This window comes from Drosophila takahashii, chromosome 2R, assembly GCF_030179915.1.
Source record: "Drosophila takahashii strain IR98-3 E-12201 chromosome 2R, DtakHiC1v2, whole genome shotgun sequence".
NCBI lineage: Eukaryota > Metazoa > Arthropoda > Insecta > Diptera > Drosophilidae > Drosophila > Drosophila takahashii.
In genome coordinates, this window is record NC_091679.1 from 11,067,297 (window position 1) to 11,139,385 (window position 72,089).

The following is a 72,089-nucleotide window of genomic DNA, read 5'->3' on the forward strand; positions in this document are numbered from 1 at the left end:
CGCTCCGACATATGTACTACCTGCAATAGAAAGAAGACTTTCGGGAAAGTTTCATCGCGATAGCTTTAAAACTGAGAGACTAGTTCGCATAGAAACGGACAGACGGACAGACGGACATGGCTAGATAGACTCGGCTATTGGTGCTGATCAAGAATATATATACTTTATGTGGTCGGAAACGTCTCCTTCACTGCGTTGCAAACATCTGACTGAAATTATAATACCCTCTACAAGGGTATAAATATCATCGATACGGTATTTTTAAAAATTTCGACATTCCTAGTTTGAAGAAAATCAATTTTTTCCTACGCGCAGTTGAAAAACTTTTATACGGTATTCCCACAGAGATCCATCCACCACCCGTTTAACGAATTGTACGTATTGTTTTTAAACTATTTTCTTAATCTATTTATTGTATTATTCTACAATAAAATTAGGAGAACGCAATTTTACGACAGTTTTCCCGAGTTGAAATCCCCCTTCGTTAATGTTGAGCTGAGCAACTGCTCTTTAGTCAGCTGTTATTGGATGGTAGATGGTGGATGGAGTTCTGTGGGAACACGAGTTTCACATTTTTCAAGAATCCCAGCCGTTTCAAACGGATTGACTCTATGGGAAGAGGCTATTAGTCGAACTGAGTACTAGGCTTAAGCGAAAATAGCACAAGCTATAAAGTACGTTCTAAATTTTTTTTAGTGGAAGACGGTCGCACTGTCATAGCTCTTAGTAAATTTTTGCTCCATTTGTGAATCACAAATCAATTTTGTTTAATAATTTTTATTAAATGAACTTCAACTTGATTGGCTAAGCTCCGTTTGATCGTTTTCTTAACTTATAGTTTGTAAACACTTTGTTATCAGGGAGCGGCTCAAGCAGCTGAATGGTATATCGATGTGAGCAAAATCAGTGGATTAATTGTTAAAGATATTTTTTTCGCATTCTTTTCTGCAGTCAATACCCGCTCTTGGTCTTACGTTTTCAATCAACAAACAGAAAGTGTAGTACCTGATGCTGTGTTGGATCAAATAATTCAACGAAGAAAAGAGTGTATAAAACTGCTGAGCTGGCTAGTCATATTATCTACATACATACATATATTGTTTTGTGAAAAAGGTGAGGCCACAAAAACTTTTAATCCAAGAAAATAGCATATTTTAATTGTTATTTTGTCAAAACAGTCCGTGTAGTAGATGTACAAAGAACTAGAAAAAAGGATACATATACACTTGCCAGAAAAAGTATGCGTACAAATATTTTCCGCAACTTTAGAGCTTAAAAAACGTCTTTAAAAAAATTCGTAAAAATGTCATTTTAATTTTAACATTTAGTACACATATTAAGCTTTAATTTGACGTAACTTATTAATTTCTAGCACCTTTACTTTTCCTAATATAAATAAAAATGTACAAATTGGCCGGATTTCGCATCAGAAAAAGTATGCGTACAAATGCATATGGTATTAGAAAAAGCATTATTTTGGGCAAAGTACGTCGAGTTTAGTACGGAGTTTGATACCCTTTATGTTTTATAACTTCAGTCTACATATTCGTCATCGATTGGACCAATGTCCTTGCATCCATCGCCGTTATTTGATTCCATTCCTCGACATTGAGTTTTTTCAGGATATCCTTGGATGCAAGGGTGTGAAGGCGAGTCCTGCCCTCCAGGACATCACAAAAATGCTTTACGGGATTGATATATACTATTTTGATGGCGAATGTAGCTGTTTTACACATAAAAGCTTTGTTTTGTGGGCGCAATGTTTAGGTTCGTTGTCCTCTTGGTACCAAAAGTCCTTTTCGAGTCCCACTTTCAGGACGCTTTAATTTCTTGTCTTAAAGTGCATAAAACAACCAACAAAATGAGGTATCGTTTATTAAAATCGGTCAACAACTTAACGAGAAATGGCTAGCCATATAACCAAACAAACAACTGCTTTGGCGTAATGCACGAATTTCATACGAATTTCAAAAAAAACTAACCTTCTATCTAAATAAGAAAGTTTTTATACCCATTTCTCGTTAAGTTGTTGACCGATTTTAATAAACGATACCTCATTTTGTTGGTTGTTTTATGCACTTTAAGACAAGAAATTAAAGCGTCCTGAAAGTGGGACTCGAAAAGGACTTTCGGTACCAAGAGGACAACGAACCTAAACATTGCGCCCACAAAACAAAGCTTTTATGTGTAAAACAGCTACATTCGCCATCAAAATAGTATATATCAATCCCGTAAAGCATTTTTGTGATGTCCTGGAGGGCAGGACTCGCCTTCACACCCTTGCATCCAAGGATATCCTGAAAAAACTCAATGTCGAGGAATGGAATCAAATAACGGCGATGGATGCAAGGACATTGGTCCAATCGATGACGAATATGTAGACTGAAGTTATAAAACATAAAGGGTATCAAACTCCGTACTAAACTCGACGTACTTTGCCCAAAATATGGCTTTTTCTAATACCATATGCATTTGTACGCATACTTTTTCTGATGCGAAATCCGGCCAATTTGTACATTTTTATTTATATTAGGAAAAGTAAAGGTGCTAGAAATTGATAAGTTACGTCAAATTAAAGCTTAATATGTGTACTAATTTTTTTAAGACGTTTTTTTAAGCTCTAAAGTTGCGGAAAATATTTGTACGCATACTTTTTCTGGCAAGTGTATGTATACTATACATACAGTTGCGAAAAAAATAATAGCACCACTTCGTCACAGGTTCTTAATATTAAAGAAATATGTGGAAAACGGGGATTTTTATATAAGAAGTGTTTTTTATTATCTTGATTAGTATTCCACCTATTTGAAAAAATTGATCCGGATATCGAAAATATTGTCTACATATAATTTTTTCAGATTTTAAGAAAAAAAGTCAAAAAAAGGCCGAAAAAAATAATAGCACCACTTCCGTTTTCTTTAAATAAAACGTTACGATGCGCTAATATTCTTGTGTATAAAGGATATATTTTATGAGATTTGACTAAAACTAACTTCTCCTGATATTCAGACATCAAATTGATTACCATTTGGCAATACAAGGACATGTGGAAAATTTTCCAAGTCAGAAAAGAAAAATATTCAAAAAAGAAACATATTGGATGGAAAACGGTAATGAAAACCGGTTGGATTGGTTAGGTTTTGGATCATCTTCATTAGAATGACATAAACTTTGAAGGATAACACAGAAAAACCGAGTCCTGGCCCATTTTTCCTTCCAAAATGTTATATTACAAAGCACAAAGAATCTTATCAGGGCCAAAACTAAACTAAAACACGTGCTTAAAATAATAGCGAATATTTTAATAGTTGGATAATGTTTCAAAAAACAAATTTATAAAACATGAACTTAAAAAAAATAATCCTATCCGAAATGCGAAACATATTTACAAGGGCATAGGGCTAGTCAAAAAAAACTTACAAATGAATGCCCGCAAACTTATGAGAATGTGTGAAGGCAAAGTTAAATTGGGTAAGAAGAAATCCTTTTTATAAGTCATGTGTCTTCTAAACACCTAAATTGACCAATAACATGGTACCAAAACATCCATTTACTGAGCATGGACCTAGTATTAACATAGGCTTGTTTTTCCTTCTTGAAGTAAGATCAATACGGATGAATACATCGTTCATGAATCATCCTATGATGTAAATAGTGATACGGTAGTAATTCGTAGCTTAAACTAAATACAAAATACTTCTTAAATGAATCTTTGACCAATAAAATCCGGCCAGGATCACGGTCAGAAAGAGTTCGAAAGTACTCAGTAAGCAGTATACATTGACTTGTGTACTCGCTTGACCATAACACAACCAAAAATCTTCGAGTTTTTTTTTTAAAGACAGTTTATACAGTTAATCTAAAACGTCTTAAATCATTTCTGAATAAATTTGAAAATATATCATGATTTTTGGCCCCAATTCCTCTATAGGTAGGGTCCTGACTTGTTTAATCGATAGTAAGTCATTATATCCAAAAATCGATAAAGATATTTACACTTTAAACTTAGATTTACTTGTTAGCTACCGCCAACTAAAGATTAAGTTACCCATTTGTCATTTTTCTACCTTTTATTCTATTTTTAGAGAAGTGGTGCTATTATTTTTTTCGTAGGTTTTTCCAGTTTTGCATAGATTTTCTTAAATAAGTCCAGAAACCTTTTATAAAGCTAACATTTTTTTTCATATTCAAATTATGTTTAGTCTTACTATTTAAAACCCGTTTTGAAAAGTTAAAAAAGTTAAAAAATGTGAGTAGGTTGACTAGTTAAAATTTTTTTGGGTTAGTGGTGCTATTATTTTTTTCACAGCTGTACATATATGTTTAGTGGCGGACAAAAGTCTACGGACGACCCCCTTTTTGGGAGTTCACCCACTCCTATTGCTTTTACGGGAAAAGTAATGATAAAGTTTTGTACTTAATGTTATTAATATACAAAAAACAAAATTTTTTTAAAATTCATAAAAAACTTAAAAAGTTACAGACGAAAAACTTAAAAATGACATTGACAAAAGTCTACGTACGATTTTTTACATAGAACTTTCAACATTATTGCTCAAAAATTACCCAAACCTGCTCTATAATTTGTATGCCCAGGCCTTATGGTGGTGAAAACAATTGCCAAAAAGCATAAAACAGAAGCCAATTCTTCAGGATATGCGCCGTATGCTTAGGATCATTATCCTGTTGGTGGATCGAGTCTACACCAAAAATTTTAACAGCCCATAAAAACAAAACATGTTATCAAAATAATTTAAACGCAGAATACATCTATAATGATACACATTTGTGTTTAATAATGCTATGATTTTTTAAATATTTTACAACTATTTTTTATGAATTAATTAAAAAAAAAAGCCAAAAAAAAAAGGACACAGCTTATTTTAAACAGTTAACAAAAATATCGAATAAATTAACCTAGTGGCCGATAACTTTTTTTTTTTAATTGGGCGTGCCTACCCTTTTGTTTACCAACAATTTAAAGTTAACTTTAGATGGATACAATGCCTTTTGTTGTTGTTGCCAAGTAAAAACTACTCTCGACCCTTGGGAAGGACTTTTGGCGTAGTTTCGTCTAAAAATATTGTGTTTTCTAACATTTGTTCGTTATGTGGACATCGAATTTTGTTTTGTGGTAATGTTAAGACACCTTTAATTCATAATCATTAGCTCTCGACAGCTCTGGATGAGCTGAATCTGCGAAAAAATATGCACTTCCCATGGGTCATTTCTTTAGTTAAATCAAAAAATTATTTACATTTCAAGATCCTTTGATTTTTTATTTCATTTATCCTTTAGAATGTGAAGATAAACTCAAATCTTAGTCGCGGAGTAAAAAAAAATTATGGAAGGACCTATTTGACACTTATAGGCCCAAAACAATTACCGTTCGCAGTTAGACTTTAAAATAGCCATTTGACTCCCCAATTTAGGCTCGTCATTATGATTTTCCCCGCTTAGATATATTTTTCCGACTCAAATCAAAATTCAAGTATTTCTGTCAAATACATTTTTTCAAACATACTAAGGACACTAATAAGTCAGTTTCTCGTGTGTATCCAAATGAGCTCTAAGCCTAGCGGCGAGCGCTGACTACTATGATATTTTTCTCAAAAAAACAGTATTTTTCTTTCGCGTTTGGGGGGGTCAAACGTCATTTTAGACCATAAGTATGTTCGCCAATATGGCTTAGAATTCTTTAAAGATTACGTTCCCCCTATACGATTTTTGGGGTCCCAAATCGACCCACCCTAATAAATATGCCTTCTTGTATGTTTTTTGCGCGCCCCATTTCAAATAATGGACATGAATGCAAAATGTATTCCAAATTAGAGTGACCAGCTTTTTTCCAGGACCAGCTGGAGTGTTGAACACGCGGCGGCTGCGCCGTCTATGGCACGGAATTGGTACTGTTTATACAGAAAACTGTGGGCGCCACGGCTTTTTGCGGTTTGTGGGCGTTAGAGGGGGCGTGGCACCTTGATAAAATAAACTTGCGCTGCGTATGAAGCCCAAGAATATCTGTGGGGAATCCCAATCTTCTAGCTTTTGTAGTTTTCGAGATCTCAGCGTTAATCCATACAGACGGACAGACGGACATGGCTAGATCAAGAATATATATACTTAATGTACCCATTTACTCTACGAGTAACGGGTATAAAAAAAGTTATTGGCCACTATGTTAATTTATTCGATTTATTTGTTAACTGGTTGAAATAAGCTCTGGCCTTTTTTTTTAATTAATTCATAAAAAGTAGTTGTAAAATATTTAAAAAACATAGCATTATTAAACACTAATGTCATAGATGTATTCTGCGTTTATTATTATTTTGATAACATGTTTTGTTTAGTTTTTATGGGCTGTTAAAGTTTTTGGTGTAGACTGGTTGAAATAAGCTGTGAACCACTGTATGTCGGGAATTATTTGTCAATTGGAAAGAAATTGTCTTAAGTTCGGCTAGAAACGGGGTGTTAAACTCGTTCATCAACCCTTAAAGTAAAAGCTATGTAGCTCTGAAATATTGACATGTATTTTAATCAAATAAAAACACCTCTTAACGAGGTAAAACACTAGTGACGATCGCACCTTCAACATTCAAAAGTTCTGATATCAACATTTGTGACGAATAATTATTATTCTCGTCTTTAAATACACTTTCTAACATTTTCTGATTCGGCCCGCTCTAGCAAACAATTCCAGAATTTTTTCCTTCACAGGCATTTTCTATTGCAGCGTGCCGAATGAGACAATATTAGAAAGTGTATTTAATGACGAGTGTAATAATTTATCGTCACAAATGTTGATATCAGAACTTTTGTATGTTGAAATTGCGATCGCCACTAGTTTTTTACCTCGTTAAGAGGTGTTTTTATTTGATACCAGAAGTTGTTCATTGTTTACTTAGGCTCTTATAGGAGCTAATATATACATCTAAATTTAAATTGGTCAATCATAATTTTGAAAATAATGTATTTAAACGAATTAAGTTCCGATTTTCTGATATGACCCCTCATATTAAGTGCATTTTCAGTAGGAATACAACTAACGTGCGAGGGGCCTATTATCCCCACTTTTAAACTTTCACCACTCTCTCTTCCAAACCAATTGATTTTCTTGAGGCCTTGGTATGCAAGAAAAAAAATACGGCATACTTTTGGGCTCTCTTGGCAAAGCTCATCAAAATGGCTCGACTTCGCGTTAAGCCTTCAATTAAAACTAAAATTACCGAAAACTAAGGCAAAACCGCATCGAGTCGGCGGTATGCGCTTTTAGTAAATTGACTTTTTTTTTTTAAGGAATGAACTAATTATTATTATTATTACTATTTTCTGATTCGGCCCGCAAACTATTCCAGTCGTTTATTTTACTCTTCACAGGCCCTTTCAATTGCAGCGTGCCGAAGAGGAAAATTTTAGAAAGTGTATTTAATGACGAGTGTAATAATTTTTAGTCACAAATGTTGATATCAGAACTTTTGTATGTTGAAGGTGCGATCGACACTAGTTTTTTACCTCGTTAAGAGGTGTTTATATCCGTTACTCGTAGAGTATAAGGGTATATTGTATTCGTGCAAAAGTATGTAACATCTAGAAGGAAGCATTTCCGACCATATAAAGTATATATATTCTTGATCAGGATCACTAGCCGAGTCGATCTAGCCATGTCCGTCTGTCCTTCTGTCTGTCTGTCCGTATGAACGCTGAGATCTCGGAAACTATAAAAGCTAGAAGACTGACATTTTGCATGCAGATTCTAGGAGTTCCTACGCAGCGCAAGTTTGTTTAAAAAGAGTGCCACGCCTCCTCTAACGCCCACAATCGCTTATATACGATTTTAACAATTTCAATATTTCGGAAAAGTATAAATGCAGTTTTATTGTGTTTATCAATACCTATCGAAATGTAGAAGAAATTTTTTAAATCGGACCATTCGTTAAAAACTTACGGCGGATCAAAGTTTTTATCCCATCTTCTTCGCACTCCCTTTAGCTGAGTAACGGGTATCTGATAGTGGGGGCACCCGACTATAGCGTTCTATCTTGTTTTATTTGATATCAAAAGTTTTTGTTTGTTTACTTTTGCTCTCATAGGAGCTAATATATACATTTAAATTTAAATTGGTCAATCATAATTTTTAAATTATTGTATTTAAACGAATTAAGTTAATAAGGCGTTGGGTATTTAAAAATACCTTTTAAACGAGGTATAGCACATGTCTGTACCTTTAGTAGTGTAGAACTTACGAACTAACAAAACTTAGCTTTTTTTTAGCTTTTTCCCCGCTAAAGTAGCGCGATTTTCCAAAAGTCGTAGAACAAAAGATTCCTATATGGAACTGTTAGATGCAAATGAACTGATTCCATGACCGTAAAATACATACAAAATATCGACGCACAAAATGCAATGCTCAGGAAGCGTTAGTTGTTCTGAGCTAGAAAAAGTGTCTATATTTGTGTTATTGAATAACTTTTGAACCTGACTTTTTACAATAACGCGCCATACACCAAAATTTGGAGAATCTCAATGGCTAAGCAGCTTCAAGTTTTAAAGAAAATCGTTAGACCCGTTTTTAAAAAATTAAAAAAAAAGGTAAACAAATTTTTTTTTAATTTTTATTTTATAATTATACTCTTGCAAAGGGTATTATGATTTCAGTCAGAAATTTGCAACGCAGTGAAAGAGACGTTTCCGACCCCATAAAGTATATATAGTCTTGATCAGGGTCACTAGCCGAGTCGATCTAGCTATGTCCGTCCGTATGAACGCTGAGATCTCGGAAACTACAAAAGCTAGAAGGTTGAGATTTTCCACACATATTCTTGGGCCTCCTACGCAGCGCAAGTTTATTTCAGCCGAGCGCCACGCTCCCTCTAACGCCCACAATCGCCCACTAACGATTTTAAAATGTGTCCTGCGCCCACATCTTTAAAGATTTCCGAGAAGTATAAATGCAATTTTGTTGTGTATATTTATACCTATCGGACCAAATCGGACCATTCATTAAAAAGTTATACGCAATCAAAATTTATATATCTATCTCCCTCGCACTCCCTTTAGCAGAGCTACGATTATAATCGGGACACCAACCCGAGTACAGCGTTCGCTTTAGCTGAGTGACGGGTATTAAATAGTCGGGACACCAACCCGACTATAGCGTTCTCTCTTGTTTAGATTTGGTTTTAAAATGTCAGAAATCAAAATGCCTACTTCATAACGAAAAAGTATAATGTTCGAGTATTCCTATGAGATCCATAAGATATAGTGGTCCGATCCGGCTCGTTTCAACATATTTACTACCTGCAGTAGCAATAAGACTTTTGGGAAAGTTTCATCGCGATAGCTTAAAAACTGAGAGACTAGTTCGCATAGAAACGGACAGAAGGACATGTCTAGATGGGTTCGGCTATTGGTGCTGATTAAGAATATATATACTTTATGTGGTCGGAAACGTCTCCTTCACTGCGTTGCAAACATCTGCCTGAAATTATAATACCCTCTGCAAGGGTATAGAAATAGCTTCAAACATTTATAACTTTTTTTGCGTTCATACAAATGTTCTAAAGTCAAGGCAACTCAGATATTTTTCACCCAAAAACAGTATTCTTCTCTTGCAAAGGGGTAAGAATTTCTCAACTGCGCATATGAAATTTTAGATTTTCTTCAAACTCGGGTATTTTAAAGAGTTTGCCTAGGTTATCATCTGTGATTTTTTAAAAATTTGTTGGTGTCCATTTAGGGGCGCTATGAATTTTTGAAGGTAAGAACTTAAAAAATGTTCTCAAACTTCAAATTAGTATAACTCGAGAACGGCTTAGAAGAACAACGTGCAACTTTACACATTTTTAAATGTGTACTGGGGGAGTTAGAAAATAATTTTCTTAAATTTTTTGTTGTCCAATAAGTATGAATTTTAATTATTTAAAATTTTGTATCGCGGTTTTGAATGTGTTCTTCATTCTATAAAAAAAACTGAACTATCCAAGATTGTCCATCTCATAACCAACTTAATTTACCCGAAGAAACATTTTTGTTCCTTTTCATCATTTCCAAGATATATCATTTTTTATTCGAATTTAGAAAAACCCTATTTATATTTCCAATGAGTACAATTCTTACATGCTTAAGCTGAAAGCAAAAAAAGGCCGAAAAAAATAATAGCACCACTTCCGCTTTTTTTAAGTAAAACGTTACGATGCGCTGATATTCTTGGGTATGAAGATATATATTTTATAAGATTTGACTAAAACTAACTTTTCCTGATATCCAGACAACAAATTGACAACAAAATTAAAAACAAAAAAAAACCTTGGATGGAAAACGGTCATGAAAACCGGTTCGATTGGTTAGGTTTTGGATCATCTTCATTAAAAATGGCCCATTTTGCCTTCCAAAATGTAATATCACAAAGTACAAAGAATCTTATCAGGGCCAAAACTTAACTAAAACACGTGCTTAAAATACAAGCGAATATTTTAATAGTTTGATAATGTTTCAATAAACAAATTTATAAAACATGAACTTAAAAAAAATCCTATCCGAAATGCGAAACATATTTACAAGGGCATAGGGCTCATAAAAAAAAACTTACAAATGAATGCCCGCAAACTTATGAGAATGTGTGAAGGAAAAGTCAAATTGGGTAAGAAGAGATTCTTTTTATAAGTCAAGTATCTACTAAACACCTAAATTGACCAGAACATCCATTTATTGAGCATGGACCTAGTATTAACATAGGCTTGTTTTTCCTTCTTGAAGTAAGATCAATACGGATGGATACATCGTTCATGAATCATCCTATGATGTAAATAGTGGTAGGTAAATAGCTAAAACTAAATACAAACTAAAACTAAATAGTAAATAACACAACCGAAAATCTTCGAGTTTTTTTTTTTTAAAGACAGTTTATACAGGTAATTTAAAACGTCTTAAATCATTTCCGAATAAATTTGAAAATATATCATGACTTTTGGGCCCCAATTCCTGTTGGAGTCCAATTCCCACTATAATTGAATTTATCGCCTCCAATGTTTTTATAATTCGTACGGTCACTTTGTAAAGACCCGCCTGGAAGGAAGCTTTTTCGGTAAAGGTTGTTATCGAGAATCATTGTTATTTGCTGTAGTTGTAGTGTTCAGTTGGTATGCCAAATTTAACTAGCTCCATTTAGCGTTCTATTTGTCAGAGATAGAAGTTATACCAGATTTGCGCCAAAATGGTTGATCCAGCCGATGCTGCCGCTGGAAGCAAAGTCAACACCTGCAAATTAGTATTCCTCCGGCATCAACGGACTACGATTACGCGAAACATGACCAATTTGAAGACCAAACTCGACCAGGAGAAGGAGACTTTAAACGTTATCTTCGTCAACTTTCCACAACTCAAGGCCAAATTGAGAATCTACACAGTGCCGACACCGAACGAAGCAGTTTTGATGAGCTGTTCGTGGAAATTAAAACAACGCTGTTGGCCGCAATATCAAGAAAACGTCGGGCAAGCATTCCAGGAGACACGACATTGAACAATTCATTCAATTCGTCGTGCATCACAATCGTCTGCCAAATCTGAAGTTGCCGAGCTTCGACGGAAAATACGCAAACTACAAACGTTTCGGTGGTGTTTTTTCAAATCTCGAGGAAACGGATGGTGGCCTTTTAAACATCGACAAGTTTACATACCTGCTTAATTGCTTAACTGGGCCAGCTCTTGAAGTAGTGTAGTCATTCCAGATTACCGAGAAAAACTACTCGAAGGCAATGGAGCGGTTGAAGCAGCGATACGATAACGACTTTTTAATTTTCCTCGACTACATTTCAAATTTATTTGCAATGCCAATGCAGCCAAACTTCTAAATGTCGTCGATACGATATCCGCAATTCGATCGTCAGTACTCTCACTTGGATCAGCAGCAAACGTAATGGATGCAATCATAATTCATATGATGCTAAGCAAACTGGATCCAGAGACAAAAATGCAGTATCAAGAAAAGCAGAGTTATGATCAATTACCATCTTGGGCGATTGCTGCGTCTTTCTAACTCGCCGTTGTCAATATCTTGAAGCGCGCGAAAGGGATCACGTAGGTGGAACCGACATACCCAGGCTTTCATCATCGAAGCAACCACGCAAGTCGAAGGCACAGAGAATCCTCAGGTCCAACGTAACGCCGCAATCCAACACAACCAAGATCAACCAATATCTTGAAGCGCGCGAAAGGGATCACGTAGGTGGAACCGACATACCCAGGCTTTCATCATCGAAGCAACCACGCAAATCGAAGGCACAAAGAATCCTCAGGACCAACGTAACGCCGCAATCCAACACAACCAAGAGTCTGTACAGCTTAATTCAAACGTCGCCCTGTTAACGCGAGCATTTAAGCAGGGAGTTTTACCAACAGCTGTAATACAGATCAAGGACACGACCGGCAATTATCAGCTAGTTCGAGCTCTACTGGATTCTTGCTCCGAGGTCAATTTAATCACCGAGGAAACCGCCAAGCGATTAAACCTCCATAAAGCGCGGGTTTCTCAGGCTGTCAGCGGGATATCGGAAGCTTGTGAACCAATTCATTACAATGTCTTCGCCGCGCTCAAATCTCGAATTTAAAATTTTCAATGGCCATCCGAATTTGGAGTCATTAAGCGGATCTGTTCCAGGCAACCCCGGGAATATATCGACACCTCCACGTGGAAGCTCCCCGAGGGAATCACTCTTGCAGACCCCAGATTCTTCGAACAGAACAAAATCGACGTCCTTATAAGCACCGAAGGATTTTTTGAAGCTATTCTAGGAGACAAACAATCGCTGGTCAACAGTTGCCTAGTCTGCTCAACACGGAGTTTGGGTGGATCGTCGGCGGTCATTTAAATTCATCAAAAAAACAGCTAACCTATCGATGTCATTTAACGTTCAGTGGAATACTGAAGGACGTGTCCAAGTACGTCTACCATTGAAGGAAGGACATCTCACCCTCGGATCTTCTTTCAAAATGGCATCAAAACGCTTTAACATGCTCGAACGCAAACTCTCGCGCAACCCCGAGTTAAAGAGGTAATATCATCAATTCTTGCAGGAATACATCGACCAAGGGCACATGTCTCGGCTCGAGGACATAGACTGGAATAAGACCGCAAAGCAGCTCGACAAAGCTCCGCGTCGTCTTTGACGCTTCGGCCAAGTCGTCAAATGGCCAACGACATCTTAATGACGGGTCCTACAATCCAACAGGATCTCGTTACCACGATACTTTCATTCCGACTACACAAATATGTCGTATATGGCGATATAAGTAAGATGTACAGACAATTCGTAGTGGATGAACTAGACAGGAAGTATCAATTAATTCTTTGGAAAGGTGACTCCGAAAAACTTCAAATCTACCAACTCAAGACGGTCACATACGGGCTGTCAGCCGCCCCATTCCTAGCTATTCGTAGCTTGGCGTATATCGCCGACGCGTTTGCCAGTCAGTTTCCGATCGGAGCTAGCGTACTCAAATCCGATCTATACGTGGACGACGTACTCACCGGTGCTGACGACCTTGTCCTACTAGATATAAAAAGGCGTCAGCTAACGGAAATGCTGGAAAGAACGGGCCTCGTATTAACGAAATTTCATAGCAACTGAACTAGCTTGGTAGGCGGACAATCTGAATCTGAAGTTAAGATTCAACTCGACGAGCCAGATACCGTTAAAGCCCTCGGATTAGCGTGGATACCTTCGGCTTTCACCACGAGGCTTTCGTCAACGAACCACAGACTCGAATAAAAGTTCTCTCAACCATTGCAAGGGTTTTTGATTCTTTAGGGTTAATCAGTCCAATTGTAATCCGTTGTAAGATTTTCCTTCGAAATCTAACTCTTTTAAAATTAGATTGGGACGAACCCTTAGAAGGCAATTTACGGCTAACCTGGGAAACTCTTCAGGGAGAACTTAAGAATACCTCGAATCTATGTATTCCAAGATTCGTGCACACGTCACTCAGCCACGATAGCGAATTGCACGGCTTCGCCGACGCGTATAGATGCGGAAGCCGCGTATGGATGCTGCATTTACATACGAGCTAAGAGGATCCAAGGAATCGAGGTCAATTTGCTAATAGCCACATCTCGTGTAGCGCCAATCAAAGTACAAACGCTTCCGAAATTGGAGTCATAGCTCAGAAGATAGCGCCATACATCGGAAAGGTCTACTTTTTGACTGACTCCAAGATAGTCCTACAATGGTTAAAAATGCATTCTTCTCAGCTGAACTGCTTCGTAGGCAATCGCATCTCAGAGCTTCAGCAAGCTACCGACGAGGTTGAGTGGCAACACGTGCCCTCAGCACAGAACCCAGCTGATATAGTGTCGAGAGGTTGCTGCGCTACAGAGTTACAGAAAACTATCTGGTTTCAAGGGCCTCAATTTTTAAAGAAAGATAAAGCTTTTTGGACACGCCATGTTGAGCCAACTCAATCGGTTCCGGAAGTGCGGCCAAAGGCGATCAGTCTTTACATCAAAGGAGAGCCCTCCCAGTCATAATCACCGCCGTCCTCAGTTACAAAGCTAAGGAAAACCTGCCAAAGCGCAGCGAGTCTGCAGGAAGCATCAGTCATCGACTGATGTCATCATCAGAAATCATCAATAACTCCTCGTCTTATCACCGAGCTATGCGAACTATTGCCTTCGTATTTCGATGCTTTAATAAAGTTCCAGCTAACAGGGCCATAAACAAACAAGAAGTAGTACACATCTCAGCGCCAGAGCTTAACTTAGTTTTTTGGCGGGTAATTGAACACATATCACAATGAAATCTCTCTTCTAAAGAAACAACAGCGTGTTAAAGACAGGTTGCAGGTTGCCAAATTCCCAGCTTTGGTTCCACGAGAACATCGTTTCGCCAAATTGTATGTCGAGTTTCTCCTCGCAGGAGCCAAGGTGCTCCTTTCTCTCTTACGGGAACGGATATGGATACCAAACGCAAGGGAGTTAACTAACTCGAAAGGTCGTACGCGCATATACGCATTGCTTCCATTACAAGCCGAAGTTGATGACTCAAATCATGGGTTCCCTACCCGCAGACCGCTTGCGCTGCCAAAGACCGTTTCTTGTCACCGGAGTTGACTTCTGCGGACCATTTATGACATCGTATCGAATCCGCAGCAGAGCCCCATACAAAACATACGTAGCCATATTCATATGTTTTTCGTCGAAAGCTGTACATATCGAACCAGTTTCAGATCTCTCCTCGAACGCATTCTTGCTGTGCCTCCGAAGGTTCGTGTCCCGTTGAGGACTGCCAAAGCGAGTGTACTGCGACAATGATACTAATTTCGTGGGAGCATCGGCAAAGCTATCTGAATTTAAACAGTAAATTTTGAGCAATGAAGCGATCAGCCAGCTACATCAATACAGCGCAACTAAAGGGTTCGAATTCTGCTTTATCCCACCCGGTGCGCCCCACTTCGGGGGTCTGTGGGAAGCCGCGGTTAAGTCCGCTAAAACTTTGCTGGTGAAAAACATGGCCAAAGCCAACTTTACGTACGAAGAGCTACAAACGATCCTCAAGGAGATAGAGGCGATACTCAATTCGCGACCAATCACTCCAGCGTCAGCCGAAACAAACGATGAAGAAGCGGTGTCTCCAGCTCAATTCCTTATTGGATCATCTCTAATTTCAGCTCCTGAAGAACAATTGAACGAGACGTCAAACTTTCACTACCTAGGTCGATGGCAGCGCATTTCGTTTCTTAAACAGCAAATTTGGAATTTGTTTCGTCGAGATTATTTTCACACGCTCCAGCAACGCACAAAATGGACAAGTCCACAGCCCAATATAAAAGTAGGACAACTGGTTCTTATACACGAGGACAACGCAGCTCCCCAGTACTGCCCACTGGGGCGGATCATCGCAACGATTACTGGGAAGGACGACAAGGTGCGAGTCGTGGAGCTCCAAACGCAGAAGACAGTTCTTCGAAAACCAGTGCACAAAATCGCCCCGCTTCCCGTCGAATAAGCAAGAAGTCAGTTATAGGATTCCGGATCCTATCAAGGCCGGGAGTATGTTGGAGCCCAATTCCTACTATAATTGAATTTATCGTCTCCAATGTTATTTCTTGGAATATTAACAGATTTAGTATATTTTTTATAATTCGTACGGTCACTTTGTAAAGACTCGCCTGGAAGGATGCTTTTTCGGTTATTTTTAGTGTGTATATAAGAGAGAAAAGAAAACGACGTAAAATAAAAAAACTGAAGTGCAAAACTTGGACGAAAAACGTTTTTCTTTACAACAACCGGTCACCGTCGGTGCAATCATTTCCAGCCCCGTACCCGAAGTTACAATCAGTTACAATCAATTACTCAGAGAAAGGTCAGGACCCTACCAACCGTCCTGACATGCTTAATCGACAGTAAGTCATTATATCCAAAAATCGCAAAAGATATTTACACTTTAAACTTAGATTTAATTGTTAGCTACCGCCAAATAAAGATTAAATTACCCATTTGTCATTTTTCTACCTTTTATTCTATTTTTAGAGAAGTGGTGCTATTATTTTTTTCGTAATTTTTTTTTCAGTTTTGCATAGACTTTCTTAAATAAGTCAGAAACCATTTATAAAGCTAACATTTTTTATACCCTTGTAGAGGGTATTATAATTTCAGTCAGATGTTTGCAACGCAGTGAAGGAGTCGTTTCCGACCACATAAAGTATATATATTCTTGATCAGCATCACTAGACGAGTCGATCTAGCCATGTCCGTCGGTCCGTCTGTCCGTCTGTCCGTTTCTATGCGAACTAGTCTCTCAGTTTTAAAGCTATCGCGATGAAACTTTCCCGAAAGTCTTCTTTCTATTGCAGGTAGTACATATGTCGGAGCGAGCCGAATCGGACCACTATATCTTAAGGCTCCCATAGGAATATTCAAAGATATATAAGAAAATTCTTTGTTACCTTGTAGGAAGTAGGCGTTTTAATTCTCGACTCTTTAAAAACAAAATTCAAAAATAGAAACGCTGAATAAAAAAGTTAAAAAATGTGAGTAGGGTGACTAGTTAAAATTTTTTTGTGTTAGTGGTGCTATTATTTTTTTCGCAGCTGTAGCCATGTCTGTCTGTCCGTCTGTCTGTATAAACGCTGAGATCTCGGAAACTACAAAAGCTAGAAGGTTGAGATTTCCCACACATATTCTTGGGCTTCCTACGCAGCGCAAGTTTATTTCAGCCGAGTGCCACGCCCCCTCTAACGCCCACAATCGCCCACTAACGATTTTAAAATGTGGCTGGCGTCAAAACCTTTAAAGATTTCCGAGAAGTATAAATGCCATTTTGTTGTGTATATTTATACCTATCGAAATGTAGAAAACATTTTTCAAATCGGACCACTCATTAAAAAGTACGCAATCAAAAAAATGTTATATATCCATCTCCCTCGGACTCCCTTTAGCGGGTATTAGATAGTCGGGACATGAACCCAACTATAGCGTTCTCTCTTGTTTTATTTTACACTTAGTTTAATCTGTCCGAGACAATATATATGTGACAAATCATGGTTTTTGCGCATTACGAAATATGATGCGTGCATGGCTCAAACAGTTGGTGTGTCTAAAAATCCAAAGGTACCGGGTTCAAGTCCTAGAAAGAGCGATTTGCCTCAAAAAAAGAAAGTTTGTTTTAACTTCATTTAATTATCATTTACCGTATTTGATTACATAATAATTAGCAGACTTCCTCAAAGTACCGCGCCAATTAATTGGCTACTAATTAGGAGAGCGTCAAGTTAGGCATCGTTAAGTACTAGTGAAATCCACTCATGTTTTGTTTTGATGTTAAAGTTTTTAAAAAGATACACTCTTTATCTTTCAAACCTCTTACTTAGAATAATTTTAGGATTTGTTTAAAGGGAGAAAAAAAATAATAGAAAACAAAAAAAACATACAGCTGCGAGTACTACAGAGTACAGAGTAAATGCAATTACTTGTATCTTTTAAAAAACTTTAACATCAAAACAAACCATGGATCTGTTTGCCTGTGATACCTCCGGAAAGATGGCCAATTTCTGCATTTTTTTAACTTTGAGGACGTTGTGCTAAGAATCCTTGCGTCGGGGAACTTTTTGGAAAGCCCAGTTTAACTTGTGAATTTGAACGAATTCAAAAATATAGCATCCATCCATATTTTTGATGTTGCATAGTGTTATTGGTTGAGTTCATAACGAGTTAGGGCACCGGTTTTATTAGCTCTTTTTCTTCACTGCGTTGCAATCCAGACAAAATTAATGTATTTTATTCAAAGGTATAAAAAGGAGCTACGCCGAAATGCAGTAATGAAAATTTGAGAACCATTATTGGCTGACTCTTACACGCTCCTTTTCCGCCTACCTTCAGCATGGAAGTACATACAGTAAAGGTGAACAGCCTAAATTGTACTACCACGGCGCTTTCCTCCCTCGAATCACCAGCTTCTGCGACCGCCTCTCCCAACATCACTCCAAAGAAAACATTGTCGAATATTGCCGACCCTGAGGCTACTCTCAACGAAAAACTCACCCATGATCAAAAGCCGGAGGTGGACTTCGATGGCCACAGTAGAGACTGCGACAGCCAAACCAGTTTTACCTATGAAATGGAAAAGGATTTTAATCAGCTCAGGAGCTCGCACGGTTCTTTGGCAGGCAGCGGGAGTTTGTTAAAATCGAATGGCCCGTCAAGTGCTGCCTCCATAAGCACATCGGCCACGCCCGGAACAAAAACCATGGAAAGTGGTGTCACGAGCAACTATGATAGAGCGATGGCATGTTTGACAATTGTACCCCCCGCCGTCCAAACTAAGAAGCGTATCGCGAGCAGCCGAACTCCAACTCGCAAGGCGCGTCGTATCAAATTCTACCGTAACGGGGATCGTTTCTATCCAGGCATAACAATTCCTGTATCTAACGAACGGTACCGTTCCTTCGAGAGTCTTTATGAAGACTTAACCCGTTTGCTTGAGGAGAATGTAAAGATACCGGGGGCTGTGCGCACTATATATAGCATGTGTGGGAAGAAGGTGGGTATTCCTCAGTGTTGCCTCTACACTAATATGGTCTCACAATTCTGGCTTTCAGATTATCACCCTTGATGAGTTGGAGGACGGACAGAGCTACGTTTGTTCCTGCAATAACGAGCATTTTAAGAAGGTGGAATACAACACTAGTTCGCAACCATTGGCCAATTTGACTCCGTTTAACAATAGTCGATCTAATAATCCCCGATTCACTAAAAGTTACCGACCCGCATCCCCCCTAAAAAACGGATCTCTATCAAGCAGCAATGGACCTGTTACTGCGTGTAGTGGAGGAGTGGCCAACGGGAGTCCATTGAACGCGTCCCGCTTTATTGAGCGTGACAGTGTGGTTCATCCTCGCATAGTGACACTGATACGTAATGGAACTAAACCGCGCCGCATTATGCGCTTGTTGTTAAACAAGCGTAACAGTCCAAGCTTCGAACACGTGCTGACGGCCATCACGCAAGTGGTTCGTCTAGATACGGGATATGTCAGAAAGGTATTCACCCTGTCAGGTGCATCGGTGGTTCAACTGTCCGATTTTTTTGGACCCGATGATGTTTTCTTTGCATACGGCACTGAGCGGATCAACACTGCGGAGGACTTTAAGCTGGAAACGGAAGAGCAACGTTCTATTAGTGTCATACGCAAGACCCTGCGCACGGCCGGTACCACCTGCAAAGGACCCAAGCCCAAGATGCCTATTAAGAGCAAAAATCATTATCCTCCACTGGTAGGTTCGGAGGAATTCAAAGCCTCTGCCCCGCCCGAACACCATAAGCAAGCGCCCTTACGTAAAAGCCCTGGCCTAGAGATAGATGATTTGCCAGCAGATATTCGGGAAAGGTACACATTGGGTCAAATTATAGGCGACGGAAACTTTGCCATTGTGCTCAAAATCGTGCACCGTCAAACGGGTGAATCATATGCCTTGAAAATAATAGATAAGAACAAATGCAGGGGCAAGGAGCACTACATTGATGCTGAGGTTCGAGTCATGAAGAAGTTGGATCATCCTCATATAATATCCCTTATAATGGATGTGGACAAACATACAAATATGTATCTGGTATTGGAGTATGTAAGTGGTAAGCTGTAATTTTTATACAGTACATTTCAAAATGTATTAAATTAATTAATTTTAGGTGGTGATCTGTTCGATGCAATTACTCAGGTAACTCGGTTCTCAGAAAGTCAGTCGCGTATTATGATTAGGCATTTGGGGTCAGCCATGGCTTACCTGCATTCCATGGGCATTGTGCACCGGGATATCAAGCCTGAGAACCTCCTAGTAAGGCGCTTGTAGTTCAAAATAATCAGTGTAGAGAAAATAATGATAAAAACTATTTACATTTATAGGTGGAACTAGATGAATATGGAAACGTTCTCGAACTAAAGTTAGCTGATTTTGGACTAGCATGTGAAGTAAACGATCTTCTCTATGCCGTCTGCGGTACACCAACTTATGTCGCACCAGAGATATTGTTGGAAGTCGGATATGGGTTAAAGGTGATAATTAACCATATAAAAGCTGCATTAAGTTTGTTAAATATTCCCGTATTTTCATCCTGCAGATCGACGTTTGGGCCGCCGGCATCATTTTGTACATATTACTTTGCGGATTTCCACCGTTTGTTGCGCCTGACAACCAGCAGGAACCACTGTTCGATGCTATTATCTCGGGTATTTACGAGTTTCCGGATCCATACTGGTCTGATATAGGCGACGGCGTACGCGATCTGATCGCTAATATGCTGCAGTCGGATCCGGACGTTCGCTTTACAAGCGAAGACATCCTTGATCACTATTGGACGATGGAAATTGAGAAAACGGAATGCGAAAATTATAATAGATGAAAAGTGCCCGTGTGGAATGTTTAAATAAACTCCATTTATGACGGAGAAAGTTTTGTATTCTGTATGTTTAAACGCTATTATATAAGCCATAATTTATTTGTACTTATAGCCACAAAAGCTATGTGATTATATTCGTGCAGCAATACCCAGACGACCATCGAACAATACTGACGGAAATAAACAGAAGCATTTCATAAATTCCAATATTCAAAAAATTAAATTACAGTATTGTATTTGATTTTTAAGTATTTATTTAAATAGTTGCAGACAAATATATTTTTATTTCGTACACTAAAAGTTTTAATTAATTGCTTTCATTCATAGCACTGTGTTACAAAATTGATTAAATTAAAATGTATCTATTGGATACGATACATTTGAATCGGTTACGAATTTCCAAGATAAACTGCGTTTTCCAAAAAGTTTGTCGACGCAAGGATTCTTAGCAGAAGGACCAGAAGGACCTGCGGAAATTCCGGAGCTACCACAGGCAAACGGATTAATGGTTTTTTTAACTGTTAAAATATTTATCCTTTAAAATATTTTAAAAGTGACACTCTATCTTGCGAACCCCATAAAGGGGAAAATATAAAATCCAAAGGCCGTTTTCTCGTCCGCCTGTTAAATTTAAAGTAGGGTTAAAACTCTGATTTCCCATACGATTTCAAGATTTTAACCCTACCCTACCCTACGGCAAGCCATGTCCGTCTGTCTGCCTGTCTGTCCGTCTGTATGAATGCTGAGATTTCCCATACATATTCTTGGGCTTCCTACGCAGCGCAAGTTTATTTCAGCCAAGTGCCACGCCCCCTCTAACGCCCACAATCGCCCACTAACGATTTTAAAATGTGTCTGACGCCCACACCTTTAAAGATTTCCGAGAAGTATAAGAGCAATTACTTGTATCTTTTAAAAAACTTTAACATTAAAATAAACCATGGATCCGTTTGCCTGTGATACCTCCGGAAAGATGGACAATTTCAGCATTTTTCGAACTTTGAGGACCTTGTGCTAAGAATCCTTGCGTCGGGGAACTTTTTGGAAGCGTAGTTTAACTTGGGAATTTTTGATGTTGCACAGTGTTATTAGTTGAGTTCATAACGATTACGGGCACCGGTTTTATTAGCTCTTTTTCATCACTGCGTTGCAGTCCAAACAAAATTAAAATATTCTATTCAAAGGTATAAAAAGGAGCTTAGCCGAAATGGGACACCATGCAGTAATGAAAATTTGAGAACCATTATTGGCTGACTCTTACACGCTCCTTTTCCGCCCACCTTCAGCATGGAAGTACATACAGTAAAGGTGAACAGCCTAAATTGTACTACCACGGCGCTTTCCCAACATCACTCCAAAGAAAACATTGTCGAATATTGCCCTGCCATGATCAAAAGCTGGAGGAGGACTTCTATGGTCACAGTAGAGACGTCGACAGCCAAACCAGTTTCACCTATGAATGGGGGGGGAATGCCCTTAGGGCTCTCTAGGATTCTATCCTATTGGAATTTCGCAGTCTTTCTGCGATGCGCAGTTTTTTGAGTACTATTGTGGCCATGTTGCATACAGCAGGCCAATTTTCTTCAGAGTCAAGCATAATATCCACCAGGTTACAAACGGCTGGCGTCCTCCCAACCCTCATGCTCAGATCTCTTCGTTCATTTTCAAATCTCGGACAGACAAAAAACACGTGTTCTGCGTCTTCGTTATCCGACTCGCAGAGTGGACAGTGCGGATAACTTTCATGCTTAAACCTATTTAGATAGTATTTAAAGCATGCATGTCCTGTCAACAGTTGCGTTAAGTAGAAGTCCACATGTCCATGCTTCCTTCCCAGCCATCTCTGCAATTCTGGGATAAGCTTATACGTCCAACGTCCTGTGCTACTTCGTTCCCATCTCTCTTGCCACTTCGCAATGGTAAGTTCTCTGCACCTTTTCCGTAGGGGTTCAGCAGGTGCGATTCCTGAGCTGCCTGCTTGGATCTCCACTGATTCCAGTCCCGATATTACCAATGCCGCATCATGGGATACCGTGCGGAACGCACAGCATACCCGCAGGGCACACAGCCTCTGCACGGAGTCGGCTTCTTGCATATAACTTTCAGTTTCAGTGGCTCGGGCCCATATGGGAGCAGCGTACATCAGCGTCGATGTGACAACGCTTACCAGTAATCTCCGACCTGGTTGCCTCGGTCCCCGAGTATTTGCCATAATCCTCGAGATTGCGGCCGCGGTCCTACCTGCCTTGCCACTAGCGTACGCTAGATGATCTTTGAAGGTTAGCCGGTGGTCAATCATGACACCCAAGTATTTTAGGCTTGGGCGAGATTTTATTGTGGCTTCTCCAATTTTGATAGTTGCCGTCTCTACTACCTGCCTGCTACTTATCAGGACTGCTTCCGTCTTGTGCGCTGCCAAGGTGAGTCCCTTGGCGTCGAGCCATGCGCTTGCTCGTTTCCCAGCTTCGTTGCAGATTCTCTGCGCATCTGGGAGTTTCTTTGCAGAAACTACTATGGCTACGTCATCGGCAAAGCCAATGAGTCGTGCCCCTTCGGGCATCCTGATCCTAAGGATCTCGTCGTACATGGCATTCCATAACAATGGGCCTAGGACTGATCCTTGTGGGACTCCCCCGCTCACCCTGTGGGTCGATTGCCCGGAATCAGTTTCGTACAGGAGCAGGCGGCCTTCGAAGTAGCTCGCTATTACTCTCTGTATGTACATTGGAACATTTTGGTTTCTCAATGCATTTAGAGTATGGTCCCAGCTAGCGGAGTTGAATGCGTTTTTAACATCCAGCGTTGCCGCTATGCAGTACTGCTTGGTGCCGTACAGCCACCTTTTCCCCTCGATGGCTTTATCTGCGATTTCACACAGTTTACCGACGGCGTCAATGGTAGATAGTCCCTTCCGAAAACCGTACTGCATCTCTGAGAGGCCGTTGGTTTCGACTAGGGCACCTTCTAGCCGGGAGTGGATTATTCTTTCGAGAATTTTACCCACCGTATCTAGCATGCAGAGTGGCCTATATGAAGAAGGCTCCTCCGCCGGCTTGTCCCCCTTTGGTATGAGTACCAGCCGCTGTTGTTTCCAGCGACTAGGGAACACACCTTCTGTTAGGCATGCGTTATACATGTCAACATACTCCTTTGTGTTTGCCTTTATGGCAATTTTAAGGACTTTATTCGGGATGCCATCTGGTCCCGGTGCCTTGTCGTCCAGTATTGTCTTCAATAACCAGAGGACTTCTTCGGCACTTGTGAGCTTTATGCTCGCAGTGTTCACGATCTGTGAGGTTCGCGCCATACTCTCTTGCTCTGGGAATAGTGTTTCCACTATCCTTTTTAGGGCGACTGGGCGTGTCGGCGATGGCCTACTAAATACCCGAAGCCGTTTTGTGACGAGTTTATGTGCGAAGCCCCATGGGTTGGAGTCTATTTCTTCGCATATATTGTTAAAGCACCTGCGTTTGCTTTCTTTTATGGTTTTTTCCAGGGCTCGTCTTTTTTCCCTGAAAACTAGTTGTAGTGCCTCAAAATCGGGCCTTCCTCTTGAGCGTTGGTATGCGCGTCTTGCCCCGTGGCAGTCTTTCCTGGCTTCCGCAATGGATTGGTTCCACCAGTATGCAGGTCTTCTTCCTGATGGGTTTCTTCCCTTTCTCTGCATAGATGCATCACAGGCTAGTTTGGTGTAGTCTGCGATGTGGTTTGCCCGTTCTTCAGCTGAACCGCTAGTGGAGAGGTCCTCGAAAAACATCTGTACCATCTCCACGCCTAGCGTTTCTATTTTGTACCCTGCCACGGTCCTAGGAACCCGTGGTGGGCCATTTCTGGACTTTATCGTGCAAATTATTGCTGCATGGTCACTACCCATGTAGGTGTCACTAACCTCCCAGCTGGAGCCCGAGGCCAATCCAGCGCTCACAAATGTGAGGTCAATGATGGAACTGGTGCCGGCTCTAGAAAAAGTCGGTTTCGTTCCAGAGTTCAGCAGCACTAGGTCAAGTGCGGCGAAGCTCTCCAGTAGCGCCTTTCCCCTCGGATTTGTTCGGGGAGAGCCCCAGTCGGTAGCCCAGGCGTTAAAGTCCCCGGCTATTACGGCTGGACGATTTTCCCAATCCCTTCGAGTTCAGATATTGCCTGGCGAAGGCTAAGGCTTGGCGGCAGGTAACAGCTATAGAACGCTATACCATTCACATGGGCCCTAGCGAAGCAATTTCCGCTTTTTTTTCTGCTAATCTGAAGCTTCGGATTTCCGCAGCTCCATATTGCCGATTTTTTGCTATCATCTGCTAGCCATTCTCCGGAATTTTTATTCCTGTATTGCTCGCTTATGAGTGCAATGTCTACGTTTTCCTCGATGACATTTTGCTCCAGCAAAAATTTGGCGACCGCACAGTGGTTTAGGTTTATTTGAAGGAACTTCATTTACCCCTAAGCCCTTGCATAGCCCTCCTGAAGTACGGGCATTTCCCACTCATTGTTGGGTGGTCGCAATCCTTCTCCTTCTTGCGTTTGCAGAGCATGCAGCAGGCCCTTGCCTTGCAGCCTCTGGCTTGGAGCTCCTTTGCGCCGCAGTTGTAGCAGCATTTTGAGCAGTCCTCTTGGATCCTGCAATTCCCTGCTATATGGCCAAACTCCATACACTTAAAACACCTTTTAGGTGTTATCTTTGGGCGGATCCTACACAAAGTCCAACCCAGCCTGATTTTTCCCTTCTCTATGAGCCGTCTCCCTATGTCAGGCATGACTCTAAGTGTTGCAGTTTGCGTGCCACCGTATGCCGTCCTTAGACTCATCACCGCGGATTCTGGCAGCTCCACATCGAACTGTGATTTAACCGCACATAGAATGTCCGTTTTCTCGGTGATCTCGTCTATATCCTTTACCTCGACCAGCATTGTCTCAGTCAGCGCTCTGACATCAACATTGCTGCCCAGGACCGCCTTCATTGTGTTCTGAAGCTCCGCGGTTTTTGGGTCAGATACCTTGTTTAGGAGGATTAGTAATTCCCCCTTAGCTGTGCGCCTGACAGCCTGTACGGCTTGTCCTAGCTCTTGCAGCTGCGGTTCAGCCTTAATCTTTTTAAGGATGTCCGCATAGGACCCTCCAGAGGAGGTGGCGATCACTATCGCGTCATTGCGAGGTGGTCGCATCCTTGGCTTCCTTATCTTCTGTCTTACCTGTTGCCATTCCTCAGGCTTCTTCCCAGGTTTTTTGGGCTTGCTGGTGCTCTCTGTCCCAGCGTGTTTCCCCTTTTTAGCACTTTGGCTGGCATTGCTGTCCGGTGCCTTGTGCATCGCCTTTTTTGCCGGTACAGCTAGCGTTTTACCAGTTTCTTGGCCCCTGGGGCGCTTACTATTTCCGCTCGCGAGCATTTCTGCGCAGGCTTTATTGGCTGTCTCCTTAGCCTTTTCCTGTTCCTCGATTATGCCCTGCACAGCCGACAGGACTTCCCGCTGGAGATAGTCGATTTCGTCGACAATATCCCTCATGGGGTTTGTTATGGAGCGCTTTTCGTCCATTAGCCTCTTCAGCTCCCTGGCCTTCGATCCCAGGCCGGGCAGCTGTTTTAGCACATCACCCTGCTCTTCGTGAGCAGCTTTTGGGGAGCTTTTTCCTCCTACTGGGGGTGTGCCGGGCTGCTTGCCACCGCACTCCACCCTTTTTTCTGGCGATCTCGCCATCGCAGTGCTTTTCTTAAACGGGTCAGCTCCCATGTTGGCCCAGTCAGGTAGACTGGACAACGGCGTGTGAAAGCCGTCGGCATTAGGCGGCGGCGCCAGGCCTTTGTTGGCCGGCGTGCCTCCACTATCGTTTGGCACAACTCCTAGGCTGGCGCCAGGATGTTGTGCCCCCGATCCCCTGCCCGACATTTCCCCGCCTGGAGGATTCAGTGCGTGTGCACTGGTTTTTCGGGGAGGTTGGACCTTTTTCCCGCAGTATCCTGCTGATCTTCAATCGGACACAATTTAAAGAAAGAAAATAAAAAATAAAATTTAAAATAAAGAATAAATCTTAATATTAAAAAATAAATATATTTCAATTTCTTTAAAAGTACTGCCCAAATTCAAAAGATCCGCCCAGTATTTCCCTACGTGCACGGCACACACTTACGTGCTTGGCCTGCACCCTGTCCGAAGCTCTCTGCTATGGCACCCGCAGCCCCTTTCGCGCACTACGATCAGCTGATCGCGCAAGCGCTTTCCACCACTGAACGTGTGTTTGCGAAAATAAAAGCGCGAGTGGAAATTTGGCAACAACTAACAAACAATGAGTGGCCGGCCCCTGCCTGGCCGCCAAACCTGTTGGGGATACAATTCCCAGATGTCGCCCACGGCCTCCTGGCCACCAGAGGATGTCCAGGTACGTGTGCTGGTTCTCCTAGCCGGATGGCCGGCTGCGCTTTTTGATTTGTGCTAAAAACTAGAAGGGTTAGACGGAGCGATTTTAAGACGCGACCGCACTCTCTGCTTTCTCAACCTCAATTTCTGGGAAGGTTGGTATTCCTCAGTGTTGCCTCTACACTAATATGGTCTCACGATTCTGGCTTTCAGATTATCACCCTTGATGAGTTGGAAGTCGGACAGAGCTACGTTTGTTCCTGCAATAACGAGCATTTTAAGAAGGTGGAATACAACACTAGTTCGCAACCATTGGCCAATTTGACTCCGTTTAACAATAGTCGATCTAATAATCAGCGGTTCACTAAAAGTTACCGACCCGCATCTCCTCTAAAAAACGGATATCTATCAAGCAGCAATGGACCTGTTACTGCGTGTAGTGGAGGAGTGGCCAACAGGAGTCCATTGAACGCGTCCCGCTTTACTGAGCGTGACAGTGATACGTAATGGAACTAAACCGCGCCGCATTATGCGCTTGTTGTTAAACAAGCGTAACAGTCCAAGCTTCGAACACGTGCTGACGGCCATCACGCAAGTGGTTCGTCTAGATAAGGGATATGTCAGAAAGGTATTCACCCTGTCAGGTGCATCGGTGGTTCAACTGTCCGATTTTTTTGGACCCGATGATGTTTTCTTTGCATATGGCACTGAGCAAATCAACACTGCGGAGGACTTTAAGCTGGAAACGGAAGAGCAACGTTCTATTAGTGTCATACGCAAGACCCTGCGCACGGCCGGTACCACCTGCAAAGGACCCAAGCCCAAGATGCCTATTAAGAGCAAAAATCATTATCCTCCACTGGTAGGTTCGGAGGAATTCAAAGCCTCTGCCCCGCCCGAACACCATAAGCAAGCGCCCTTACTTAAAAGCCCTGGCCTAGAGATAGATGATTTGCCAGCAGATATTCGGGAAAGATACACATTGGGTCAAATTATAGGCGACGGAAACTTTGCCATTGTGCTCAAAATCGTGCACCGTCAAACGGGTGAATCATATGCCTTGAAAATAATAGATAAGAACAAATGCAGGGGCAAGGAGCACTACATTGATGCTGAGGTTCGAGTCATGAAGAAGTTGGATCTTCCTCATATAATATCCCTTATAAAGGATGTGGACAAACATACAAATATGTATCTGGTATTGGAGTATGTAAGTGGTAAGCTGTAATTTTTATACAGTACATTTCAAAATGTATTAAATTAATTAATTTTAGGTGGTGATCTGTTCGATGCAATTACTCAGGTAACTCGGTTCTCAGAAAGTCAGTCGCGTATTATGATTAGGCATTTGGGGTCAGCCATGGCTTACCTGCATTCCATGGGCATTGTGCACCGGGATATCAAGCCTGAGAACCTCCTAGTAATGCGCTTGTAGTTCAAAATAATCAGTGTAGAGAAAATAATGATAAAAACTATTTACATTTATAGGTGGAACTAGATGAATATGGAAACGTTCTCGAACTAAAGTTAGCTGATTTTGGACTAGCATGTGAAGTAAACGATCTTCTCTATGCCGTCTGCGGTACACCAACTTATGTCGCACCAGAGATATTGTTGGAAGTCGGATATGGGTTAAAGGTGATAATTAACCATATAAAAGCTGCATTAAGTTTGTTAAATATTCCCGTATTTTCATCCTGCAGATCGACGTTTGGGCCGCCGGCATCATTTTGTACATATTACTTTGCGGATTTCCACCGTTTGTTGCGCCTGACAACCAGCAGGAACCACTGTTCGATGCTATTATCTCGGGTATTTACGAGTTTCCGGATCCATACTGGTCTGATATAGGCGACGGCGTACGCGATCTGATCGCTAATATGCTGCAGTCGGATCCGGACGTTCGCTTTACAAGCGAAGACATCCTTGATCACTATTGGACGATGGAAATTGAGAAAAAGGAATGCGAAAATTATAATAGATGAAAAGTGCCCGTGTGGAATGTTTAAATAAACTCCATTTATGACGGAGAAAGTTTTGTATTCTGTATGTTTAAACGCTATTATATAAGCCATAATTTATTTGTACTTATAGCCACAAAAGCTATGTGATTATATTCGTGCAGCAATACCCAGACGACCATCGAACAATACTGACGGAAATAAACAGAAGCATTTCATAAATCCAATATTCCAATATTCAAAAAATTAAATTACAGTATTGTATTTGATTTTTAAGTATTTATTTAAATAGTTGCAGACAAATATATTTTTATTTCGTACACTATACGATTTCAAGATTTTAACCCTACCCTACCCTACGACAAGCCATGTCCGTCTGTCTGCCTGTTTGTCCGTCTGTCCGTCCATCTGTATGAATGCTGAGATCTCAGAAACTACAAAAGCTAAAAGGTTGAGATTTCCCACACATATTCTTGGGCTTCCTACGCAGCGCAAGTTTATTTCAGCCGAGTGCCACGCCCCCTCTAACGCCCACAATCGCCCACTAACAATTTTAAAATGTGTCTGACGCCCACACCTTTACAGATTTCCGAGAAGTATAAATGCAATTTTGTTGTGTCATTTAAACGGAATTGAAGTGCTCTTTCCATAGGTGCCAAAAGTTTATATTTTAAATTCAAAATGTAAGTACAGTTAACATTAAAATATGGGAAAATACTTTTGACCACCTCTGTATCTAGTAAATAATTATTTATATTATAATATACTATACATGAAAAAGTCAACCAAACCCCAAAAACTAAAAGCTGGCGGAAAATTTTCTTTTTTGGTTTAAAAATAGAATTGGGATCTATATTTTGTGAATCAATTACATTTCCTTAAAAATTAATTTTTTACACAAAGATATGTTAATATGATAATAAAGTTCCATCACTTACGCATATTTACTCAACCAGGTCGCTCGTGTTTTTCTCTGTCAAGCGGAATAATCTTTAATAGGTTATGGGCCTATGGGATGTGGCCTCAGGCGAGATGGAACTGGAGAGTGCCGCTGAAGACTCAAATTGGGCGAGCAAGAACAGGAAAGCTTTGGCAATGATCACCCTAAGTGTTAAAACATCCCAGCTGAGTTACATCAAATCCTGTACGACGGCATTTGAGGCATGGACGAAGCTAAAGGAGGCGCACCAGCCGAGTGGTCCCGTTAGAAAAGTATCACTCTACAAACAGTTACTGAGCCTATAAATGGAGGATGGCCAAAATGTTTCCAGCCACCTGAACTCTTTCAGCGAAGTTCTAGATCAGCTTTCGTCAGTGGGCATCGAGATGAGTGATGAGCTACGAGCAATAATCCTGTTATCCAGTCTTCCCAAAGAGTACGAAAATTTTGTGGTCGCCATTGAGACGCGGGATTTCTTACCAGAATTCGAGGTGCTGCGAATGAAAGTGAAAGAGGAAGGAGAAAGACGGTCTCATTCTCAAGAAAACGACACGCACGCACAGGCGTTTGTTGCTACGAAGTCATTCAACAAGAAGAAGAGTGTCATTTGCTACAAATGCTACAAGGGCACATCAAAGCCGAATGTCGGAATGATGGATCTCAAAAGAAGAAGCCACCTCCAACAGGTGTTCAAATGCAGTGCAGCTTGTTGGGAGCCCTGGACTCAGATAGCCTTGGTCGTTCGAAGTGGTGTTTGGATAGCGGAGCTACGAGTCATATGTGCTGCGACGATAAGATGTTTACAAGCATGAAGGAGCATTCTGAGTTGATTGGATTGGCTGGAGACGGATTCCTAAAAGCGGAGGGAAAAGGAGTTGTCAAGCTTAAAACAGATCGGTACACCATTGTCCTAAGCGACGTTCTGTATGTGCCAATGATGAAGGCAAATTTTATGTCTGTAAGTCAAACTGTATCGAAAGGCAATCTGGTGCATTTTAACGAGAAGCATGCCAAAATTATTCAGAGCGGAGAGTGTATACTACAAATCAACAGGACTGGAAATCTGTATATGGGCACTTCCAAAATGTCGCTCGGGACATTTGCACACCTTTAAAGTTGAAAAAAAATGGTAAAACAATGGATTTTAATTTTAATTATGGGCTTTTCTTTTCACTCTTCCCAAGCTCTATATTTGGTAAAAATCTTAATTTTGTACCACTTTTAGTTTTTAAGATATCGGTAAAAAACTGCCGTATTCGCTCGGGACAAAAATAGAAGTGGATTTCGGGGAAGTTCATACAACACCAGAAATTAGCGAATTCTGATGGAATATTTGAATGCGATTTTTTTTAGAATGTTGTTCAAACATGTCGCTGTGAAATGCTTTTGGTTTTACTCAAAAATTCTTTGCCGTTTTTTTTTTATGCAGTTTCAACCACATTCGCTCGGGACATGTCGCTCGGGACATTTTTTCCGACAGTTTTGTAAAGCGGATTTCTTTACCTCTATCTCTCAATTGCTGGATGTTTTGCTTTTAACTTAATAGTTTAGCATGTGAATGAAGCATTCAGTACAGAAAAATGTCACATATGAGCATTCCTATAGGATAAATTTACAACAGAAGACAGGTCCAAAAAATAACAAAAAAAATAGCCAAAAACTGATTTTTGCGTATATTGGTGGGGTTTGTCATAAAAATAATCAAACTATACTCCAAATTTGTAGTTAAGCTCAGTATCCAACTAATTAGAAACTAATATCGGGGCACAATCATGTGGAAATATGTTTTATTCAAGTTTCAAGGTTTTTGGCTTGGTGGACTTTTTTTGGAAGTACCCATATATTCGAGGGAATGTCCGGCCAATGCCTTGCTGCATCCAGTATCGATGGAATGCTATGGCACATGCGATATGGTCATTTGAATTTTCGTAGCTTAACCGATTGTTTCAAAAAGGATATGGTTCGTGGAATCGAAGGCTGTAATATCCCACCAAATGCATCATGTAGGACATGTATGCTAAGCAAAATACATGTTCCACCATTCCCACAGAAAACTGAGAGTAGAGCCAGTAAAGTGCTGGAACTAGTTCACACAGATGTATGCGGCCCTTTTAGTACACGATCTCTGGGCGGAAATCGTTACTTTCTTTCGTTCATAGACGACAAGTCCCGGCGTATCTTTGTTTACTTTCTAAAAGGCAAATACGAAGTTTTCTCGAAGTTTGTGGAATTTAAGGAGCTTGTGGAAAGGCAAACAGGAAAGCTTATAAAGTGCATATGTAGCGACAATGGAAAGGAATTTGTTAACACGACCTTTGATAAATTCCTTAAAGCAAATGGAATCATGCGTCAGCTAACAATCCCGTACACCCCACAACAAAACGGCGTAGCAGAGAGAGATGGCGCGTTGTTTGCTGACACAATCTGGACTTGGCGAATTGTTATGGGGAGAGGCTATATACACGGCTGTATACCTGCGAAACCGATCGCCAACAAGCGCTTTGACAGACATTACTCCAATGGAAGCGTGGAACGGTAAAAAGCCTTCAATTTCTCATTTAAAAGTTTTTGGTTCTTTCGCAGTAGCTTTGGACAAAGGTCACCAACGCAGCAAATTCCAAAAAAAGCGAAAGGCATACCGAATGGTTGGCTATTCTCGAACAGCCAAAGGATATAGGCTCTATGATCCGAACACAGGACAAGTCATCGAGAAGAGGGATGTACTGTTCGACGAGCGAGCATTTGACCCTACGCTGGTTTAATTTCTTTTGACCTACCACAAGGCAACGGTACTCCAGAGCTCCAAGTAGAGGATGAAATCGACAGCAAGGATTTAATCTCTAATGGCGAAGGCAAGCCCTGTTCAAGCGGGTACGACCGATCGGACGGGAAGAGCAAGGATGCGGAACAACATGGTCACAGCAGTGATGAGTTCATCAGCTCAGAGGATGGGGACAGCGCAGAGGACGGTGACTTAGAGGACGACCGCGCGGAAGTTGAAGACATCGGAGCCAGAGACGTAGGACGAGTGGGTCCTGGAAGACCAAAACTTATTCGAACGGGCAAGCCTGGACGCCCGCGAAAACAGTACAATGTCCTGGGAGCAGCAGTTAATGGCAAAATATTTCTTCCGGTAAGCTACCAAGAAGCAATTAGTTGTCCCGATTCCGAGCTGTGGCTAGAAGCGATGGAAAAAGAATACAAGGCCTTGATGACTAATCAAACTTGGCAGATCGTAGACCTTCCTACCAACGCACGCGCTATTGGATGTAAATGGGTTTTTACAGTGAAGTGGGATGCCAATGGGCAAGTGCAACGGTACAAAGCACGTTTAGTAGCTAAGGGTTGCTCACAGCAGTATGGAATTAATTATTTCGAGACTTTTTCACCTGTCTGTAGGATGGAAAGCATCCGTTTCATACTGGCCTTGGCTGGACAATTAAAACTATATTTGCATCAAATGGATGTATGCACTGCCTATTTGAATACCGATTTAACTGACACTGTTTACAGTGGTTCACAGCTTATTTCAACCAGTCTACACCAAAAAATTTAACAGCCCATAAAAACTAAACAAAACATGCTATCAAAATAATTTAAACGCAGAATACATCTATGATGAAACACATTAGTGTATAATAATGTTATGATTTTTTAAATATTTTACAAATATTTTTTATGAATTAATTAAAAAAAAGCCCAAAAAAAAAGGCCACATCTTATTTCAACCAGTTAACAAAAAAATCGAATAAATTAACATTGTGGCTAATAACTTTTTTTTTTAATTTGGCATGACTACCCTTTTGTTTACCAACAATTTAATGTTAACTTTACATGGATACAATGCCTTTTGTTGTTGTTGCCAAGTAAAAACTTCTCTCCACCCTTGGAAAGGACTTTTGGCATAGTTTCGTCTAAAAATATTGTGTTTTCCAACATTTTTCCGTTATGTGGACTTCCAATTTGGTTTTGTGGTAATGTTAAGACACATTTTATTCATAATCATTAGCTTTCGACAGCTCTGAATGAGCTGAATCTGCAAAAAAAATATCCATTTCCCATGGGTCATTTCTTTAGTTAAATCAAAAATTAATTTATATTTCAAAATCCTTACAGTTTTTAATTCATTTATCCTTTTGAATGTGAAGATGAACTCAAATCTTAATCGCGGAATAAAAAAAAAATTATGGAAGGACCTGTTTGACAATTATAGGCCCAAAACAATTAGCGTTCGGGAAGAGAGTGGAACTACAAGTTTGATGAAGTTCTTCGTTGAATTGGTTTTAGTTCATGTAAAAACGAGCCTTGTCTATATATGAACACAGATGGACCCCATTTATCCCTTATTCTGGTATACGTGGACGATTTGATCATAGCCTGCCAAGACAAGGAAGATCTGATAAACATTAAAAGCAAAATCTCTAAATCGTTTGACTGTGTCGACCAAGGACAGTTACACATGTTCCTTGGTATGAAAGTTCAACGAGAAGGCGAATTGGGAGATATTACTTTAAGTCAGAGCCAATATATTGAAAATTTGCTTCATCGACACGGCATTCGAGAGTGCAAACCAGCTACCACACCACTTGATGCAGGTTTTCAAGTTTCATGCGACAAGGATGGATGCAAAAAGGTGAACGAGCAGGAATACCAAAAGGCCATTGGTGAAATCATGTGGCTGGCTCTATGCACAAGACCAGCTATATTACATTCAATATCTAAATTGGCCCAACGTAATAAGGATCCCCACATTGAGCATTGGACAGGAGTAAAGCATGTTCTTCGATATTTGGCATCAACAAAGGATCTAAAGTTGCATTACAAGAATTCTAAGGAGGCATTATCTGGATATGTGGACGCAGACTGGGGCGGTGATAAAACTGATAGGAAATCGCGTACAGGATATGTCTTCTACCTAGCTGGAAAACCGATATCTTGGAAGTCAGAAAAACAACGCAGTGTGGCACTCAGCAGCACGGAGGCGGAGTACATGGCTTTGTCGTTTGCGTGCAAGGAGGCGATTTCATTGAGACGGCTTATTTTGGAGATCGGCTGCGGGGATTCCAAAACATCGACTACAATGCATACCGACAATTTAAGTGCTCAGCAATTGGCTAAAAATCCTGTACACCATTCGAGATCTAAGCATATAGACATTAGGTACCACTTTGTACGAAATATTGTTAGGGAAGGGCAAATCATTCTTCAGTATCTTCCAACTAATCAGATGATTAACTAAAAATCTGCAAAAACAAAAGCATTGCGAGCTTACTAAAAAGTTATCTCTATATTAAATGAATAATAGTTTTTCTTACATTGAGGAAGGGTATTGAAACAGCACTGTAATCTCTTAGCATTATGCCTTATATCGATATATCACGATATTGAATCACGTACCATCATTGACGTTATCGAATAAAGTTCCATCACTTACGCATATTTACTCAACCAGGTCGCACGTGTTTTTCTCTGTCAAGCGGAATAATCTTCAATAATATTAATGGACTAGGTGTTTTTATTGAAGTTTGTTTTTAAACATTTTTAATGTCGCGTCCGTAATCAAAAAACCTAATTTTTTCTTTTCACTAGTCCAATTCGCGACACATATAGACCAGCTTTTATGCCTAAAGCAAGGATATTTGGAACAAATTAATAAAAATGTTTGACACTAAAAATTAGCGCATTAATATTTTTAAAGAAATAAAGAAAAAGTCTATCGCGTCCGTTATTTCTATTTTTTATTACTAGATAATAATTATTTTTTTTTGTGAATTTAATTGTTTTATTTGAAGCTATGAAAAACGTCAAAGTTTTTGCTTTTCATGAATTTATATTTAAAATATATATATATATTTTATATATTTTATATATATTTAATAATATTTATATAATTTACAACAAATTTTGCTATCAGAGGGAAAAAACTTATCTACACTTAGAAAAAAAATCGCCCTGAATTTTAGAAAATCACCATACATTTTAAGCCAAAGGCAGCTCGCCTTGCCTTTTAGAAAAAATATTTCTAAAAATTAGAAAAAAAAATTCTGAAATTTAGGGTTAGTTTTTGCAAAATTAAATAAGAAGAAGAAAAAAAAATCGGGGAATCGGGAGTTATGCCGACCTCACCCCTCTGTCAGTGCGGGGTGTTGTTGTTGGGGTTCTCGTTTCTCAACTTATTTTTCTCTCCTCTATCTAAACACATGGATGACGTCCCGATGCTTGTACACAAACACACTATTAATCTTAAATTGTAACTGAAATAATAACTGAAATTATTATATTATTTATTAATGATAAACAAAAAAATCAAATAACTTACTATCTTGAGAAAAACATTTTGGTCGCTCGCGGGAATCGAACCCCTTACCTCACAGTTTGCAGTCAAACACTCTACTAGCTGCGCCAGGGAAGCATCACGAGGGGCGCTGTACAAAGAACATTCTCATTCTGTTCTCTTGGGTTCTAGGTTTATACTCTTATTATTCCATTATGTGTGTGTTAGCCAGGGAAGCATCACGAGGGGCGCTGTACAAAGTACATTCTCATTCTGTTCTCTTGGGTTCTAGATTTATACTCTTATTATTCCATTATGTGTGTGTTAGCCAGGGAAGCATCACGAGGGGCGCTGTACAAAGTACATTCTCATTCTGTTCTCTTGGGTTCTAGGTTTATACTCTTATTTATCCATTATGTGTGTGTTAGCTTACCTTAATCCTTATTTGTATTAAAGTATACATATTAATGCGCCAAAAAAAAAAGAAGCAAAAAATGTCCGCCTCGACGTGGGATCGAACACACGCTTCCGAATATAAGCGTAGAAAACAAATAATCCGCTCGCATTAGACCCCTAGGCTACCGATTGGGCCAATTTCTCAAAATGTAAGGCGATTTTTTCTTAGTTTGAAAGAAAAATTTCTGAATAACAGAAAATTTTTGTAAAAGTGGATAACAAGAGGAGTTGATCTAATCAGGGTAAGTTTTTCTTATTATTTAGAAAAATATTTCTGAAAAATAGAAATATTTTTTGAATTTCAAGGCGATTTTCAAAGTATGGCGATTTTACAAAATTTTTCTGAGTGTAGTCATTTAGAATTGTTTCAATATGCTCGAGAATAAATATTCTTTACATTCCGTTCCAAAGAAGTGGAGGAATTCCCGTTACCACTACAATTTAAATGTTAAAGTGTTACACAGATTCCAAAATACACCATGCATCCATTACCAGACAATAACAAATTTGTATGGGCCTTACAGCCTTTCCAACTAAAATCAGAATTAAATAAAATACTCTACACGTGCAAATATTTCTAAGATTAACTTTTTTTAAAAAGGGATTTCTGCACTTACTAGCAGAATTTAATTAAACTCTAACCACTAATTTTCATAGAACAAGCTATATAAAAACTATGTTTCTATTAGAATGAGGTGAATTGGGCTAAAATAATTTAACCAAAGTTTCAGTACGAACTTTAGAAACACGTATAATAGCTCTGCAACATTTTAACAACAAGCAACAAAAGTTGCAGTTTTTTGTTAAGTAGCAACATGTCGCGTCCGTAATTGTCGCGTCCGTATTCTTGCACTAGTTTTAGAAAAAAAACCGCTGAATGTTTTGCCACCGAACTTGCTTTGATGTGTTCTCTTACTCAGCAGGTATTCTGGAAAAAAACATATACAAATACATGTATAAATACTTATTATTAATTTTTACAGGGTAAGTTTAGTTTTCAAACTTTAGCTACCTACCTATATTTAAATATTATACAAGGACATTTTATGTAAGTTATCCATTTTAGTATTTTGTATGAAAATAAGAATTGGTTAAACGATTTTGTCCCATTTAAATTTGATTTGATCAGCGCGCTCTTCTGTTTGGAAAGAAAAGCGCGCAAACCTTTTTGGTTTCCTTTTTGTGTTTTTCGGTTTGCTAAATAATTAAAATAGTTTATAATAATATAATTTTATAAAATGTTATTATAATACGTACCTATAATATAAAAATAAATATTTTTAAATCCATATATTTAAAACATGTACAAATATTCAAACTATTCAATCGCAATATTTCTGAGGCTCCTAAAAATCGCTTACACTTCGCACGCTGAATACCCTAGTGACAATTATTCCAATGTGAAGTACCCCCTTCAGTTCTGGAGTGGTGACACATGACAAATTCATTAGGTCAAACGAACGGCCACTGCCGACGAAATCTATCGTGCAAGAAAGGGAAGCCGATATTCATATATTGCTCTCTCTTTTTCTGTCTTATAATCTGCCTGCACTCGGCGGTAGCAGAGACCAATTTCGGTCGCTCCGTCATTCTCTTTTACGCTTAACCGTTATGTTCAGCTAGCGACCAAAATTTGGCTGCATTATTATATATTTCGAAATAAACAAATTAGTTTCCTGTTATAAATTTAATTTGTTTATTCATAAAATTTGAGTTTACTTAAACAATACCTTTACCTAATTCAATTTTGTATTTAACTTGATGTTATAAGTTCATTTTTTAGTTTAAAAAATGGTCCATTAATATTTATTTAAATATTATAACACTAACAGTTTTAATAAATTGCGTTTTTACTAAATAAATACAAATTATTTAGTCGGATATATACCGCTTTAGAAAGGGTATAGGAGCATTGGCACGCGCCAACAGCGAAGATGAAACAAAAGAAATCGGGTAAAGGGGTAAGAAGAAGACTTGGTGCATCGCATTATTTTCAAAGGTTTTCTGAGAGGAGTGTTTTGCGCGGTTAATTAAATATTTTGTGACAAGTGATATATACATAAATTAAAGTCAGGTAAGTGCTACCTTAAATGTAAGATATTGTGATAGGCTTAACATTAACTTGCACTAATTTTGAAAGTGATTTGTGTTTTGCAAAAAAAACCTAGAAAGTTCTGTGTGCATTAGCCGAAAGTGGCAAGCTGAAATGTTTTGTAACAATTAGAAACAAAACAAAAATAAATATATATATATATATATATACACAGATCAAGAAAGTCACCAAAATAATAATTTATCGAAATGCCTGAAGCTGATTATTTCAGATAGTCTGGTTATCGACTACAATCTGGACGGAAGCAGCGGCAAAAAATCCTTAAAAGCACGCAAAGGGCTATATGCGTTGCTCAATGGTCAGTAAGCAATTATTGGAATATTAAATACAAATTGCAATACTTTTTTTTTAGTTAGTGATTTTAATCGACCTATGTTTACTATTGAGTGCGTTAGCGAACTCGAGGTCATTTTTAGAAGTTGAGTTTATAATTCAACGGTCTAGCATTTCAACACACTGCACTCGGTCAGGAGTGAACCTCGGACTTTCTGGGATTTGCAAATTTCGGTAGGTCGTCAACGCTACCTCATCAGCCAGAGAAGAGGATGAGAGCTGAGCGTCGCAGGCGCAACACTTCTGGTCCCAAGAAGTCTCAGTCGGCTTGGCTGAAATAAATGTAATATTTTGGTTAAGTTAAACAACTAAATACGGATCTCACTGCTTAATGCAATCATCAAAATGTACAAGTTGAGTGATGACGTAACTCGCATGCTGGTCATGTCGAAGTTGAAAGATCGCGCACAAATTTGGTTGCACTCTTCTGAGAATCTGCTCTCCCTACCAGCACCGGAACTTTTAACACAACTTGCAGAAGCCTTTCACTTAAAAGAGAGCAAGATAATGTCCCGCCGTAAGTTTCAGGAGCGAAAGTGGCAACACTCTAAAGACTTCGCCACTTTTTTCAACAACAAAACACTATTGGCTGCGCACATCCGGATTGACGACGAGGAGCTAATCGACAGTATTATCGAAGGAATACCAGATACCCTTCTACGACAGCAGGCACACATGCATTGCTTCAATTCGTCTGCAAAGCTGTTGCAGGCATTCGCCAAAGTTTCTTTGCGAAAACCATCCTTCGCATCTGGACGCCCCAAAGTTTCACCCGGAAACCAACCCGGACCCGCTATAAGATGCTTTAACTGCAACTCCATTGGACACTTCGCGGCCGACTGGCGCAAACCTAAACGCGCATACGGAGCTTGATCCGGATGCGGAAGTCTGGAGCACCTTGTATCCCATTGCACCGAGAAGAAAAACATAACCAACAACGAATATGTGAGACCGTTTAAAATTTTCTTTAATTCAGAACCTAATCAATGTTTGTCTGTAGAATGCCTAATCGATTCTGGGAGTCCAATTAGTTTTACAAAGTTATCCTGCGTTGAAAGTATTCTGAGAAGCAACAGCATTAAGTTTAGTGAAAACAATATTACGAATTACGTTGGCTTGAATCACAGCTCTTTAGATATAGAAAGAGAAATTTAATTTTGATTTATTAATTGTGGCAAACAAATCGGTGGCATATAGTACTGTTTTAGGAAGAAATTTTATGAATATTTGTAACTTTAAGATTGTTAGGGAAAATGATTGTGAAAATGATAGGTGTTTAAATGATCGATATATTGAAAACGATTGTGAAAATGATAGTTCTAACGATAGTAGTCTTAAAAACGATCGCATCGGTGATAGTTGTGTTGAAAATGATCGCTCAAATATTGGTTGGACTACAAACGATTGTGTTATTAATAGCGGTATAGAAAATGAGTGTTTAAATGAGAGTATGGATATTAGTGGTTATGACAAGGAAGTTAAGAACGATCGCGAAGTTAAATTTATTAAAAATGTTCGGTTTATAAGTAGAGTTGAACACGATTACAATAACGAAAGAATTAAAACGGATGGGAATACAGATAGTATTAAATTGGTAAAAATGTGTAGTCAAGATAATTTGAAGTTCCAAGATAAAGAGCAACATAATGAAAGCAAACGAAAATTAAGTAATTCTTGCAAAACGATAGAGTTAAGTCCGAGTGGAAAGTGTCAGCCCAGCGATAATTTTGAGTCAGAAATAATGTCAATTGAATATCCTGATCCAACCGATAGCAATCAGTTAAACATAAGCAATAAGTGTGAATTTAATTTAAAGAACAAATTGATAGACATATTTGATAAGTTGTATACGAAACCAAAACGACCTGAGATACCTTTAGTTAAATGGGAAATAAAACGGAATTTTGACAATACTAAACCGTTCAATTACCCTCCAAGGCGTTTATCATACGCAGAGAAAAGTCAGGTCCAGAATTTGTTAGATGATTGCATTCAAAACGGTATTATTCGAGTAAGCGAGTCTGAGTATGCGTCACCAATAGTCCTAGTTAAGAAAAAGTCTGGAGAGTTAAGAATGTGCGTAGATTACAGAACATTAAATAAGAACATGTTGAAAGATAATTACCCCACCCCCCTTATAGACGACCTTATTGATAATCTTTCCGAAAAAATTATTTTTACCAAGTTAGATCTTAAAAATGGGTTCATCCACGTGCACATGCACTAAGATTCAATTAAATATACTGCCTTTACAACTTCTATGGGTCAATATGAATGGCTTAGAATGCCGTTTGGCTTACGAAACGCCATTGCAGTTTTTCAAAGGTTCGTGAATAAAATTTTTGCTCATTTAGTTAGAGACGACAAAGTACTTATTTATATGGACGATATTTTGATAGCAACGAAAGATATTAAAAGTCACATAGAAATATTAACGAAGGTATTTAAGCGATTGGTAGATAACAAGTTAGAACTTAGATTAGACAAGTGCGAGTTTCTCGAAAGTGAAATAAAATATTTAGGATACATAATATCGGGAGAGGGTATTAAACCTGAGTCAAAAGGCATGCAAGCTGTAAAAGATTTTCCTATTCCGACAAAAACGCATGAAGTTCAAAGTTTCCTTGGATAGTGCTCATATTTCAGACGATTCGTTAAAGACTTCTCAAAAAAAGCTAAGCCATTATATGATCTTGTAAGAAAGGATAAGAGTTTGAATTTGGTGCAAAAGAGTTAGAGTTTTTTGAGATGTTAAAAGTAAATCTTTTAGAACCCCCTATTTTGGCGTTGTATAACCCAACAGATCCGACAGAGCTACACTGTGATGCTAGCTCCCTAGGTTTTGGATCAATTTTAATGCAGAAAAAGAAAGACAATAAGTTTCACCCGGTATTCTATTTTTCAGAACGCACGACAGATGTGGAGGCGAAATACCATAGTTTCGAACTAGAAACGCTCGCAGTGGTTTACGCGTTACAATGTTTTAGGATATATCTTCAGGGAATAGAGTTCAAAATAGTTACAGATTGTAGTGCTTTTACTCTTGCGTTAAATAAAAATGAACTATGCCCAAGAATAGCTCGGTGGGCGCTTTTTCTTCAAGATTATGACTATACCTTAGAACATAGAGCCGGTAAGCTTATGCAACATGTCGATGCACTTAGTAGAAACACACACATACTAACGATTGATTCTAATTCGTTTGAGGAAAACTTAGTTATTTGTCAAAGTAGAGATGAAAAAATAAAAAGTATAGTAGAGCAACTTCAACAGACAGAACTTAAGGATTACGAAATGCGCAACGGAATAGTTTACAGGAAAAAGGATAGGGATTCTCTTTTATTTTATGTGCCAAACGAAATGGAAAGTCATGTTATGTTGAGTTATCATGATCAGTTAGGACACGTAGGAACACAACACATTAATAACACCAATTATTTTTGTTTACATGTCGCCGCCTATGATAAATCTTAAATTTGGACTCTGTCAACCGAAAAAAGTGGAAAAATCCGAACTTTAAAAATCCACCACAAATCCAGTTTTCCATGGATTTGGGCCATATCCAGCTTGTTCTATTCGGTAGGATGTACACTTTAAGTTTGTACCCATTATGATTTTTCAACGGATTTATTTCGAGTTTTTACGATATATACAGCCGACTTACAGACGACCAAAAAACACATTTTTCATCTTTGTCAAGCTTCTGCGCTGCCATTACTCATCCAATCATATTGATCTGTATGGCAAAGTTAAGCTCTGATCTATTGACTTTAAAATAAAACTAAAACTGGCTCAACCAAGTGGATATCTGCCGAGATATAAGAAGAAATTCGAAAAAAGTCCGAAATTTAACATTTCAAACTTTAAAAAATCTTAAAAAAAAAACTGTGCCATCGAAAAAAAAATTAGTGCTATTTTTGTGATCTAGGGGTCCAACACTAACAGAATTTGCCATCAATTGCTGGGGAGCATTTCGGCTGTAAACTAGTGTAATCAGAGGTTTACAAAAGGTTCGATAGTCTTGTATACTGTTAAAGAAAACTGATTATTTGAATTCTCAGAAACAATTTCTGCAAAGTACATTAGTTTATAATAAAACTTTATAATAAACATTGAAGCGATTAGTATTGTTATTTAAATTGTTGAGAATATAAGAATGATTTGGTAAACTTGGATTCCACAGCAGGAAGCATGGGTTGAGATAATTCGGTAGCATTTGTATTAGGGGTTTCGCACAACTCGGCTAAGGAAACCATGGCAGGGACGGTAAAGAGCCAGCCTCTCAATAACATCAGAGAGTGCTTTTAAAGAATATAGATACACACCACACCTTAGTCATCCATTTTATAAGTAAACAATAGTGAAAATCAAAGGTTAAAGTTAATGATAGAGGGACTCTGTAATTATATTAGTGTGATCGACTTTCAGAGTTTGATTATCAAGAACTTACCCCGTCCCGACAGACTGCTAGCCCTAAGACGGGTCCCGCCGGCTTTAAAATGTTGGATAGAGCGGAAGTGTTAGGTGGGTACAACGAATTCTAATAGGATTCGCGATCAAGAATAGAAGCTGCCCGTTGCCTACACTACTACTTTTTTGGAAAATAACCGCTAAAACTCAACAACCCACGTCCACCATTACACTTTTTCTATAAAAACTGGTTGGATGAATTTAATTCAAACCTTTAATATATTTTTAAGTGTCATTTAAATAACATCCACTAAGTTTTATAGCCGATACTATCGGCTTATATATCGATGCCAAAGCGATTGCTCAAACACTATTAAGAAAAGGCGTTTTACGGTGTTCACTGTACCTCCGCTGAAAATGATCTGATTTCCATTTTGTTTTTACATTTCGCTTAAGAATTAAAAAAACCCGACACCTGGGAAGTCTTTTTTTAATTTTTTTATTTTAACATTTGTTTTGAAAGTCCAAAGTCAAAATGGCGTTTTTCACCTAAAAAATTTTACTCTCAGCTTAAAAATAAAATATTTAAATTTTGAGTGCGTTAGCTTACTCGTGGTCATTTTTAGAAGTTGAGTTTATAATTCAACAGTCTAGCATTTCAACATACTGCACTCGGTGAGGAGTGAACCTTGGACTTTCTGGGATTTGCAAATTTCGGTAGGTCGTCAACGCTACCTCATCAGCCAGAGAAGAGAATGAGAGCTGAGCGTCGAAACTTCTATTTATACCACATCTAGGAATATGTAATTAAGCATTACATACTTATAGGTGTGACTTACGTCAAAGCTTCGTCGCTAAACTTCTAAAGTGTGTGAAAGCTATATTGGTTGTCTGTTTGGAAACAATCTGTTTCCCAAGTTTTTCAGACGTGAATAACAACAGCTAATTACTTAATTGTTGTATTCGAAACGTACGCATTTTTAATGCAATTTGCATTATGCGGCGAACGCTAATTGTTTTGGGCCTATAATTGTCAAACAAGTCCTTCCATAATTTTTTTTTTTTTATTCCGCGATTAAGATTTGAGTTCATCTTCACATTCAAAAGGATAAATGATTAAAAAACTGTAAGGATTTTGAAATATAAATTAATTTTTGATTTAACTAAAGAAATGACCCATGGGAAATGCATATTTTGCATCTGCATATGCAGATTCAGCTCATTCAGAGCTGTCGAAAGCTAATGATTATGAATTAAATGTGTCTTAACATTACCACAAAACCCAATTGGAAGTCCACATAACGAAAAAATGTTAGAAAACACAATATTTTTAGACGAAACTATGCCAAAAGTCCTTTCCAAGGGTCGAGAGAAGTTTTAACTTGGCAACAACAACAAAAGGCATTGTATCCATGTAAAGTTAACCTTAAATTGTTGGTTAACAAAAGGGTAGTCATGCCAAATTAAAAAAAAAAAGTTATTAGCCACAATGTTAATTTATTCGATTTTTTTGTTAACTGGTTGAAATAAGATGTGGCCTTTTTTTTTGGGTTTTTTTTTTAATTAATTCATAAAAAATATTTGTAAAATATTTAAAAAATCATAACATTATTATACACTAATGTGTTTCATCATAGATGTATTCTGCGTTTAAATTATTTTGATAACATGTTTTGTTTAGTTTTTATGGGCTGTTAAAGTTTTTGGTGTAGACTGGTTGAAATAAGCTGTGAACCACTGTATGTGAAACAACCATGTGGATTTCTGGTCAAAGATCACGCAAACGGAGTGCTTTTGCTATCTTTAGCAAAGGCGATTTACGGTTTGAAGCAATCGGGAAGAGAGTGGAACTACAAGTTGGATGAAGTTTTTCGTTGAATTGGTTTTAGTTCATGTAAAAACGAGCCTTGTCTATGTATGAACACAGATGGACCCCATTTATCCCTTATTCTGGTATACGTGGACGATTTGATCATAGCCTGCCAAGACAAGGAAGATCTGATAAACATTAAAAGCAAAATCTCTAAATCGTTTGACTGTGTCGACCAAGGACAGTTACACATGTTCCTTGGTATGGAAGTTCAACGAGAAGGCGAATTGGGAGATATTACTTTAAGTCAGAGCCAATATATTGAAAATTTGCTTCATCGACACGGCATTCGAGAGTGCAAACCAGCTACCACACCACTTGATGCAGGTTTTCAAGTTTCATGCGACAAGGATGGATGCAAAAAGGTGAACGAGCAGGAATACCAAAAGGCCATTGGTGAAATCATGTGGCTGGCTCTATGCACAAGACCAGCTATATTACATTCAATATCTAAATTGGCCCAACGTAATAAGGATCCCCACATTGAGCATTGGACAGGAGTAAAGCATGTTCTTCGATATTTGGCATCAACAAAGGATCTAAAGTTGCATTACAAGAATTCTAAGGAGGCATTATCTGGATATGTGGACGCAGACTGGGGCGGTGATAAAACTGATAGGAAATCGCGTACAGGATATGTCTTCTACCTAGCTGGAAAACCGATATCTTGGAAGTCAGAAAAACAACGCAGTGTGGCACTCAGCAGCACGGAGGCGGAGTACATGGCTTTGTCGTTTGCGTGCAAGGAGGCGATTTCATTGAGACGGCTTATTTTGGAGATCGGCTGCGGGGATTCCAAAACATCGACTACAATGCATACCGACAATTTAAGTGCTCAGCAATTGGCTAAAAATCCTGTACACCATTCGAGATCTAAGCATATAGACATTAGGTACCACTTTGTACGAAATATTGTTAGGGAAGGGCAAATCATTCTTCAGTATCTTCCAACTAATCAGATGATTGCAGACATATTAACTAAAAATCTGCAAAAACAAAAGCATTGCGAGCTTACTAAAAAGTTATCTCTATATTAAATGAATAATAGTTTTTCTTACATTGAGGAAGAAGTATTGAAACAGCACTGTAATCTCTTAGCATTATGCCTTATATCGATATATCACGATATTGTATCACGTACCATCATTGACGTTATCGAATAAAGTTCCATCACTTACGCATATTTACTCAACCAGGTCGCACGTGTTTTTCTCTGTCAAGCGGAATAATCTTTAATAATATTAATGGACTAGGTGTTTTTATTGAAGTTTGTTTTTAAACATTTTTAATGTCGCGTCCGTAATCAAAAAACCTCATTTTTTCTTTTCACTAGTCCAATTCGCGACACATATAAACCAGCTTTTATGCCTAAAGCAAGGATATTTGGAACAAATTAATAAAAATGTTTGACACTAAAAATTAGCGCATTAATATTTTTAAAGAAATAAAGAAAAAGTCTATCGCGTCCGTTATTTCTATTTTTTATTACTAGAAAATAATAATTTTTTTTGTGAATTTAATTGTTTTATTTGAAGCTATGAAAAACGTCAAAGTCTTTGCTTTTCATGAACTTTATTTAATAATATTTATATAATTTACAACAAATTTTGATATCAGAGGGAAAACACTTATCTACACGCAGAAAAAAAATCGCCCTGAATTTTAGAAAATCACCATACATTTTAAGCCAAAGGCAGCTCACCTTGCCTTTTAGAAAAAATATTTCTAAAATTAGAAAACAAAATTTCTGAAATTTAGGGTTAGTTTTTGCAAAATTGAATAAGAAGAAGAAAAAAAAATCGGGGAATCGGGAGTTATGCCGACCTCACCCCTCTGTCAGTGCGGGGTGTTGTAGTTGGGGTTCTCGTTTCTCAACTTATTTTTCTCTCCTCTATCTAAAAACATGGATGACGTCCCGATGCTTGTACACAAACACACTTTTAATCTTAAATTGTAACTGAAATAATAACTGAAATTATTATATTATTTATTAATGATAAACAAAAAAATTAAATAACTTACTATCTTGAGAAAAACATTTTGGTCGCTCGCGGGAATCGAACCCCTTACCTCACAGTTTGCAGTCAAACACTCTACTAGCTGCGCCAGGGAAGCATCACGACGGGCGCTGTACAAAGTACATTCTCATTCTGTTCTCTTGGGTTCTAGGTTTATACTCTTATTATTCCATTATGTGTGTGTTAGCCAGGGAAGCATCACGAGGGGCGCTGTACAAAGTACATTCTCATTCTGTTCTCTTGGGTTCAAGGTTTATACTCTTATTTATCCATTATGTGTGTGTTAGCTTACCTAAATCCTTATTTGTATTAAAGTATACATATTAATGCGCCAAAAAAAAAAGAAGCAAAAAATGTCCGCCTCGACGTGGGATCGAACACACGCTTCCGAATATAAGCGTAGAAAACAAATAATCCGCTCGCATTAGACCCCTAGGCTACCGATTGGTCCAATTTCTCAAAATGTAAGGCGATTTTTTCTTAGTTTGAAAGAAAAAATTTCTGAATAACAGAAAATTTTTGTAAAAGTGGATAACAAGAGGAGTTGATCCAATCAGGGTAAGTTTTTCTTATTATTTAGAAAAATATTTCTGAAAAATAGAAATATTTTCTGAATTTCAAGGCGATTTTCAAAGTATGGCGATTTTCTAAAATATTTCTGAGTGTAGTCCTTTAGAATTGTTTCAATATGCTCGAGAATAAATATTCTTTACATTCCGTTACAAAGAAGTGGAGGAATTCCCGTTACCACTACAATTTAAATGTTAAAGTGTTACACAGATTCCAAAATACACCATGCATCCATTACCAGACAATAACAAATTTGTATGGGCTTACAGCCTTTCCAACTAAAAACAGAATTAAATAAAATACTCTATAGGTGCAAATATTTCTAAGATTAACTTTTTTTAAAAAGGGATTTCTGCACTTACTAGCAGAATTTAATTAAACTCTAACCACTAATTTTCATAGAACAAGCTATATAAAAACTATGTTTCTATTAGAATGAGGTGAATAGGGCTAAAATAATTTAACCAAACTTTCAGTACGAACTTTAGTAACACGTATATGTAGCATATCACGAATGATTCTAACAGCAACGAAAGATGGTGGGTGTAGCTTCAAGTGGGGCACGCGCTGGTTCCGGCTCTTGTTTCGTCGGTAAAGGGAGTGAGTTTCCAATTTGATCCACAGTGCTACTTGCTCGCATATGTATATAAAACATCCTATTTAAATTCGCGTGCGAACTGACTTTGAGGTTAATTGTAGGGGGACAGAACTAAGATTGGGGTAAAAGGGAAGGGAATACCTGAAAAGAAGGGTGCTGCCTAGATGGAATGGCAGCAGCTGATGTGTGTGTCGGTGTCAGCAGCGAAGATGTTGTTTGCCGCTGACATTGCCCACCCTACCATGATCACCACAGCCGCATAACCTGACACAGGTTGGTGATCCCTTCGACACACGCCTAACTCCTAATCATTATTATCGCTGCAAGCTTCCATTAGAAAAAATTTAGCAATTCATGTTTATAATAGGTTTAATACAAGAAAAGTAATACTAACAAAGGTGAACATTAAAGTTACAAAGTTGGGGTTCATATAAAGTTTATGCTAAGCTCATATTAAATGAGTATATTTAAACCAAAGCAAGAAAATTTAATTTAAATTAAAAATTGATTTCAAAAAAATAATTAATTGTAATTGAATTCACTGAGCAAGTATTTTAGTCATGGGGGAATTTGTTTTAAAATATTAAAATCATTGGGATATTATTGTATACAGTCAATCAAAAATGTAGCATTACGACCGGAGCCGATCACTTACCCAAAATATCCAACGTTGAAAGCGCTTTCAATATGTTGTATTATTGGCTGTAATTTTGTTTATAAATTTGAAAACTGCATTTCAATTGACTGAATGTAAAGATAAATTAGGGAAAAACACTTCCAGGGGCTTAAACACTTGCTCTCATGACGAGATTTGCTTACTGCATATCGAATTATTTGATTACACTAAGATTTAAGATAATTTACGTTAACGGCTTATTTGATATTTATGTTTAAATTAATTTAGCGATAAATAAATTTAATTTAAATTAAGAATAGGAATTTAGTTGATAAAAATGTAACTGATTAGAATTTAAATTGTGTTGGTGTAATAGACGGAATCACAAAATGGGTGTTGCAGGCTTGGGCCTGCCCACTTGCGCACTTTCAGCAGAGGGCTGCACTATGTAGGTATGTGAGACACAGGGTGCACTATGTTGTTGGCACTGACGTGCATGAATTTGTACGGAATTGTTTGGACCAGAATTCACAAGAATTTTCAGCGTGGACGCTAGGTGGCAACGCTGGTTGAAATTTTCACAGTTTTCTTGATTAGATTTCTTCACTTTCTTGATTAGACTGGGAGGAAAATTTTCCTGGGCCGTAAGCCACGTGAAGGAGTAAACTCGACTTCAATTTTCCAAGATGCAGATGAAAATCTGGGAGGAAAATTTCCCCGGGCCGTCAGCCACGTGAAGGAGTAAACTCGACTTCCAAGAATTTTCCTATAAAACGCATTACTTTATAAGTGGGGTTTTTCCACGAAATAATAGTAAAACTTACTTCCTTTAATCAACAGGAACCCACTGGTAAAAGAAAACCTTATAAAAGGCTGAGGATGTCTGATATTTTCCACGATTTGGTCTGGGTAGATCTCTGGGTTTAAATAAAATACGCTCAGGAGAGAACGATCTTCACACAGCCAAGGTTCAAAACGGAAAGACCGAATAATCGAAATGCATCAGGCAGCCAGGCCTGTTTATCGAAAAAGTTTGGGACCAGAGTTGCTCAAAAAGGATTTATCGAACACGTCTTTTCAGTGTTGTAAAAACCGTAATTATTTAAATTTGGCTCTGCCATTTTAATTCCTGGCGGCAACTTCAAAAACTGGCGGGAATTTTAAATTGAAGTGGGAAATTTAAAAATTGAAAATATTAACGACAAGCGCCCTACAAATACCCCCCCACCAAAATCACACTTTGGGGATGAAATCAACAAAGGGTGATCAGCGCTTGGAGAAGATAAATGTAGCGAAAATTTAATGTTTCGACGATTTTGGGAAGAAAATGGTGTCAGAGGTATCATAGTGGTTATTAAAAGGTACATCCGGTATGTTAGTCAAGTCTGGTTTACGAATGATTGGGCAATCAGGAGTGGATCCTAATTGGAGATGTCTCTCTGACCATTTTCGGAACCACCAGACTCGCGACCTACGGAATTATTGTCAAGTGGTAGTCCAGAATTATCAAAATTATTCTGCAACTGTACAGAATGTTGTGGACTGTTCGAATTGATGTTAAGCCCTGTTGTGATAGCTTGTGTTAGCTTATCAGTTTGATCTTTCATAGACCTAGCTAAAATGACTGACTGCTCTGACATGGCTGTAGCCATCGCTTCCGCTATAGCTTTCTTAATGGAATCAGCCATGCTTTGTTGCTCTGCCTGCGGCAGTGGAGCTGTGTTATCCCCAGGATTTACCATGTTTAGGCTTGTATCCTCCAGCCGCTTAGTTTGTGATCGGGTCAAAACCGATATGGGGGGAACGGGGGTTTTACCTACTCCTTTTGAAGTAGATGCACCAGAACTATCGGATGGAATACCAGTCAAGTGAGTCAGGGCCTCTTTGCACACAGGGCACAAGGTCCTTCCTGGTTTGTCTAGACACTTTTGGTGGAAACTGTGTCCACAATTTGTTATATAAAGTTCAGACTCCGACTGAATAATATCAGAGCAACAGTGACAATGAAGATCGTCAGTGCGCGGTACTGGCATTTCAACACCGAAATTCTAAATGTAATTATAGAAAAATTATTTAAGCCTATTCAAAAAAAAAAATTATTAAATATTATAAATGGAAGAAATTGAATAAAAATGTGTATATAAGAAAGGTAATCAATCATAAAAGTTTGGAAGCCATGCAAGCAATTCAAATAGTTTAGAGTCAAACATCAGCCAGGTGATACAAGGGTTTTGAAAAGTAGAAAAGAAAAGGTTAGGGAATTCGATCATAATCCGTTGATCGGAAGGCGCAGAACTTGTCCACAGCCTACATCCAGGTTCAATTTTCGACGATCTTATTCATAGTATAGTTGTTGAATAATAGAAAGAGTAAAGGGAATTTGAACGAACGAAGTTAGTTGATCGGCAGGTGTAGCACTTGTCCACAATCCTGTATCCAGTATCAACTCTTCGAATGTCGCCTTCAAGGTATAGATTGTTGAGTAAATTAAGCAATCATACGCGGACACGAAGTTCAGCCGAAGAAGGCAAAAGACAACATCTTCCTGAAACTCACGATCGCAACGTCGATGAAAATTTTAAAATCCTCAACGAAACGAAAAAAATTTACTTTAATGGACACGAAGCACAGCCAAAGCCAAAAAGGCAAACGGCAACAATTCAACTTTCTGCCACTCACGATCACAATAAAATAAACCTGTAGGGTATGCAAGCTAAATAAGTGTCAGTAGACGGGATGGCCGTAGCAATTAAATCCACGTAAAAACCAATAAACAACGCTTCCTAATCACAATTTGCCTGCACACGATGATTTTTAAGTTAGATTTCGGAGTCATAAAATTAATTATAACACATCCAGATACACCAACAAAAAAATTATGTTCAACTGCTAGTCTAGGCAATAAATAAATTATTGTATCCACGGAACTAAACAGCTAAACTAAAAAAAGGGAAAATGAAAAACAATAAAAACTTCAAAGTCAGAAATAGAAACCTAGTCAGATGGAAGTGACTACCTTTACAAAATATTTGTAATCGGGCTATGCCGGTTTAGCCCCATACGTTGGGCGCCAAAATAAGATTATTATATATAATATAATACTGTAGCATATCACGAATGATTCTAACAGCAACGAAAGATGGTGGGTGTAGCTTCAAGTGGGGCACGCGCTGGTTCCGGCTCTTGTTTCGTCGGTAAAGGGAGTGAGTTTCCAATTTGATCCACAGTGCTACTTGCTCGCATATGTATATAAAACATCCTATTTAAATTCGCGTGCGAACTGACTTTGAGGTTAATTGTAGGGGGACAGAACTAAGATTGGGGTAAAAGGGAAGGGAATACCTGAAAAGAAGGGTGCTGCCTAGATGGAATGGCAGCATCTGATGTGTGTGTCGGTGTCAGCAGCGAAGATGTTGTTTGCCGCTGACATTGCCCACCCTACCATGATCACCACAGCCGCATAACCTGACACAGGTTGGTGATCCCTTCGACACACGCCTAACTCCTAATCATTATTATCGCTGCAAGCTTCCATTAGAAAAAATTTAGCAATTCATGTTTATAATAGGTTTAATACAAGATAAGTAATACTAACAAAGGTGAACATTAAAGTTACAAAGTTGGGGTTCATATAAAGTTTATGCTAAGCTCATATTAAATGAGTATATTTAAACCAAAGCAAGAAAATTTAATTTAAATTAAAAATTGATTTCAAAAAAATAATTAATTGTAATTGAATTCACTGAGCAAGTATTTTAGTCATGGGGGAATTTGTTTTAAAATATTAAAATCATTGGGATATTATTGTATACAGTCAATCAAAAATGTAGCATTACGACCGGAGCCGATCACTTACCCAAAATATCCAACGTTGAAAGCGCTTTCAATATGTTGTATTATTGGCTGTAATTTTGTTTATAAATTTGAAAACTGCATTTCAATTGACTGAATGTAAAGATAAATTAGGGAAAAACACTTCCAGGGGCTTAAACACTTGCTCTCATGACGAGATTTGCTTACTGCATATCGAATTATTTGATTACACTAAGATTTAAGATAATTTACGTTAACGGCTTATTTGATATTTATGTTTAAATTAATTTAGCGATAAATAAATTTAATTTAAATTACGAATAGGAATTTAGTTGATAAAAATGTAACTGATTAGAATTTAAATTGTGTTGGTGTAATAGACGGAATCACAAAATGGGTGTTGCAGGCTTGGGCCTGCCCACTTTCGCACTTTCAGCAGAGGGCTGCACTATGTAGGTATGTGAGACACAGGGTGCACTATGTTGTTGGCACTGACGTGCATGAATTTGTACGGAATTGTTTGGACCAGAATTCACAAGAATTTTCAGCGTGGACGCTAGGTGGCAACGCTGGTTGAAATTTTCACAGTTTTTTTGATTAGATTTCTTCACTTTCTTGATTAGACTTCTGATTGATGCTCTATGATGGATGTGGAGAGCTGATGAAAATCTTGACAATCCTGTGGCGTTGGTGGTAGAAGGAGTAAACTCGACTTCAATTTTCCACGATGCAGATGAAAATCTGGGAGGAAAATTTTCCTGGGCCGTAAGCCACGTGAAGGAGTAAACTCGACTTCAATTTTCCAAGATGCAGATGAAAATCTGGGAGGAAAATTTCCCCGGGCCGTCAGCCACGTGAAGGAGTAAACTCGACTTCCAAGAATTTTCCTATAAAACGCATTACTTTATAAGTGGGGTTTTTCCACGAAATAATAGTAAAACTTACTTCCTTTAATCAACAGGAACCCACTGGTAAAAGAAAACCTTATAAAAGGCTGAGGATGTCTGATATTTTCCACGATTTGGTTTGGGTAGATCTCTGGGTTTAAATAAAATACGCTCAGGAGAAAACGATCTTCACACAGCCAAGGTTCAAAACGGAAAGACCGAATAATCGAAATGCATCAGGCAGCCAGGCCTGTTTATCGAAAAAGTGTGGGACCAGAGTTGCTCAAAAAGGATTTATCGAACACGTCTTTTCAGTGTTGTAAAAACCGTAATTATTTAAATTTGGCTCTGCCATTTTAATTCCTGGCGGCAACTTCAAAAACTGGCGGGAATTTTAAATTGAAGTGGGAAATTTAAAAATTGAAAATATTAACGACAAGCGCCCTACAAATAATAGCTCTGCAACATTTTAACAACAAGCAACAAAAGTTGCAGTTTTTTGTTAAGTAGCAACATGTTGCGTCCGTAATTGTCGCGTCCGTATTCTTGCACTAGTTTTAGAAAAATAACCGCTGAATGTTTTGCCACCGAACTTGCTTTGATGTGTTCTCTTACTCAGCAGGTATTCTGGAAAAAAAACATATACAAATACATGTATAAATACTTATTATTAATTTTTAATTTTTTTACTATCTAACGATAGTAGTCTTAAAAATGATCGCATCGGTGATAGTTGTGTTGAAAATGATCGCTCAAATGTTATTAATGTTAGTGTTATTAATAGCGGTATAGAAAATGAGTGTTTAAATGAGAGTATGGATATTAGTGGTTATGACAAGGAAGTTAAGAACGATCGCGCAGTTAAATTTATTAAAAATGTTCGGTTTATAACTAGAATTGAACACGATTACAATAACGAAAGAATTAAAACGGATGGGAATACAGATGGTATTAAATTGGTAAAAATGTGTAGTCAAGATAATTTGAAGTTCCAAGATAAAGAGCAACATAATGAAAGCAAAAGAAAATTAAGTAATTCTTGCAAAACGATAGAGTTAAGTCCGAGTGGAAAGTGTCAGCCCAGCGATAATTTTGAGTCAGAAATAATGTCAATTGAATATCCTGATCCAACCGATAGCAATCAGTTAAACATAAGCGATAAGTGTGAATTTAATTTAAAGAACAAATTGATAGACATATTTGATAAGTTGTATACAAAACCAAAACGACCTGAGATACCTTTAGTTAAATGGGAAATAAAACTGAATTTTGACAAAACTAAACCGTTCAATTACCCTCCAAGGCGTTTAACATACGCAGAGAAAAGTCAGGTCCAGAATTTGTTAGATGATTACATTCAAAACGGTATTATTCGAGTAAGCGAGTCTGAGTATGCGTCACCAATAGTCCTAGTTAAGAAAAAGTCTGGAGAGTTAAGAATGTGCGTAGATTACAGAACATTAAATAAGAACATGTTGAAAGATAATTACCCCACCCCCCTTATAGACGACCTTATTGATAAACTTTCCGAAAAAATTATTTTTACCAAGTTAGATCTTAAAAATGGGTTCTTCCACGTGCACATGCACGAAGATTCAATTAAATATACTGCCTTTACAACTTCTATGGGTCAATATGAATGGCTTAGAATGCCGTTTGGCTTACGAAACGCCATTGCAGTTTTTCAAAGGTTCGTGAATAAAATTTTTGCTCATTTAGTTAGAGACGACAAAGTACTTATTTATATGGACGATATTTTGATAGCAACGAAAGATATTAAAAGTCACATAGAAATATTAACGGAGGTATTTAAGCGATTGGTAGATAACAAGTTAGAACTTAGATTAGACAAGTGCGAGTTTCTCCAAAGTGAAATAAAATATTTAGGATACATAATATCGGGAGAGGGTATTAAACCTGATTTAAAAGGTATGCCAGCTGTAAAAGATTTTCCTATTCCGACAAAAACGCATGAAGTTGAAAGTTTCCTTGGACAGTACTCATATTTCAGACGATTCGTTAAAGACTTCTCAAAAAAAGCTAAGCCATTATATGATCTTGTAAGAAAGGATAAAAAGTTTGAATTTGGTGCAAAAGAGTTAGAGTTTTTTGAGATGTTAAAAGTAAATCTTTTAGAATCCCCTATTTTGGCGTTGTATAACCCAACAGATCCGACAGAGCTACACTGTGATGCTAGCTCCCTAGGTTTTGGATCAATTTTAATTCAGAAAAAGAAAGACAATAAGTTTCACCCGGTATTCTATTTTTCAGAACGCACGACAGATGTGGAGGCGAAATACCATAGTTTCGAACTAGAAACGCTCGCAGTGGTTTACGCGTTACAATGTTTTAGGATATATCTTCAGGGAATAGAGTTCAAAATAGTTACAGATTGTAGTGCTTTTACTCTTGCGTTAAATAAAAATGAACTATGCCCAAGAATAGCTCGGTGGGCGCTTTTTCTTCAAGATTATGACTATACCTTAGAACATAGAGCCGGTAAGCTTATGCAACATGTCGATGCACTTAGTAGAAACACACACATACTAACGATTGATTCTAATTCGTTTGAGGAAAACTTAGTTATTTGTCAAAGTAGAGATGAAAAAATAAAAAGTATAGTAGAGCAACTTCAACAGACAGAACTTAAGGATTACGAAATGCGCAACAGAATAGTTTACAGGAAAAAGGATAGGGATTCTCTTTTATTTTATGTGCCAAACGAAATGGAAAGTCATGTTATGTTTAGTTATCATGATCAGTTAGGGCACGTAGGAATAGATAAAATGGTAGAAGTTATCTCAAAAAGCTACTGGTTCCCCAAAGTTCGTGAAAAATGCAAGCAACACATTAATAATTGTTTGAAATGTATCGCCTATTCTGATAAGTCTGGAAAAGATGAAGGTTTTCTACATAATACCCCAAAGTAAGCATTGCCTTTGACGTTATACACATAGACCACTATTGTCCGGTAGATAAGAGTAGAGCTAACAAACATGTTTTAGTAATAATAGACGCATTCACAAAGTTCGTAAGACTTTATCCGGCTAAAACCACAAAGTCTAGAGAAGCTATATAAGCATTAAAGAACTATTTCAGGTCATACAGTAGGCCAAGATGTGTGATTTCAGACCGAGGGACATGCTTCACGTCCAAATAATTTCATGACTTTTTAGAGGAAATCGATGTGAAACACAAAGATAGCAACCGGATCCCCGCAGGCAAATGGGTAAGTCGAAAGGGTGAATAGAAGCATAGGTCCCATGATCGCTAAGTTGACCGAACTAGACAAAGGGTTGTTTTGGGATACAGTTTTAGAAGCAGTTGAACACGCACTTAATAATACGATGAAAAGGTCAATCAATCAACACCCAAGTCAAGTTTTGTTCGGAGTATCTCAGAAGGGAAAAGTTATAGATAGCTTAAAAGAGAAATTAGATGAGTTAAATAAAGATAGCGAAAGTAGAAATTTAGAAATAATAAAAGAGAAAGCCAGTAAGAGTATTGAAAAGTTTCAAGAATATAATAAATTACGTACAGATCTTAAAAGAAAAAACCCTAATGAGTATAAGAAAGATGATTTAGTTATGATAAAGAATTTCGACTGTCATGTAGGCGTATCTAAAAAATTAATACCGAGATTTAAAGGCCCTTATAGAGTGACTAAAGTTTTGCGTAACGATAGATATGTCTTGGAGGATGTTGAAGGGTTCCAACAATCTAGGCTTCCTTATAAGGGAGTTTGGGCAGTAGGAAATATGCGGCCATGGATACAAAATGTAAATAGTTAAGAGATCAGGAGCTCTCCGGTCAGGATGGCCGAATTGTAGCAATAAGTTACACACATACACATACATACATATATATTCCTAAGCAGCTGTTTATACATACATACACTTACTTTAAGTTAGGTCACACTATTTGTACATATATACATCCCTGTTACTCCAAGTAACACTATACTTGTCTCACTCACACACACTATGTACCCAACCCTGGTAAAATAGGCTAAGCGTGCAGAATTCTGTCGAATAAAGATCACTTTTGCTGCGACCGTTTTGAATGCACACACAAAATCGGCTGTCTACAATATATTTTTTTAATTTTTTAAAAAAATTTAAGAACCATGAATATAAACAAATAGATTACGAAAAAGAATGAATTAAGCTAACCATTACGCCTATAGTCCATCAGCTCTGGTATTTTCGGTATCTTTAATTTAAGAAAATCACAAATTTTCTTCGTCTTTTGGGATATATCTTCATGAGTGGTCAACCAATTTTGGTAATCTTTTCGGAATTAAATAGTTACATGTCTCTTTTATACGGTCGTTTTGGAAAATTCAATTTATCTCAACCACACGAGGAGGTGGGCGCATTCAAAATTTTTAAGTTACAGCAAAGTTTAAAAATCTTCATTTATGAACAGCGTTTACAAATTAAATAAAAATATTTTCTTCTACGATGCATTTTTGATCCAAAGTCACCTTATGTCCTTAATTTTTAGGACACTCATCAGGTTTTTGTGAATTGTTTTGGAATTTTTAAAATTGTTTTTCTTACTTCCTTCACATTGACAATTCACAAACAGTGCCCAAACCTGTCACTATTTTACGTAACGCATAACTATTTTTGAACACAAGTGACCCTTGCTTTAAAAATATTTATACATGGGCGTAAGTTAAAAGCTGGAGGGGGATTACACTTCAGGCATTTCAGCCCCCTAAGATTAGTAGGCTACGGTCATGTGCTTATACTCAAAGCAAAACTACTTAGATCGTTTAGAATTATGATATTTAAAATTGTGACAGGTTTGGGCACTGTTTGTGAATCGTCACTGTGATGGAAGGAAGAAAAACAATTTTAAAAATTCCATGACAATTCACAAAAACCTGATGAGTGTCTTAAAAATTAAGGACATAAGGTGTCTTTGGATCAAAAATGCATTGTAGAAGAAAATATTTTTATTTAATTTTTAAACGATGTTCACAAATGAAGATTTTTAAACTTTGCTGTGACTTTAAAATTTTGAATGCGCCCACCTCCTCTTGTGGTTGAGTTAGATTGAATTTTCCAAAACGACCGTATAAAAGAAACGACCGAAAAGATTACCAAAATTGGTTGACCACTCTTGAAGACGTATCCCAAAAGACGAAGAAAATTTGTGATTTTCTTAAATTAAAGATACCGCAAATACCAGAGCTGATGGACTATATGCGTAGTGGCGACTTATGCTTAGAAAAGCCTCATTATTCAAAATAAAATGGTGGCAGGCCTGGACATCGACCCATGTCACATATTGTCGGCCTGTGTAATCAGAGGTTTACAAAAGGTTCGATAGTCTTGTATACTGTTAAAGAAAACTGATTATTTGAATTTTCAGAAACAATTTCTGCAAAGTACATTAGTTTATAATACAACTTTATAATAAACATTGAAGCGATTAGTATTGTTATTTAAATTGTTGAGAATATAAGAATGATTTGGTAAACTTGGATTCCACAGCAGGAAGCTTGGGTTGAGATAATTCGGTAGCATTTGTATTAGGGGTTTCGCACAACTTGGCTAAGGAAACCATGGAAGGGACGGTAAAGAGCCAGCCTCTCAATAACATCAGAGAGTGCTTTTAAAGAATAGTGATACACATTACACCTTAGTCATCCATTTTATAAGTAAACAATAGTGAAAATCAAAGGTTAAAGTTAATGATAGAGGGACTCTGTAATTATATTAGTGTGATCGACTTTCAGAGTTTGAATATCAAGAACTTACCCCGTCCCGACAGACTGCTAGCCCTAAGACGGGTCCCGCCGGCTTTAAAATTTTGGATAGAGCGGAAGTGTTAGGTGGGTACAACGAATTCTAATAGGATTCGCGATCAAGAATAGAAGCTGCCCGTTGCCTACACTACTACTTTTTTGGAAAATAACCGCTAAAACTCAACAACCCACGTCCACTATTACACTTTTTCTATAAAAACTGGTTGGATGAATTTAATTCAAACCTTTAATATATTTTTAAGTGTCATTTAAATAACATCCACTAAGTTTTATAGCCGATACTATCGGCTTATATATCGGTGCCAAAGCGAATGCTGAAACACTATTAAGAAAAGGCGTTTTACGGTGTTCACTGTACCTCCGCTGAAAATGATCTGATTTCCATTTTGTTTTTACATTTCGCTTAAGAATTAAAAAAACCCGACACCTGGGAAGTCTTTTTTTAATTTTTTTATTTAAACATAAAGTCCAAAGTCAAAATTGCGTTTTCCACCTAAAAAATTGTACTCTCAGCTTAAAAATAAAATATTTAAATTTTGAGTGCGTTAGCTTACTCGTGGTCATTTTTAGAAGTTGAGTTTATAATTCAACAGTCTAGCATTTCAACATACTGCACTCGGTGAGGAGTGAACCTCGGATTTTCTGGGATTTGCAAATTTCGGTAGGTCGTCAACGCTACCTCATCAGCCAGAGAAGAGGATGAGAGCTGAGCGTCGAAACTTCCATTTATACCACATCTAGGAATACTTATAGGTGTGACTTACGTCAAAGCTTCGTCGCTAAACTTCTAAAGTGTGTGAAACCTATATTGGTTGTCTGTTTGGAAACAATCTGTTTCCCAAGTTTTTCAGACGTGAATAACAACAACTAATTACTTAATTGTTAATTACCTAATTGTTAGTTAGTGATTTTAATCGACCTATGTTTACTATTTTTTTTAATTTTTTCAGGAGCGTTGACCCACCAATCCGAAGACCCTGATAAGTGCCTAAGAAGGGCCTTACTTAATATTAAAAACAAATTGGTCAAGCAAAGATCTAGAAATAACAATAATAATAATTTCTATAATTTAAATAATAATTTAAAAATAAATAAATAAGAAATGTAAATGAATACAATGAAATAAATAAAATTAAATAAATGAATAGAAAATACAATATTTTTTTTTTTTTTTGTAATAAAATTGCTGATGACATTTTGAATTTTTTTTTTAGGCACATTTTTTAATTAACACACCTCACAAGAAAATAGTTCTTGTTTTCATGTTTGTCGTCATATAGTTAAAGAAAAAGAATCCCGAAATCTGCGGGTAGTTGAGCCACAGTGGGGCATGGGCCGTGTCTATCACGGCCGAGAATCCATAAGTCCGCCGGGTGTCGTCTGCGGAGACGCCGTCGGCCCAGTGGTGTGGCAAGACGTCTAGCCAGGCGGTTAGAATGCACCAGAAGCCGATCCCTGTATCGATTCGAGAACTGAGTTATCATCTCAGTCACTGTTGGTACTCCTGTGTCTCGAAATAAAACGCTATTTTCAACGTAATGATGCCACTTCACCCCAAAGCATCCTCCGTAATGCTTTTGTGACGCAAGTCTGAACCCTTCTTAGCGACGTGTTACTCGTGAAATCATGCGTGACATGTCACAGGGTGGTGACGTCTCGTATGACCAATTCGTATAAGGCACTGGTGATATCACGAGTGACTTCGAAAAAATGTCATTGAAGCTATCACTATGGTACGGGGTAGGTACTTTCGAACAAATGTCTCTATGGAAAATCTCGAGTGCGTCACGAGTGCCAAATGACCTGTCACGAGTGATTCACCCGGTGATTCACGAGTGAAAACTGATTTCTGGAACTGAAGGGAATGTTTGAAATAAATTATGGAAATTTATATACATACATATATTTGGTCATTACTAAAAAAAATAAATATATACAAATAAGTGTTTTTAGTTATGTTAGAATTTTAAAATAAAGAGTATATTAAGCCAGCGCGCTGCAGCGAAGAAATGATTGTGAATACATGTGCACTAGGGTGGACTTATTTTGTATGAAATTTCTAAGGCCATGCTCTCACCCCTTCATATATAGCATTTTTGTATCCTTAATCCATTAAAGAAAGAAAAAGTAAAAAATAATTAGTTTTAGGCGGTGCGCAACGGCTTTAAAGTTTATTACGCATATTTCAGATTCATCTAGATGCCATAGACTTAATTTTATACTTTGACAGTATTTTAAAAAGTATCTTAATCACTTTCCCGAGCTTTTTAACAAGGGATGTAGTCGTTGATAAAATTCGAGTCCCTGGGAGACAATTACAACTTAAAAACAAGAGAGAACGCTATAGTCGGGTTGGTGTCCCGACTATCTAATACCCGTCACTCAGCTAAAGGGAGTGCGAACGCTGTGTCGGGTTTGTGTCCCGACTAATAATCGTAACTCAGCTAAAGGGAGTGCGAGGGAGATAGATATATTTTTTTTGATTGCGTATAACTTTTTAATGAATGGTCCGATTTGAAAAATGTCTTCTACATTTCGATAGGTATAAATATACACAACAAAATTGCATTTATACTTATCGGAAATCTTTAAGGATGTGGGCGCAGGACCCATTTTAAAATCGTTAATGGGCGATTGTGGGCGTTAGAGGGGGCGTGGCGCTCGGCTAAAATAAACTTGCGCTGCGTAGGAAGCCAAAGAATATGTGTGGGAAATCTCAACCTTCTAGCTTTTGTAGTTTCCGAGATCTCAGCGTTCATACAGACAGACAGACGGACAGACGGACAGACGGACAGACGGACAGACGGACAGACGGACATGGCTAGATCGACTCGGCTAGTGACCCTGATCAAGAATATATATACTTTATGGGGTCGGAAACGCTTCCTTCTAGCTGTTACATACTTTTGCACGAATCTAGTATACCCTTTTACTCTACGAGTAACGGGTATAATAACAATAATAACGAATAATCAAGGACTTTTAGAGTAAAACTTATAAATATTACGGTCTCTGAAAAATAAGAGTCAATATCGTTGTATCCTAAATGCTGGCTTTCTTCTTTGACGAAAATTTGTATTGGCGAACGCAAAAGTAATAGTTAATCTTCAAAATTGTAAAATAGAATCTCTATTTTATTGTGAGTCACAAAAAAAAAATGATGAGTCGGGAATCGAACTCGGTTTTTTTTGTTCGGAGACAGAAGCACTACTGGCTAGGCTACGTCCAACTGTTAATATTCATGAAATAAATTTCTACTTGACTCTTTTATTCGAGCGAAACCAAAAAGTTGACATGTTAAAATCTGACAAGAAATGGAATGGGGTAAATTCCTAGTTTTACACTTAATTTTCAGCGAAACTTTAGGGCCATTGCGCACCGCCTAAACGATGAAATAAAATTTTTCTGTTTTCGCATAAATTTATTGGACACAGAAACCTACCATTTAAGATGCTGAGCTCAGTTGACCTTAAAGAAGTCCACCCTAATGTGCACACATACAGTCGTCGGCTGTCGCTGTATGCGTACAACAGAGCGGCTGGCTTCAGAGCGCTCTCTCGCTGGCTTTTGGGGAAGAGAGCGAAAAGCCAGTTGGCTTTTGGGCAAGAGAGCGAAAAGCCAGTTGAAGTGAAGCCAGCACCCAAAAATCGTGTGCAAAAAAATCGTATGGCGTTATCCATTTTCATGTTCTAATGTCTTTGTATTCACCCTGTCAGGTGCATCGGTGCTTACACTGTCCGATTTTTTTGGACCTGATGATGTTTTCTTTGTATATGGCACTGAGCGTATCAACACTGCGGAGGATTTTAGCTGGAAACGGAAGAGCAACGTTCTATTAGTGTCAAGTGTCAAGACCCTGCGCACGGCCGGTACCACCTGCAAAGGACCCAAGCCCAAGATGCATTTTAAGAGCAAAACTCATTATCCTCCACTGGTTGTCGCTGTATGCGTACAACAGAGCTGCTGGCTTCAGAGCGCTCTCTCGCTGGCTTTTGGGGAAGAGAGCGAAAAGCCAGTTGGCTTTTGGGCAAGAGAGCGAAAAGCCAGTTGAAGTGAAGCCAGCACCCAAAAATCGTGTGCAAAAAAATCGTATGGCGTTATCCATTTTCATGTTCTAATGTCTTTGTATTCACCCTGTCAGGTGCATCGGTGCTTACACTGTCCGATTTTTTTGGACCTGATGATGTTTTCTTTGTATATGGCACTGAGCGTATCAACACTGCGGAGGATTTTAGCTGGAAACGGAAGAGCAACGTTCTATTAGTGTCAAGTGTCAAGACCCTGCGCACGGCCGGTACCACCTGCAAAGGACCCAAGCCCAAGATGCATTTTAAGAGCAAAACTCATTATCCTCCACTGGTTCGTTCGGAGGAATTCAAAGCCTCTGCCCCGCCCAAACACCATAAGCAAGCGCCTTTACTTAAAAGCCTTGGCCTAGAGATAGATGATTTGCCAGCAGATATTCGGGAAAGATACACATTGGGTCCAATTATAGGCGACGGAAACTTTGCCATTGTGCTCAAAATCGTGCACCGTCAAACGGGTGAATCATATGCCTTGAAAATAATAGATAAGAACAAATGCAGGGGCAAGGAGCACTACATTGATGCTGAGGTTCGAGTCATGAAGAAGTTGGATCATCCTCATATAATATCCCTTATAATGGATGTGGACAAACATACAAATATGTATCTGGTATTGGAGTATGTAAGTGGTAAGCTGTAATTTTTATACAGTACATTTCAAAATGTATTAAATTAATAAATTTTAGGTTGTGATCTGTTCGATGCAATTAATCAGGTAACTCGGTTCTCAGAAAGTCAGTAGCATATTATGGTTAGGCATTTGGGGTCAGCCATGGCTTACCTGCATTCCATGGGCATTGTGCACCGGGATATCAAGCCTGAGAACCTCCTAGTAAGGCGATTGTAGTTCAAAATAATCACTGTAGAGAAAATAATGATAAAAACTATTTAAATTTATAGGTGGAACTAGATGAATATGGAAACGTTCTCAAACTAAAGTTAGCTGATTTTGGACTAACATGTAAAGTAAACGATCACTATCTTCTCTATGCCGTCTGCGGTACACCAACTTATGTCGCACCAAAGATATTGTTGGAAGTCGGATATGGGTTAAAGGTGATAATTAACCATATAAAAGCTGCAATAAGTTTGTTAAATATTCCCGTATTTTCTTCCTGCAGATCGACGTTTGGGCCGCCGGCATAATTTTGTACTTATTACTTTGCGGATTTCCTCCGTTTGTTGCGCCTGACAACCAGCAGGAACCACTGTTCGATCCTATTATCTCGGATATTTACGAGTTTCCGGATACATACTGGTCGGATATAGGCGACGGCGTACGCGATCTGATCGCTAATATGCTGCAGTCGGATCCGGACGTTCGCTTTACAAGCAAAGACATCCCTGATCACTATTGGACGATGGAAATTGAGAAAATGGAATGCAAAAATTATAATGGATGAAATGTGCCCGTGTGGAATGTTTAAATAACCTCCATTTATGACGGAGAAAGTTTTGTATTCTGTATGTTTAAACGCTATTATATAAGCCATAATTTATTTGTACTTATAAATTATAATGGATGAAATGTGCCCGTGTGGAATGTTTAAATAACCTCCATTTATGACGGAGAAAGTTTTGTATTCTGTATGTTTAAACGCTATTATATAAGCCATAATTTATTTGTACTTATAAATTATAATGGATGAAATGTGCCCGTGTGGAATGTTTAAATAACCTCCATTTATGACGGAGAAAGTTTTGTATTCTGTATGTTTAAACGCTATTATATAAGCCATAAAAAGCTATGTGATTATATTCGTGTATCAATAACCAGACGATCTTCGAACACCTTCGACGAACACACAGACGGATCTGCCGAGAGACAGTGATAATTCGCATTGGCAAAGTAAGGTGTGTTCTAGAGTAGGTCAGTGAAATTGATTACCGTAACAGATTGCGTAGTTGTTTGGCTGACTTGGTGGAATATGCTGATCAGTACGTATTACCAGCCATTGGTGCAACTGCTTTATTTGTTGGTGCTGGTCACGTTTAGCAACATTGTGTATGAACATTCTCCCCCCATTGAGGGATACCCTCAATTAAGTGATGTCGGTTAGCATCTAACAAATCAAGGAATGCAAATCCGTCAGCTGTCGAGGCTCATGCTTCTGAGTAACGTCCTTCCACTTTTCTTATTGCTGCTGGATGCTCCCCTTTGACGTGAGGACTGAAATCGTACCGTCAAAGAACTTGATCATATGGCCTTTGCAGTATGAAAACTTCCTGTAACAATGCTTAGATGGTTTTTGGTTAAATGTATGCAAGGTATTTCTCCATCAGCTGTCGAGGCTCAAGCTTCTGAGTAACGTCCTTCCACTTTTCTTATTGCTGCTGTATGCTCCCCTTTGACGTAAGGACTGAAATTTAAAGTATGAAAACTTCCTGTAACAATGCTTAGATGGTTTTTGGTTAAATGTATACATTTTATCAACAATTCAGACGTCTTGTAACTTAAAAGTTGATGAGTCAATTCATAGTTAATTATTTTCAAACACTTTTTACACTGCACACTGGACTACTTGCCGGCTCCTTATGCAGTTGGGTGATGATTTACAAAATTCGACCTTATGAGCTGCAGACAAGCAATTTGTGCATCCTCATACTTGAGGCTGTGTTTTAGGATCCATTTCTTGAAAACGAATACATATGAAATCATATGCAACAAGAAGGGAAGTTACCTTCGGCCAGCCGAAGCTTATATACCCTTGTAGATTAAAGAATGCTTACTCGGTGCAGTTCCAGGGATTCCAGATTCAGCGTTTCTATTTCTTTAAATTTAGTTTTTAAGTAGTCAAGAATCAAAACGCCTACTTCCTACAAAGTTACAATGAATTTTCTTATATTTGTTTGAATATTCCTATGGAAGCCTTAAGATATAGTGGTCCGATCCGGCTCGCTTCGACATATGTACTACCTGCAATAGAAAGAAGACTTTTGGGAAAGTTTCATCGCGATAGCTTTAAAACTGAGAGACTAGTTCGCATAGAAACGGACAGACGGACAGACAGACAGACGGACAGACGGACAGACGGACAGACGGACATGGCTAGATAGACTCGGCTATTGGTGCTGATCAAGAATATATATACTTTATGTGGTCGGAAACGTCTCCTTCACTGCGTTGCAAACATCTGACTGAAATTATAATACCCTCTACAAGGGTATAAAAATCATGCAGCTCTCATCGTTGTTGACTGATGGATTGCGAAGTATGTGCGCTTATCGTCTCAAACATGCAAACGCGACACTCGATAAACGTCAGTACACTCTTTGAGGCTGGAATTTCAGTTGGTGCATCGGCTGAATTTTCCAATGCGGCTAGGTTCATGCACCCAAAAAAAAAACCGAAAGTTTATATTTAATGAACGTTGTATTAAAAGTATACTACAGCTAGTATCAAACTGTCAGTATTAATTCAAAACTAAATAATGTAAGGAGCAGACTCAATAGTGTTAAGTTAAGACTAAATAGTGTTAAGTTTATGTCCTGAGTTTAATTTCTATACCGAAGTTTTCGGTTTTCGTTCCTGGTGTGAAGCCAGGATGCTCTGGTTTGGAACCTGGACATTTCGAACAGAAAAAGCGTTACCGCTTTTTAATTTTATTCGACGCGTTAGTATTTTAATGGTTTGACATTAGTGTATTTTGTAAACGACGCTGCGGTCTGTTTAAGGTTTGTTTGTGAAAATTACTTGTGAAAATTTTAATATTTGCTTGATTTGGGCTTATTTGAAATGTAAGTACATTAAAATTGTGTCTTAGTGCATAACTAATGAGTAAATTCTTTTCTTTTTACTGACACCACCTTGAATAGCGCTCCAGATGCCGGAAAACTAAGGATCTTGCAATTGGCTTGCATTTTTTCTGACCTCGGCCAGCGCAATGTTAACTTCAATGTTAACTCAATAGTTTACTTTTAATGTAGAAATAGTTTACTTTCTATGATGATTTTTTTTTGGGTGTGGTCTAGTTTTCTTCTGATAAGAAAACCAAGGAGTGGATTCCATGATTTCGTGCTGATATCGAGGTTTTTGAGTGTGCTTAAAGCCTTCTGCACTGTATCGTGTAGTGCTCGGAGCTGTTGTGCAGTCTCGTTGTGGGCATGTGATCGACTATTTTCCCTATTGCAGCAAACACTAATATTTTGCCGTTTTGGTACCTCAGTTTTAGTCTTTCCCAGGTGTCCAGGTATCCAGCTTGTGAGAAGGCTGTATCCGTCAAAATGTTCCTTGCTTCACCGCAAACCGAGCTCTGAAGAATGTGTACCTTCTGGCTGGCTGAGTATGGCTTATTATGGACTAATTCTACAAATAAGTCGTGGAATCGGAGCCAATTTAGATATTAGCCATCAAATTCAGGAATCTTGATTGGTGGGAGCGATAGGTTTAGGCTCATTTGAGCTTCATTTTTTGGAAGTAAGGTTATTTCATATTCTTCGTATAATGCCCTGAATCGACCTATTTCTGCCTCCGCGGCGGCCACTGCTCCAGGTATATTGTCGATTTCATCATGGGCCTCTCTCAATATTTCTCATTGGAGCTCCAGATGTCGTTGTAGCGCTGGGGTGATTGTTTGCGCCAGAATTAGAGCTTTCTGAGGGCCACTACCTGATGGGATGTTGTCTTTAAATATTTGCTGATATTTTTCAACCACCTCCTTCAATGCCGCTAATCTTGAGGCATACTCCTCTCCGGTAGGTAATGCCGCTTTCTCGACCTCTTCGTCTAGGACAGAAAACTGATGCCAGATATCGTTCAATTGGCTTAGCCGACCGACATAATAGCCGTCACTTTTGCGTCGTTCGGCCACATCCTTGCTATAATTCTTTATGACCTGTTGGATTTGCCCTTGTACCTCATTTTGATCGCCAAGTAGACGATTGTGTAAATCGACTCTGGTTTGACTTGTTTCCTCTATGAATGAGGTCTACATAATGTTTGCGGTAACTACTCGTGTTTTGGAAATAACAAATCCTGTGAAGCTGGATGATGCTCGGTATTTTAGGAAGTTGGATAGGCCGGATGGGGTGATTGATCCTGTGAAACTGGATGAAACTGTTTATCCTGTGAAGCTGGATGAGCTATGCTAGTCTGTAAAGCAAACTGGGTGTCGATCCTGTGAAGCTGGATTAAGCTGCGTATCCTGTGGAGCTAGATGAGCTGTCTATCCTGTGAAGCTGTGAAGCTGGATGAGCTGTCTGTCCTGTGGAGCTGGATGAGCTGTCTGTCCTGTGAAGCTGGATAAGCTATGCAGTTTGATGTTCAGCCTTGGGGTTGAAGGGGGTTGCTGGGTGTGATCCTTTGTTGGTAAAGGCTCACGTCGGTCACCAATGTTTGTGCCTACGCCAATGTAAACACACAGACAGGTCTGCCGTGGAACAGTGATAATTCGCACTGCCGGCACGGAGACGCTTTGGAAGTACGAGGCCTCTTCCCGGAGGTTAGAAAGGAAGAGCGCAGAGTTATAAGATGGGTTAATAACTGATTTATTGTGAATTTGCTACAGCTTATATACTAATTGGAGATATGGAAGTTAAGTGGACAGAATAGCCAAGTTAGGTGTCTTCTAGAGTAATCCGCTTCAGTAAATATTAATTTCAAAAGCAGATTCTATTCCAGCGTGCCGAATGAAAATCGAGTATTACTAAAGGGTGATTTTTAGAGGTGTTCAGACGAACACTGATAAATAAAGTATAAGATTTTATGAACTCTGTCCATGTCATGTGTCAATATGTAAATCTATCTAGAGCCATAAACTATGATCTGTAATTGTAAACCCTACAAGGGAGCGGTGCTAGCACTTGTAATCTGTAAGTGCAGGCCACTTGAGCCTAGCCGAAAATAATCACTTGAGATGTCTCTCACGCTGCACCAAGGGTTCCTGTGCGGGGGTCAAATGATAACTCTCCCGCTCAGGCAGACGCGGCCTCTGCGTAGGCCACAGATAAGATCAGAATAAGAATTTCATGTTAGTTTCCTAAGCAGGGACTTTGAAAATAAATACTCAGTTTTTAATACAGAACTCAACTGAAAAGGTTGTTTTACATCATCCTTTTTACATTCATCCCTTTCATTTTGGTCCTTCGACAACTCTGCAGTTTTCCCCCACCAGTGGTAAGAGACTCAGAAGTCAGGCCAGCACCTTTAAAAAATCTGTAACGCATTGCAGTTTTAAAAAATTGCTAAAAATAATTGGCTCTCGTCTTCCCCCACCAGTGCTAAGAGACAGAGTATAAATTTATAGAGCAAAAAGATACAAAAGAATCTTTTATGTTAATAAATTTTTAGCAATTATGTGATTAACAAAAAATTAATACAAAATATTTTTTGTGAAGTAGTCAAATTATCGACAAGTAAAAAAAAAAAATTCTTGCCATCGAGCAGTTAATTTTTTTTGGCGTTTTCGAGGCCGTTTAAACATCGAAAAAGTGATTAATAAAATCAGGCGTATTCGAGGCCTACATCGAAAAGGTTATCACGATCAAATAAAAATAATCCCAAGAAGAAAAAGAAAAAATCATAAATCATCTGTTAAACACCTAACCTGCATACAAGGACTTCAGGACTTCAGCACGTCTACGACTACAACTACAACTACAAGATCGAGGACAGCATCTACCAAAGTCAACTTTAATCGACAGCGGCAAAAACATCGAACATCATAGAGTCAGCAGCGACGACAGCATATATACGACGACCATAAAATATAAATAGGATCAGATAAGTCCTATCATTCATAATTAAATAATTGAAAATTATATTATTATAAATAATAATATTATATAAGTTGTCGGTAATTTAAGTCGGTTAATATAATTTTTTGAAGTATAAAAAGTATATAGCAAAAATGTTGTCCGATCAAACTATCGCACTTATAAAAAGGCAGGTAGAGATTACAAACGCCAGTAAGGCGCTTGAAGAGCTCCCAAGCTTATCTTTCGAGTATTTAAAGAAATTTGATGAGCTGAAGGCTGAATGCATCCAAAATCATAAAGCTCTGATTCATATTGGAGTAGTCGACCATGACTACTTCATTAAGAGTCATTACGAGCAAATGCTCTCTATTTTTAATAGAATTAAAGTAAGAATAGATAACGTGTTAGCTGATTCTGACAAGTCCGAAGGAAAATTAATGGTAAAAGAGCAGAATGTAGATACAAATTTAAACTGTGAAAGCCAATTAGATACAGCAATAGAGCAGTTAGAAAGGAATTAAAAAGACACATTTGAGGACATTCAAAACGATAAAATTAAAACTTTTGAAATTAGGATTGGGAAGATAAATTTTTATTGGGATAAGCTAGTTTAAAGCAGGGAAACACGACGGACGTCACGATTAAAAGGTATAATGATATATTGGAAGAATTAGCGTTCGATATTTCCATGGTTACCAAAGACATGAGAAAAAAACTAGAGGAAATTGTGCCAAAAAAGGTAGAAGTTGCAAATCATAAAATTGATGATTTGCCAACGCTGCCTAAAATTCAGGTACCCACATTTTATGGAAATTCCAAAGATTGGGACCTATTTTATGAGTTATTCAATGAACTCATACATTTAAGGGAGGATCTCAGTCCTATCTTGAAATTTAATTACCTCAAAATCTCACTTAAGGGAGAAGCCAGGAATGTGGTTTCCCACTTATTGTTGGGATCAGGGAAAAATTATGAGGCCGCTTGGGAACTGTTAACCGAGCGGTACGAAAATAAAAGAAAAATATTTTCTGATCAACTTAATCGCCTTCTTGACCTCCAAAATGTAAATATTGACTCGGTTCGGCAATTAAGAATGTTTATTGACACTATAAATGAGTCAATTTACATAATTAAATTAAAGGCACAAATTTCTGACGAAATTTACAAATTCTTTGCTCAAATTATTATTAAAAAATTTGGTAAAGAGGCTCTGCAATTATATGAGAGCCAGGTTAAAAAAACAAAAGAAATTCAAGTTCTTTCCGACGTCCTTGAATTTTTAGAGCAACGACTAAGTTCAATAAGCTCTTTTCAAGATGCAAGGCCTGTTAAAAAAGTATTTAGTATCAATGTAAGCTCATTATATACTAAAAGGTGTCCTATTTGCAAAGGTGTGGGACACACATTATTTCAATGTCACATATTTAAGGCGTTAAATCCAT

General features: G+C 38.4%; 4 protein-coding genes and 1 long non-coding RNA gene across 10 annotated transcripts; 4 read left to right on the top strand and 1 right to left on the bottom strand.

The window, feature by feature from the left end:
• The first annotated feature begins 687 nt into the window (after positions 1-687).
• Positions 688-21,184, top strand: LOC138912386 (serine/threonine-protein kinase GG21441). 6 transcript variants are annotated; one of them, XM_070213146.1, is made up of 7 exons: positions 689-893; positions 952-1,113; positions 18,445-19,031; positions 19,090-20,119; positions 20,177-20,322; positions 20,391-20,540; positions 20,606-21,184. In XM_070213146.1, the coding sequence occupies exons 1-7, from the start codon at positions 881-883 to the stop codon at positions 20,885-20,887; spliced, it is 2,370 nt and encodes a 789-aa protein (XP_070069247.1). In that variant the 5' UTR covers positions 689-880; the 3' UTR covers positions 20,888-21,184. The 6 variants fall into 6 exon arrangements, 5 of the variants coding, with proteins under 5 accessions (XP_070069247.1, XP_070069250.1, XP_070069251.1 ...); XM_070213149.1 differs by having other exon boundaries at positions 689-883; positions 18,371-19,031; XM_070213148.1 differs by having other exon boundaries at positions 690-883; positions 18,279-19,031.
• A 5,973-nt stretch (positions 21,185-27,157) lies between these two features.
• Positions 27,158-29,424, top strand: LOC138912108 (serine/threonine-protein kinase GE16371-like). The gene is given in 6 exon segments (XM_070211964.1): positions 27,158-27,250; positions 27,442-27,719; positions 27,721-28,445; positions 28,503-28,648; positions 28,717-28,866; positions 28,932-29,424. Coding segments are annotated over 6 exon segments (1,674 nt in total). The 3' UTR covers positions 29,214-29,424.
• A 1,010-nt stretch (positions 29,425-30,434) lies between these two features.
• Positions 30,435-35,368, top strand: LOC138912109 (uncharacterized). Its single transcript, XM_070211965.1, has 4 exons — positions 30,435-30,773; positions 30,830-31,163; positions 32,913-33,398; positions 34,455-35,368. Exons 1-4 carry the CDS (start codon positions 30,435-30,437, stop codon positions 35,366-35,368), a joined length of 2,073 nt encoding a protein of 690 aa, XP_070068066.1.
• A 13,754-nt stretch (positions 35,369-49,122) lies between these two features.
• Positions 49,123-54,531, bottom strand: LOC138912420 (uncharacterized). Its single transcript, XR_011417965.1, has 3 exons — positions 54,146-54,531; positions 50,212-54,087; positions 49,123-50,153 (listed from the first exon to the last, which is right to left on the bottom strand). It is a non-coding gene; the product is annotated as an uncharacterized lncRNA (long non-coding RNA).
• A 10,168-nt stretch (positions 54,532-64,699) lies between these two features.
• On the top strand, positions 64,700-65,354 carry LOC138912110 (serine/threonine-protein kinase GE16371-like). The gene is made up of 3 exons (XM_070211966.1): positions 64,700-64,783; positions 64,852-65,007; positions 65,073-65,354. Exons 1-3 carry the CDS (start codon positions 64,700-64,702, stop codon positions 65,352-65,354), a joined length of 522 nt encoding a protein of 173 aa, XP_070068067.1.
• Positions 65,355-72,089: the final 6,735 nt, after the last annotated feature.

Bases quoted from the DNA above. Each gene is read 5' to 3' on its own strand.
- LOC138912386 (XM_070213146.1), top strand. The intron at 19,032-19,089 runs GTGGGTATTCCT...TCTGGCTTTCAG, and splicing joins ATAGCATGTGTGGGAAGAAG to ATTATCACCCTTGATGAGTT. The intron at 20,541-20,605 runs GTGATAATTAAC...TTCATCCTGCAG, and splicing joins AAGTCGGATATGGGTTAAAG to ATCGACGTTTGGGCCGCCGG.
- LOC138912109 (XM_070211965.1), top strand. From the start codon at position 30,435: ATGGAGGATGGCCAAAATGTTTCCAGCCACCTGAACTCTTTCAGCGAA. The intron at 30,774-30,829 runs GTCGGAATGATG...GTTCAAATGCAG, and splicing joins AGGGCACATCAAAGCCGAAT to TGCAGCTTGTTGGGAGCCCT. The intron at 33,399-34,454 runs GTAAATGGGTTT...ATATGAACACAG, and splicing joins CAACGCACGCGCTATTGGAT to ATGGACCCCATTTATCCCTT.
- LOC138912110 (XM_070211966.1), top strand. From the start codon at position 64,700: ATGGTTAGGCATTTGGGGTCAGCCATGGCTTACCTGCATTCCATGGGC. The intron at 64,784-64,851 runs GTAAGGCGATTG...TTAAATTTATAG, and splicing joins TCAAGCCTGAGAACCTCCTA to GTGGAACTAGATGAATATGG. The intron at 65,008-65,072 runs GTGATAATTAAC...TTCTTCCTGCAG, and splicing joins AAGTCGGATATGGGTTAAAG to ATCGACGTTTGGGCCGCCGG.